Source organism: Fundulus heteroclitus, unplaced genomic scaffold (genome assembly GCF_011125445.2).
Source record: "Fundulus heteroclitus isolate FHET01 unplaced genomic scaffold, MU-UCD_Fhet_4.1 scaffold_53, whole genome shotgun sequence".
Taxonomy (NCBI): domain Eukaryota; kingdom Metazoa; phylum Chordata; class Actinopteri; order Cyprinodontiformes; family Fundulidae; genus Fundulus; species Fundulus heteroclitus.
In genome coordinates this window covers 2125279-2188064 of record NW_023396956.1, presented here as the reverse complement: position 1 = coordinate 2188064, position 62786 = coordinate 2125279, and the positions used below count along the sequence as shown (strand labels likewise).

The 62786-nt window shown below is 39.1% G+C and overlaps 3 protein-coding genes across 7 annotated transcripts; all 3 read left to right on the top strand.

Moving 5' to 3' along the window:
* Window positions 1-2680: 2680 nt before the first annotated feature.
* Window positions 2681-17586, top strand: LOC105922568 (interferon alpha/beta receptor 2). Its single transcript, XM_036132718.1, has 7 exons — window positions 2681-3132; window positions 4835-4958; window positions 7186-7361; window positions 8229-8377; window positions 12411-12567; window positions 14263-14378; window positions 16375-17586. The coding sequence occupies exons 1-7, from the start codon at window positions 3084-3086 to the stop codon at window positions 17065-17067; spliced, it is 1464 nt and encodes a 487-aa protein (XP_035988611.1). The 5' UTR covers window positions 2681-3083; the 3' UTR covers window positions 17068-17586.
* A 9033-nt stretch (window positions 17587-26619) lies between these two features.
* Window positions 26620-41258, top strand: LOC105916784 (interferon alpha/beta receptor 2). 5 transcript variants are annotated; one of them, XM_021309955.2, is made up of 7 exons: window positions 26620-26779; window positions 27035-27164; window positions 32149-32324; window positions 34014-34174; window positions 38587-38749; window positions 38864-38943; window positions 40421-41258. In XM_021309955.2, exons 1-7 carry the CDS (start codon window positions 26740-26742, stop codon window positions 40502-40504), a joined length of 834 nt encoding a protein of 277 aa, XP_021165630.2. In that variant the 5' UTR covers window positions 26620-26739; the 3' UTR covers window positions 40505-41258. The 5 variants fall into 5 exon arrangements, with proteins under 5 accessions (XP_021165630.2, XP_021165632.2, XP_021165631.2 ...); XM_021309957.2 differs by having other exon boundaries at window positions 26621-26779; window positions 27032-27164; window positions 38592-38749; XM_021309956.2 differs by having other exon boundaries at window positions 26621-26779; window positions 27032-27164; window positions 38592-38749; window positions 38864-38978.
* A 2490-nt stretch (window positions 41259-43748) lies between these two features.
* Window positions 43749-62369, top strand: LOC105916785 (interleukin-10 receptor subunit beta). Its single transcript, XM_012851406.3, has 7 exons — window positions 43749-43970; window positions 46221-46344; window positions 54482-54654; window positions 55701-55855; window positions 58317-58470; window positions 61439-61581; window positions 61662-62369. Exons 1-7 carry the CDS (start codon window positions 43919-43921, stop codon window positions 61770-61772), a joined length of 912 nt encoding a protein of 303 aa, XP_012706860.2. The 5' UTR covers window positions 43749-43918; the 3' UTR covers window positions 61773-62369.
* The last annotated feature ends 417 nt before the right edge of the window (window positions 62370-62786 follow it).

Below are 62786 nucleotides of genomic sequence, written 5' to 3'. Positions count from 1 at the left end.
TGGGCACCGTGTAAGCAGTGAAGTAAATCGTCTCCTCCTGATGGCGGTTGTATTGAAACAGTAACTTCCTTCTGGGATTATTAAAGTATTTCTGATTCTGATTCTGATTCTGATGCTGTTTGTACCTCCAAGTCAGGAAAATCAGCGGGAATCCAACAGCCACTCCTCACTATCAATATCAAACATGGAATATTAACCACAATGATGGCTGCAGAAATTAACTGCTTTGGCATTCAACCTCACATAACTTGTTTTCAGAAAGTAACTCTGTTGAGAAACAGGTTCATAATGTGCTAAAATAGTTTCTTGCATCAGGGAGAAATATTTAAGTTGTTTCATAAGCGTTCCTTTTGTCCAAGCTCACTTCAGTAAGAATGCTGTCTACGACAGGTAACACGCTGACTACTGATAGGTACTTAGAAGAACCCCAAAACAAACACACATTTACCATAAACACCACTAAAATTAAAATTACTTTAGGCGCATTGACTGTAGTGCACTGCAAAAAGAGAACTAAAAATAAGTACAATTTTATTGAAATTAATGTATTTATCCTTGATCTGAGCAGGTTAATAAGATTATCTGCCAATAGAATGAGTATTTTTTACCCCTATAATAAGATAATCAGATATACTGCACTTGAAAAAAGATGATGGAGATGAATTGTTCTGATTTTAAGCATAAAAATCTTATTCCATTGGCAAATAACCTTATTTACCTGCTCAAATCAAAGAAAAATACTTTAATTTCGAGAAATATTTTCTTATTTTTAGTTCTATTTTTGCAGTATGTCAGATTCTACGCTGATGATAACATGCAATCACTTACACAAAGCCGTAACGAATCCAGGGTGGATTTTCAAACTAAACGTTTGTGTTTCCTGTCCTCCTGCAGCAACATTTCCTGTTTTGGTAACCGTTCATATTTCAGTGATGTTTCAGGATCAACAAATAAACCAGCTCAGTGCATCAGAAGTCAGCATTTATCTGCCTCGCCTGCTGTATAGCTGAAAACCTGCTGAGGTGACGAAATAAAAAGCTGTTTCATTGCACCTCCAGCGTGATTTTTTTTTTTGTTTTATGAAGTTTCTTGATTTAAAAAATAAACAAGTGAACTATTGGTGGGGGCATAACATGTTATCATTAGTTTATCTACTAGAATCTGAATGTAGAGGACTCCTCCAAGTCCTCAGAAAAGTTATGAATATGACTTCAACTTGAGGGACTAATCCTCCTCCAGGTAAGAACATGTTTCTCAGAAAAAACTCCCTACTTTCTCTTTAGTGTATAATCGGTTAAGTTAAGGTCCACTACCTCAAAGATTCAGGGTTTAATTGATCTTTTTAATAGATTTATAGTAAAAAGTCAGCTCTCTTTCCAGTATTTTTGAAGTTTTCTAATGTTTCAGGTTATTCCTCAGATCTTAGAATGAGATAAACTTTCCCCTCCGATGACTAACGGCCCGTGACACATCAGCATGTGTTATCCATTCACCAGAAACTAAACCAAAAGGAAAAGCGTTTGGGATACGCTCCCTGCAGACAAAACCTGGAATAAGTTCAAGTTCTCACAAAGGCTTTGGGTTTCTCCCAAACACTCCTTGGCATTTTTCACGTGTTGTTGCCTCACAGCCAGGAATTAAATTGTTTACAGCAGAGTTTACAGCGTTTCATCCACAGAACAAGCCAACAGCTTTCAAGATGGATTGTATTTTGAGTTGTGAAGCAAATAAGACAAAAATAACTAAAAACTTCAGCGTGCATAACCAGATTTTCAGTTGAACTGAGGTCTGGACTTTGACTAGGCCATTCTGACAGATTGAAATATAAACAGTATGCTGCCCTTCGGGTCGTTGTTCTGCTGAAAGGTGAACCTGTCTCGGTCAGACTGACGCCGGTTCTATTCCAGAGTGTCCGTGTTTAGCATGCACCATCCATCTTTCCCCTTACTCATTCATTCACTTAGATTTTTATTTTATTTTTTACATTTCTAAACTTGTTTCCTTATTTGCTCTTGTTTCATTTTATGTATACATTTTTATTTAAAAAAAATTCTGTTTTCCTCTGTTCATTTTGATAGTTCTAATATGTTTATTTCCCTCTTATTTTACTTTTAATCCTAGTCTGTATTCTTTATATTTAAAACTTTCACTTCTGTTCTTGCAATATTTATTATTAAAAAAAGGAATTCCCTGTGGATGTGAATACTTTCATCCTGGTGAATGAATAAAAAGTCTGAAGTTCCCACATTTTCCCCATTGTTGTGTTCATTTTTTTTAATAAATAATGTTCTGTACCAAGAGTGGGAGTAATGCGGCTCAGTGTTTGATTAATTTTTATATTTTATTTTGATTTCCAGAAATTAAAGTTTTGTCAAATTCTAAAATTAAAGGATTTAATTGTGAAGCTGTTCAAGTAAAAGGTTGGGTAGGTCACATGACTTCCCATCAGCCGCGTTCATGAGATGCTGCATTCATGTGTAGTCGGACATTCAAGTATACATCCGCATGTGGTAAAATGAAGGCAATAAGAAAGAAACTAATTAACTAAATCTTTTAATTATATCAATTAATGTGTGCGTTTAAGGCCGCAGAGTCGTAAATATGCTGCTTACAGGGTCGCAATTCTGGCTAAGAAGGCGTTCGAACACATCCTGAAGGGGTTTTGAAAATAACCAGATGTCCATGAACGCATCGCCAGCAGGAGGACAGAAACGGTTCCCAGGATTGGTCTCCTCCTTTTCTCCCCTATGAGAGCATTTCCTGGACCTCCTGCACGGTGGACGCGGCTTTGATTCCTTCTGCCTTCACTTCCAAACAAACAGCCCCAATTTCTGGCTTAAATCCGCTCCAGGTTCCGTAGTTTCACTCGATACGGACGACGCTACTTTGAGCTTTTAAGCTAGCGACACGTTTCCGGGTAGCGGGCTTTTTTTTTTTTTTCTAAAGCGGATCCTCTAAATATTGTTGAGCTAACCGAAGCTGAAGGGGCGATCAGTGTTTATTGTTTAGCCCTATAAAGAGTATATTTACTGTTTTATTCTGAGTAATGCCGGTTAAAGAAGGAGGACTGAGATGTGGGCGTCATGTCTGAGCTGCTGTGGATTCTCACCTGGCTGCCCCTGGTTCTGACAGGTGAGTCCGCACACCTGGAGCCAGCAGGAGGGCTGGGATTCAGCTGATTTGACTTATTTTTAGTTTAAATAAAGCACATTTTGATGCAGAGCAGGTAAGTTAACCCATAATCTTGACTCTACATTCATTAACTACAGACAGGCCCGGTCATCACCTGGCAGGTGTTTCATAGAGGTCAGGTGGGGCCACTGAAACTAAAATAAATAATTTAAGGTTTTTATTGAACTGCTGTGGTAAACCTGCCCGTAGAAAACTATCATAAAGACTTAAGGAAACGCCTACTGATGACTTTTGGTTTATTCTGTTGTTTCTAATGTTACTAATGATCTAACCAATAACATTTTGAGTTGAACAATAATTGCTTTTTATTGCGTAATCATATTAGGAATAAGGTGCACATTTATTAATTTATTTAAAGCAAAACAAAAGTTACTGGGGAAAAGCAGATACTGGCATATTGGAATAAAAGCAAAAACAGAAACGATATATTTGCTTATGGAACAGGAATTTCCCAACAGGGAACAATATTCTGATTACAAGGCTATACTGTATGTGTGAGAAACATTTACTTAGTGTAAAACATTAATAATTCTGGTTACCAGGCTTCAGAACAGTTTTATTTGCCTGTTACTTTGCTTTTTTGGCAAACACATCCAGGTTTATGGCCCTAGGCCTTCTTTGTTCTACACAAACTGATTAAACGCTCATCATGGTGCTTCTCAAGGCCGTTTGGATTAACTTTAGCACAGAAAGTGCAATTTTGCACAGTTTAAGCATTTGGTGGCAGCCCTCCCTGTACGGCTGCAGAAAGACGATGAGCTCTGCTAATGTCTTTGGTGTTTTCATTACCACTACTTTGCTTCCTTTCAAGAATCTGCTTAAGCTGGATGATCTCATGCTGCAGATCCTCAGTTCTGCAGTCGCATTGTGAGGCAAAAGCCTCTATCCCTTTCATTATGACACTATATATATATATATATATATATATATATATATATATATATATATATATATATATATATATATATATATATATATATATATATGTATATATATGTATATGTATGAGAGAGAGAGAATTTTTGTTTAGGGCTGGAAGATCTAGAAAAGAAAAAAGCATATCGATAAAATAGAAATCATATCATATTGATTAATAATTATCGACAAATTTAAAACATATATTTTAAGCGTAGTCATTTTATGCTGTTACTTAGCAACCTATTTTTAGACACAGACACACAAACACTGAATTCAAACTCAACCCTTTATTCTACCAACTTTAAGGGGGGGGGAGCGGAGCTTCCTGGGTCTGCGTTGTGATTGGCTGGGAGGATGTAATGATGTAATATTAACCTGTATGATTGGCTGGAACGCAAAAGGAAGAAAAACTGTTATTCTATTGACCTTTTTCGTTTTCTATTGTCGATATACGTCTATGGATCGATAAATATTCTTATTGAATTATCGTCCAGCCCTACTGTGGATAAATATTTGCGATCTGGGCAAAGATCAGGGATGTATCGTCCCTCCAGAGAGGGTTTTAAGTCTCGTTGGGTTGTAGTCGTAGTCTGGTACCGGTTCTGTTAGATCTCCGTCTGTTAAACAAGAAATCCTGATCAGCTGAAGCTGCTCGTGGTGATGATTTGTCAACTGTTTGTATTTTCCCATGACAACATCTCCTTATTTCCTCTTGTGTTTCCAGCTGTGGCTGAACTCCCAGCGCCCTCCAATCTCACCGTGACCTTAGAGCCGTCGGGTTACTTCCTGACATGGCAACCCGGAGCAGGAACGCCCGCCGGGACGTTTTACCGAGTTAAAACCAAAACGTGAGTTTCACCTGCCGGTGTCTTTTTTTTTTTGTGTGTTTTTCTTACATCTAAAGCAGGAGTCTGAGTGGAATCTGCTGCAGGCTGTTGTGATTTCTGCTCCAACGAGAGAGACGACATGCAGACGAGTCACTGTTTGCATTGAGAGCCACACCCAGCGAGGCCGCTGGAGATGCCCGGGGCGGTTTGGGATCAGGAAACAAACCTGCTGCCGTCAGGAGAGCCCTTAGTTTGCTCTTTCTGCTGCACCTAAACTCTGTAAACACGTCTGAAAAGCAGCTGACATGGAGCCGAAGGGAAGAAGCGTGGATTAAATTAACGTCCGTCCATTCCTGCGGCCCTAAAGACCTTCGTTGGTGTTCTCAGAGGGACGCTGTCGCCTCGGCGTCCCGACTCCCTCTGACGATACAAGCCGGTGTAAAACAGCTGGAGAAGCGACCCCACGGCTCAGCAATGACAGCACTGCAAAAATAGAACTAAAAATGAGAAAATATTTCTTGAAATTACAGTATTTTTCTTTGATTTGAGCAGGTAAATAAGATTATTTGCCTATGGAATGAAGATTTTTGCACTTAAAATAAGAACAATTCATCTCCATCATCTCATTTCCAGGGCAGGATGTCTAATTATCTTATTGTAGGGGTAAAAATACTCACTCCATTGGCAAATAGTCTTATTTACCTGCTTAAATCAAGGAAAAATACATTAATTTCAAGAAAATGTTACTTACTTTTAGATCCCTTTTTGCAGTGCATCATCTTATCTGTATATCTAATTATCTTATTTTAGGGGTAAAGATACTCATTCCATTGGCAGATAATCTTATTTACCTGCTCAAATCAAGGAGAAATCCATTAATTTTAAGAAAATTTGACTTATTTTTAGTTCTCTTTTTGCAGTGCAATACCAGCTGTTGGTACAGTGAGACCAAAGCTTACTGGTCTCTCAGGAGTTGAAAGAAACAGACTCGCTGCCTTTATTCCAGAGAGGGAAACTGCAGATTCAGAAGTTTCAGAACCACCTTTGGGTCAGAACTGGCCCAGCAGAACAGAAGGGATCCTGCTCTGTGGTCCAGAATCAGACTAGGAACCGTCGTTCTGGCCGTTAAAAAGTCACACGGGAAGGCGCTGGCTTTGCCGCATGTTCCTCACTTTTCAGGACAAGGGAGGAAACGGAGGAAGAGAAATAAAACTTCACAGAAAAATAAAAAGAACGAGGCTGAAGCTTCTGGATAAGGAGCCGTCACGAGGGCCGGATCGGCCAATCAGAGGCAGACTCAGGGAAACGGGGCAGCCAATAAGAACACTAGATACCTTCTGACGCCTGAAGCTCATTTAGGAAAGGTCAAAGCTTCTAGAAACGCTCTTATTCAAACTGAGAGTTTAACGCCAACAGGTCATAAAAGCTTTTATAGTAAAATTACTATAATAATAATAATAATATTGTTTTCAGATGTTAAAGATCACAGATGGCATTGACTCAGGATCGTTGATTGTTGGGGCTAAATCCAAAAGTGTCGTCCCAAAACGCTGTTTTTGTGGCTAGAAGTTCTGGATAACCGTCCGTTTAAAATAAAAATGCTTAAAACATGTTATTATATATAAACAACACAAAAATATTTGCTGAAAAATAAGATGGACACCTCTCCAATGTGTGGTTGAGTCGTGAAGAAAGGTACCTGAGCTGCAGGTGACGCTTCAACAAAGTCTTCAGTTTCTGAATGGAAGAAAGTGGAAAAAACGTTGCAGAAAGGAATTTTTTTTACTAATGGAGACAAAAACAAAGCAGCAAAGCATCATTTCAGTTTGCAGTTTTCCACTAAAGCGGCGCCAAACTCCTCTGAACACACGAGAAACGTAAAAAACTCTAAATGCAAAAGGAACAGAAACATAAGAATTGATCCCAGGTTCAGCCTGTTACATCTGTCCTAATTCAGCAATCATCAAAGTCTGTTAATCTGACGTAATCTGCAGAAGTTCTGCAGACTTTGAGCATATTTTGGTTTTAACGAGCTCCTCCTGATGAATCTTTGTCATGAAAACAAAACTTGTCAGGATAACATTCTTCATTTATCACGTTTTTTAGCAGTTTTCCTCCAACAAAACGTACCAAAAATAAATCTCAGTGCTAGTTCTGTACACCTGACTGATCCGCCGTTGCATTTTATTCCTTCTACTTCATTCATTCCTCTTATTTTAACGCCACTGTTTGCTCTCCTGTCCGCCAGCTCGATGGACGCTCGGTGGTTCCCGGTAAAGGACTGCCAATGCGTCCAGGAGCCGCAGAGCTGCAACCTGACTGGTCCGTTTATTCATGCGATGGAGGAGTACAACGTCCAGGTAATGGCTCACCTGGGGAACCGGACGTCCCCGCCAGCCGAGCTGAAAAGATACGTTCCTATCGGTGAGTCGAGTCCTCAGAACCTTTAAATCATCTGATTATAGCAGGACTTAGCTGCTGCTGTTGCTGCTGCTGTTGTTGTTGTCCAGTCAGTTTTATGCAGCAGCTCCCTTATTAAGGCAAGGCAAATTTATTTCTATAGCACAATTCAGTACAAAGACAATGCAAAGTGCTTTACACACTGCAAAAACAGAACTAAAAATAAGTAAAAATTTTCTTTAAATGAGTGTATTTGTCCTTGATTTGAGCAGGTAAATAAGATGATTTGCCAATAGAATAAGAGTTTTCCACTTAAAATGGGAACAATTCAACTCCATTGTCTTATTTCAAGTGCAGGATGTCTAATTATCTTACTTTAGGGGCAAAGATACTCATTCCATTGGCAGATAATCTTATTTACCGGCTCAAATCAAGGACGAATAGACTAACTTTAAGAACATTTTACTTGTTTTTAGATCCGTTTTTGCAGTGCATGGTTAAAATATAGCAGAATAAAAGCAAGTAGGAATAAAATGTAGATGGAAAATAGAACATATACAAAAAAAAAAAAAAAAAAAAACTAGCGGTGTTTCAGTTAACTAGAACAGTTGAAGGCAATCCTAAACAAATGTGTTTTTAATCTTGATTTAAAAGAACTCAGGCTTTCCACCATGTTCCCCAGCAGAGCCTCTTCTGTTTTATTCCTATATGTTGTTATTTTTTATTCCCTCTAAATGCTGATCGGTCCTTTTTTATTTATTCTGGTGTTCTTGAGCTCGGATGTTGGCGTGTGGAGGCATGTGGAGCGGTTCTGGAAATGGAGCCGTTCCTTTTAGTGATTAATCCTCCGACGTGTTGGGGCTCATCGGATCTTCTGTTTCTCCTCTCCAGCCCACCTGCCGCCGCCCCTGATCAACGCCACGCAGTGCGGCTCCATCGTCTGCGTCAGCTTCCTGCCTCCGTCCCAGCACCACCTCTACATCTATAGTCTGCTGCATTACGAGCTTCGGATCAAAAGGAGCGGCGTCGAGGAACCCGAGGTACCGAACGGGGTTCTGGTGGGACGGCTTCATGCAACCAGGAGGTTTCAGACAGCTTTATTATTTAAATATCACGTTTATAAAAACCTCAGCGGACTGAAGCGCTTCACAGCAGTCACATCACAGGCAGATACAGGATAAAACGATAAATGAAATAAAGTTTGATTGAAAAAAAAAAAAGTAACGAATAAGAACCAAAACATGCTTAGTTTAATTTGAACTGGAATCAAGTAAGAGCTGAAGAGCGGCATCCCCACAGCTTAATGCTGCCACTACCGTGTCTGACTGTGACGATACCTGCAGGAAATGTCAGCGTTTAACAGCTCAGGGACTTTTTTCCATCAATGTTTTTATTATTTTCAACAATTATACATACCGTATATTAGGGCTGAACGATTTTGGAAAATAATCTAATTGCATTTTTTTTTCTTAAAATTGCGATTTAATAAGATTTTTTTTTTCCAGTTTAATTTATCATGTCTTTTTTAAACATATACAAACAACAAATCATTTTGTTTCCTCGCTGTGCAGATTAGTTGCTAAAAGACCCACAGCATCTAAACTCAGAGCAGAAATGATTGCGTTCTGCCTACGATATATTTCAATCAAAATTACAATTATGACTTTTCTCTGCATTAACCACAAGCAACAAAAATGGCGTCTAAATAAAGATGTTTGTAAACAAAGACTATTTAAAACAAGAACTTTTAATGTTTCTATAAATCAGAATATTATTCAAGAGAACAGCTTTTAATTTAATTGGACATCAATCCTTGTTGAACATAAAGTGCAACCAACAAACAAGTCTATGTATTAAACTGATTGACCTGTACTTAATGCTATGTATGATTATATAAACTCTAAAACAAGTAATAAAGTTAGATTATCTCACTGCTGCAACTGTCTTCCCTTCCATGTGGAGGCAAACCCACTTTAAACATTTTACCAACACCTAAAGGACGTGTCTAATTCCCTAATTGTTACATAGCCAAAAATTGCAGGAATTTCTTTTGAAACGAGTTGTTCTATAATTTGCTTTATTTCTCTCCAAAAAAATCCTAATTGCCCTGCATTCCCAGAAGCAATGAAACAGTGTACCCTTTTCGTCAGAGCATTTTGTGCATGTGTCTGGTATATCAAAATTATACCTGTTTAATTTAACTGGTGTAACATAAACTCGCATTAACCACTTATACTGTAGCAGCCTAAAGCGGGAATTCATTGTTTGTTTATGAGCCTTAGTGCAGACAGACAGCTCAGGGACTTTTTTAACATGCAATAACTAATGTACAATAACATGCAACTCATGTAAATTTAATCTCTGGACTATACATATAACTGTATAACTGTTACAATTACTGTAACAAGTGTTTTGCAGTAACTACGTGCAATAATGTGCTGTGTTTATTATTATTATTATTATTATTATTATTATTATTATTATTATTATTGTGTTATATTATTATGTTATAAAGGTCACTCATTCCTGCTGCTACCTGATCATAGCTTTATAAGTGTAACTATTAGAGTAACGACTGCAACCATGCACCATAGCTGCAACAATAACTGTAATAACTTATGTGCAATAAGCTATTTAAACAAGGTGCTATAATCCGTGCATTAAGCCTGTGCAATAATCCTGTATAAACTGTATAAACTGTGCAATAAGCCTGTGCAATAGTCCTGTATAAACTGTATAATAAGATATGTGCAATAACATATTTATACATAGGAGTGTACAGAATTGTATATTGTATATAGCTGTATAACTGTATCTAACTGATTCTACTTACCTACTTTGACACCTTCTTCTGACTTTTGACTATTTAGCCGATGGGACAAGTGAATTTCTCCACTGTGAGATCAATAAAGCTTATCTTATCTCTTTTTAAAGCAATTACAGGAATATAACCACAGGAATAGGTGCAGTAGAGTCCCATGACCTTCAAAGCCTCGCAGCTTTAAAAACCATAAACGGATCGTTTTACTTGTTGCTAAATGAATAAATCCACGTGTGTCTGATTGTTGCTAAAGCTTAAATCTGTCGCTGACGCACCACACCATCATCTTGGTGTTCACATTTTTATAGACGTGCTTCCTGGGAGCCTGTTGCTACAGGTTTCAGGTGAGAAGACGACGTCCCGTTCCAGAGAAACATCCAGAAGCAAAATCCACAAGTCAGACCTGTTTGTGGTTTTTATTATCTAAAACTCCTTTCGCAGCTGTTTGAGCATCACCAGACCCCAGAAGCAGCGGAAGTAGTAGATTAAACAACAAGTGAAACGACGACTTGTTGAGCAGGAAGTACGACATCTTGGTGTGGTTTCTACGCGCCGCTTCACCCCACGCCGGCAGCAGCAGCATGGGGGGAACCACGGGACCGACTATAAATGCACAGAATCCATTCAGCCAGACTAATGGAGCGATTGTTTGCAAGGTTCAGGGTTCAAATACAGGAAGTTTTCCACTTTTTGGAGAAGGAAAATAACACAAAAGGAGGCCGTCCTGCTGAGGAGGAGCAGAGACAGCTGCGCCTGACGTTATTAAATTAAATTAAACTGGCAGAATACAGAAACTAGCAGCTGTCTGCAAAAACTCATCTAAAAGAAGCTCAATCAGCTTGGACTCTGAATGTTTCTATAAAACAAACATTTTATCTGAGCCTTATTCCAATAATCCAGAACTACACTGCAAAAATGGATCTAAAAATAAGTAAAATGTTCTTAAAGTTAGTGTATTTGTCCTTGATTTGAGCAGGTAAAAAAGTTGATTTGCCAATGGAATGAGAATTTTGCCCTTAAAATAGGAACAATTCATCTCCATCATCTTATTTCAAGTGCAGGATGTCTAATTATCTTATTTTAGGGGTCAAAATACTCATTCCATTGGCAGATAATCTTATTTACCTGCTCAAATCGAGGACAAATACACTAACTTTAAGAACATTTTACTTATTTTTAGATCCATTTTTGCAGTGTGTGAATAAAACTGAAACGTGTTGATGTGAAAAAACTCATCTAAAAGGAGCTCAATTTTTTTTTTTTTTTTTATTAGTTTATTTGTCAGGGACAATGCAGCGCACATTATTACATTCATAATTGTAATAGGCAGAGCCATAACAAAATGTGTAGATGTGTTGCATGAAAGGTTTCTAGCCTATAGGCTAATTTGCAACTCCAGTCCACAGTCAGGCCTTTATAAAATCCATTTTCCTAAAACGTAGCTCACATTGCACAATCATATATAAAATACATTATAAAAGACAACCATTAACATTTTACACAATCCTAACAACATTACACAAAACAACACCTCACATCCAACATAATCATAATGACTCAATGTTCACATATTTGATTTTTTTCAGCCAATGTTTCACCTTTCTATTAAATGTTTTCAGGTCAGTTTCTATTTTTATTTCCGTTGGCAAATCATTCCAAAAACGGATTCCTATCCAATCAGCTTGGACTCTGAATGTTTCTATAAAACAAACATTTTATCTGAGCCTTACACTGCAAAAACAGATCTTAAAATAAGTAAAATGTTCTTAAAATATGTGTATTTGTCCTTGATTTGAGCAGGTAAATAAGATGATCTGCCAATGGAATGAGTATTTTGGCCCCTAATATAAGATAATTAGACATCCTGCACTTGAAATAAGACAATGGAGATGAGTTGTTCCTATTTTAAGGTAAAAAATCTTATTCCATTGGCAAACCATCTTATTTACCTGCTCAAATCAAGGACAAATACACATATTTTAAGAACATTTTACTTATTTTAAGTTCTGTTTTTGCAGTGTATTCCAATAATCCAGAACTATGAATAAAACTGAAGCGTGTTGATGTGATAAAAGTGTCTCCTGAGACATATGGACAGAAAATATTTACCTAAACTGACTCTGAACGTCACACAACACCTTTTTATTCTGAATATTTGGCTGGAATCAGTCAATTCTGCAACAGAAAGCTTCCCAGGTTCTGAATTATCCAACTTTAACGTGTAACCTGCTTCTCATCCATGTCGTCTGCAGGTCCTAACCCTCCAGTCCCTGACGGCCCACAATGAGACCAACGTGGCCCCGGGCCAGAAGTACTGCTTCTCCCTCCGGTTCTCAGACAGCCAGTTTAAAATGAAGTTTAACTTCAGCGAGCCTGTTTGCACCTCCATCCCAAGGAACACTTCTTCAGGTGGGAGCCGTCTCTCTGTTCTCCTAAACGCTTCAGCCGAGGTGCAGGTCTGTGGTTCCACCAGGTTACTGGATGAATTAGCCGTAAATCTGCTGTATTTATTCAGATCCCAGAGGAGCCAGCTACAATACTTCTTTTGTTTTTTCTTGTCAGTTTTACCAGATTTATTTTATAATTATCTCTGCCCAAAGGTCAGCTATCGTCTCTGATCTTTTTTTACCCAGTGTCCTGTCTAGCAATGTGGCAATAGGAATTGATGTCTCAATGCCAGATGGAGCTCGACAGATTTTGCTTTTACAAGTGGAGCAAACAGCTTTCGCCATAATGCTCCGCTTGATTTGTGCTTATAAATAGCTTTATTATGATTCCTGCAAGGAGAATTTCAAATTATATGGACATGACAATGGGAGAGTAAAGGAAGAACAAAAAGTGAAAGAAAAGAAAACAAAGAGTAGAGGTGAAAGAAAGAGGAGATAAAAGGAAGAGAATGATAAAATGTCCTCTGTCTGCTCCATCACCTGGAAAGAGACACAAAAAGAACAGCACAACCAACAGACATAAAGCAACAGATACACTCGAATAACACCTAGATGCCATTGCTAAATCATATATATTATTATGTAAGCTGACATGTGTAATGTGATATTTGAAAAAAGAAAGTGAAAAAACATAAATAAATAAATAAATAAATTATAAGATTCGTCTCTGATCTAAATAAGTTGGCTGTGTTGCTCTGTCCTTGCTTCCTTTAGATGCTGCGGCTGTAATTAGCACCAATCAGAGAGCCCGTTGGTTTCCTAACGAGGGGAGAGAATAGATGGAACAGAAAAAATTTAGGTTATCGTATTCTTTTTTTTTTTTTTTTTTTTTTTTTTTTGGGCTTTTTCGCGGCTCTAGTGGCTCGCTATTTTTATAAAAGTAGGCTGACAGGAAGGGGGGGTGGAAGAGGGGTAGAAGACATGCGGCAAAGGACCGCGGGGCGGATTCGAACCCGCGCTACCTGCTGCGCCACGAGCGCGCCCAGGTTACCGTATTTTTCTGACCATAAGGCGCATTAAATATCTCTCTGTTCGTCTCTGTGGGGAGGACAGAGTAGCTGGACTACACTGCCCTGTTTCTAACAAAATAAACTTTTATATTGAATTAACTTACTAGGTTTATTGTTGCTAGTGCGTACTCCAGGCTGCCTTACATGAATACACTTCTAATTTAGACATTACAGTCAGGCAGTCTGGTAGACAGCTCAGGGGTCCTATCAAGTAGTGAGACAGTGTACCGTAATGCTCCTGATATCCATTGTGGAGTGGCTCCGTTGCTAACTAAAGTCATGTTTACACATTTTAACAGATTTAGGAGCGCATTGTACCAAATTAAATCAGTCAGTAAGAACAACAGTGATCATAGATAAGGACTACCATCAATCTTTGAGAAGATTTAAGGATTTTAAGTGTGCCTTATAGTCCAAATAATACGTTAGTTAAACTGAAATAAAAATGGTTAGAATAATTAAACAGAATGGTGGGAAGAAGACTAAATATGATTAACTTTTTATTTTAGTTTTCATATTTTGCTCACTAATCATTGTAGGCCTGTGCTGTCATTCAGTTATTAAACTAAAATATTAAGTCGGTCGGTGTCTGCCACCATGAAGTTGTTTTCTCAGGATTAACCGGCTGAAACGTTTCCTCCGTGCAGACGCAGCCGTCGCCACAGTGATGTGTTTAATGGTGATGGCCGTCATCGCTGTCTTCGCTCTGCTGTACGGGACCGGCTTCCTCTGCCTGAAGCGCCACCTGATGCCATCGGTCCTGGTGAGTGAAGCGCCTGCAGACCTGAAGCTGGAACATAACTGGGTCTGCGTGTTAAACGGCACTAGGATTTAGAAATGTGGTGACGATGGAAGCAAGATTTATATGTGCATCGTTCATATTATAGCTTCGTCATACAGAGTGAAACAATGAAAGCCTTTTATTTCGTGTAGTTTTGGTGATTCTGTCTCACAGAGGAGAAAAACGCAGAGCTTAGTTTGGTGAAAAGTTATGGTGCATTGATGGAAAGTTAGGTGGAAGGAAAAAGTGTTTGTCCACCAGCAACAGGGACGGCTGCAGCCTCGACCGCCTTGATTTATGCTGGAGTCGCTTTACCTGGAGGCTAGCATAAAAAATGAGCATCCTATTCTGAGGCCTGAGGTTTCTGTGTCATTAATCTGTGTACGATGTTAATTTGATGAAAAATGTATTATAATGAGTGTTTATTTGTTAGGGATTAACGTGTCTGGTGAAAATGACGCCTCAGTTTGGATGAACAGTAACAAAACCGGCACATTAGAGGGTTTCTCAGAAAACCTGCCTCGCGATTCTGTGAAAAATAAAAAAAACAGAGCCGTGGTTTCTGACAGGAAGCTGAGTTCGAGGAAGAACACCGAAAGCAAACCTCTGACTTTGACCTCACAGGGAGGTTTAACAGAACAGGTTTCAGGTATGGCGGGCCTCCTATACGCCAATTACTTCTCCTACAACCCGTCCCAGACTGACCATCTAAAACGCCGCCCTGCTACTATAGAAATTAGGATTGTTTTGCTTTCTTTGTTAATGGATTTCGGATTGTGTGAAATACTGTTGATGTGCGAGAATAACAGGAAAGAACATGAGCGAGCATGTCAGCACTGTGATTGGAAACTTAAACTTGCATAGGTTGTGGTTTATCTGTGGTCTGCAACACTCATACATAAAAAAAAAAAAAAAAAACGCCCATCTGCGGAGGCCTTATAGCTTCCGGTGAATGATTTGTGGTACTTTGTGTTATTTTCCCCTTTGGAAAGATGCCTGCTGCTCACGTAACTCAGGTTCATGCAGGAGCTGGTATAAAATCCTCCCACTATGATGACCTTAAAAATAAAATTAAAAAAATTACACTATTATTGGACACAAAAGTCCAAATTAAATATAAAGTTGGTTGCATTTAAGGCAGGAAAGGCAACAACTATTCCTTCAGCTGCTAAATAATAAACCATCCCGACTGTTACATGTGTTATAATAGTTTCTGTTTGCTACAGTTAAGGAGAAATATAGAATAAATAAAGTAGTATTTTTCCAGTATAAAGGATAACAAGCAGATCTCTGTCTGCTCTAGTCTGAAATCTGCTGCTATAGACATGCAGCTCCTAGCTAGCTGGCTAACAATGCTAGCATTAGCCTATATGCTAATATGCCTTTCTGGCCATTTATATTATAACAATACTGATTATAACAATACTTAAATATAAAGCCCAAGTCTTTAAGGCTGAAAGGTCACGCTTTGCATCTCTAATGGCCAATAATGCAGATCTGGATTTTTATTTTGTGAAAATGTCACGGCTAACATGCATTTAGCTGCTCCTGATGTTTCCAGTTAGCTGTTGGTTTGGCTTAGATTTGAGCAGATTTCTTCCTAAAGCCCCGTATTTCAGCTTTCAGGTTTCAGCTGTTGTATTTATGTCAAGATGGGGGGGGGGGAAATAAAAAGATGGTTCCAATTTCTTTAGCATATTTTATTATGATTTCAGTGATTTTTCACCCTCAAGCTCTGGTTTTTACTGCTTGTATTCAGCGTCTCTGGTGTTCTGGACGGCAGAATAATTACTACATACAGCATATTATATACTCCCCCGTCATAAACCTAATTCCTCCACATTGAATCATCCTGAAACATTTAGATTTCTGTTCCTGATGCACTCGGTGAAATATCTGAAATGTGTCTGTAAATAGGGTTTTTACTCTCCGTTGGAGGGGGGGAAAAAAAACATCTCATCTTTGTTTCCTCCTCCAGATCTCCATCCATCACCGATCTGATGAAGACCGAATCATCTACAGCGCTTCTCTGCCCTCTCTGCTGAACGTCAGGCTGATAGCGCCCCCTGTCGGTGGGACCAGCTCCAGCCATTTGTTTTCAGACCAAACTGACGAGTGCGGTTCAGAGACCTCCTCTGGGGCGTGTTACACTCAGCGGCTGGGCAGCAACGTTCCCTCCTCCTCCTCCTCCTCATCTTCATCTCTGGCTTCCAAACCTGAACCTGCATCCACCTCCTGCTACAAGGAGACGGCAGAAAGCTCAGCGCTGCCGCCTGAAGACCTGACTGTTACACAAGCTCAGCCTGGAGCTGAGCAGAACCCTCTGAGAGCGGACAGTTTGGTAAGGGTGAGAACTGAGAGGAAAAAGGAGGAGGAGGAGGAGAAGAAAAAGGAGGAGGGGGCGGTGGGACAGGATGTGAACCTTTTCAGTTTAACCTTCGGCCAGCCGGAGCAGCACAATGAGGAGGAAGAAGAGGAGGAGGAGGTCCTTCCAGACGTTCCAGAGGAGCCCGCCTCTCCGGCACCTCCTCCGGTTCCGCCTGCAGCCGCAGCGTCATCCCAGACTGCTGCTGCTGCTGATGATGATGATGAAGAGCAGGAGGAGTGGGAATACATGTGCAGACTTCCTTCTCGGGTTTCTGAACACTTGCTGCGCTCCGATCAGGGCTGAAACCGGGCCGGAGCGGCGATGAAAAAGGGACCGAAGGCGTTCTGGAGACTCCGCGGCACAAGAACTCGTCTTTATTTCCTGGTTTCATTATTCTACAGTTTCATGCAGAGACTTCACTCTGGGTTCTGGATCTCCTCTGCCCATCTCAGCCCGAGGAGAACCAGAACCTCTGGAGACACTTTTAGATGACTTGACCTCCTGTTCGGTACCACATGTTCGTAAATCCAGTGACTTCCTGCATCCAGCCCTGTAAAATCTCTCTCCGAATGTTTCTGGGTGTCCTCAGGTCCGATCTAACAGGGGGTTCTGGTTTCCCCCCGTTTACTGGTTTGGCTTTCTGCTCTTCATGCAGTAACACATGCTTGGCTTAATTGGTCAGAGTGTCTGCTCGGGTCGGACCTGCCGTCCACAACACTGCAAAAAATGAACTAAAAGTAAGTAAAGTGTTTCTGAAATGAGTGTTTTTGTCCTTGATTTGATCATCTGCCGCTGGAATGAGTGTTTTTACCCCTAAAATAAGAGAATTAAATAAACTGCACCTGAAATAAGGCGATGGAGACGAGTTGTTCCTCTTTTAAGAGCAAAAATCTGATTCTGGTGCAAGATAATTTTTATTTACCTGCTAAAATCAAGGACAAATACATTGATTTTAAGAAGATTTTACTTCTAGATCTCTTTTCAAATCAAGGACAAATACAGTAATTTCAAGAAAAGTTTACTTATTTTTAGTTCTGTTTTTGCAGTGCAGTTCTGGTTCTGATTGAGAACGGCACTGCAAAAACAGAACTAAAAATAAGTAAACTTTTCTTGAAATTACTGTATTTGTCCTTGATTTGAGCAGGTAAATAAGATTATTTGCCAATGGAAGGAGTAATTTTACCCCTAGAATAAGATAATTAGATGTAATGCACCTGAAATAAGGCGATGGAGACGAGTTGTTCCTCTTTTAAGAGCAAAAATCTGATTCTGGTGCAAGATAATTTTTATTTACCTGCTAAAATCAAGGACAAATACATTGATTTTAAGAAGATTTTACTTCTAGATCTCTTTTCAAATCAAGGACAAATACAGTAATTTCAAGAAAAGTTTACTTATTTTTAGTTCTGTTTTTGCAGTGCAGTTCTGGTTCTGATTGAGAACGGCACTGCAAAAACAGAACTAAAAATAAGTAAACTTTTCTTGAAATTACTGTATTTGTCCTTGATTTGAGCAGGTAAATAAGATTATTTGCCAATGGAAGGAGTAATTTTACCCCTAGAATAAGATAATTAGATGTAATGCACCTGAAATAAGGCGATGGAGACGAGTTGTTCCTCTTTTTAAGAGCAAAAATCTGATTCTGGTGGCAGATATATTTTATTTACCTGCTAAAATCAAGGACAAATGCATTGATTTTAAGAAGATTTTACTTCTAGATCCCTTTTTGCAGTGCCGTTCTCAATCAGAACCAGAACTGCACTGCAAAAACAGAACTAAAAATAAGTAAACTTTTCTTGAAATTACTGTATTTGTCCTTGATTTGAGCAGGTAAATAAGATTATTTGCCAAAGGAAGGAGTAATTTTACCCCTAGAATAAGATAATTAGATATAATGTGCTTGAAATAAGTTGATGGAGATGAGCTCTTCCTATTTTAAGTGCAAAAATCTTATTCCATTGGCAGATTATCTTACTTACCCGCTCAAATAAAGTAAAAAATACACTCATCTCAAGAAAAGTTTAACTTATTTTAGTTCTGTTTTTGCAGTGTGGACCTTCATTGGTTTCCACCACATGGCTGTCCATGCTTTTTATTTTTGAGCGAGAGCGGAAATATTCCAAAAACAGCCAAGTTTATCCGTCTCGTAAGGCCGGCAGTGCAAAGCAACAGGTGGGGGAGGGGTGGCCATTCCATGCTCCTGTCACTACGGGACGTTTTCTGACAGTAAAGGGAAATATTTTAGGTTTTTATGTGTGGAAGCTTCCTGGCTGCAGGCGGCTGGAGGAGCTCAGCGTCCTTCAGCTCGCTGCCAGACGTGGATTTCTCTTCGTTCATTCCCTCCTCCTGGTTTCTGTCTCTTCACTCGGTCTCCTGGATGTTTTTCCTCTTTAGATTCAGCTGATGGGAACGACCGTCTTGCTCTATTACAGATTTCTGCCACGCAGGTATCGGTTTCACACTCCATTTACTTGATGCAAAAAGCCAATAATTCATTTTTATTCACACTCTGGATGCATTTTTTTGTTGTTTTGTGTCATTCAGTTGCTGCCTCACTGATTACAGTATTTTATCTGTTTACATTTTATGAAGAATTTCTTGTTTTTGCTGGTAAATGGGTGAATCACGAACAAACAGCCATAACCGCTTCGTTCATAACGACCAACAACCATCGGCTGCGTTGGATGAAGACGCATCGATCTTTGTCCTTTTCTGCTTCTCTCGTTTCTGAATGCATTAAATTAAACCGAGACGGTTTCCGTCCGTTAAGGTTTCCCAGACCAGCCAAGCAGCCATGAGGAGCCAAACCTACATTTTTCCATTTTTTTCTCTAAATAAACCTGCATGACTTAAGGTTCATAGATCATCGTTTAAGCAGTGATGTCCAGTTTTTGTGTCCTGATCGATCAAAATCGCCTCGTGTTTCAGTGAAATGGGACGGCTCCGTATGCGACGCCCTCCAAGGCAGCTTTTTGTATTTTTGTGATTTGTTCTGATCATGAGAAAATGAATTATGAAAATAAAGTTGTACAAAGTAAAAAGTTTGGTGTGTTTCTGAACTTTAAAGTTGGTTTGTTGGTTTAAACAGCCTCTCTTTATAATTTATTCTCCTGGAGTCGAGGGACTTGGTTTCCCTGCTGCTCCTTTGGACGGTTTTCAGTATTCAGCTCATTGTTTGATTTACTATAGTTTTATTATTTATTTATTTATTTATTTATTTATTTAATGGCATAATTATGCCAAAAAAAATTACAATATCTCCAAAGAATCAAATCATCCCTTACCATGACAGGACCTCTGCCGTGTTTTACGGCTGGATTTATACTTGTTTTCTGTAAATATTTTGAATTAATTTTGAACCAAACATTTAAAATTTGAGTTTTTATTGTTCAGGTTATTTTCTGGAGTAATGAGGCAAAGAGCCGTCTGTATTTTGCTCACAAAAAACATTTTTAATAACACACTGACTGCATCTCCTTCCTATCGGGGAGCGTAGCCAACAGCTTTCAGTTTTTCTTTCAGGACTAAGATTTATTTAGCATTAAGTCTAAAATAATTGTACATTTATTAATTAAAATTGGTGAATTCCTAAATTTACAAAACTAGATATGAGAAGAGAAACAGGGAAGATGGATTGAGCTAAAAAAAAACAACAGGAAAACCCATTAGAGCAGGGGTGTCAAACATACGGCCTGCCGAACAGTTTAGTCCGGCCCTGTGGCTAAATGCATTATCATTATTCAAAAAAAAAAAATAATTGTTTTTTTTTTCAGTGTCCTGTCTGGCAATGTGGCAATAAGAATTGTTGTCTAAATGCCAAAAAGAGCTCATCAGATTTGACTTTCACAAGTGGAGCAGTACTGCTTTGGCCATTTATGAATGTAAATAGATTTATCATGATTCATGTGGGGAATATCTCAAATGATATGGACACTACAATGGAAAAGTAGGAGAGGAAAGGAAGAACAAGAAGAAAAAAAGAAAAGGTGAAAGAAGGAGATAAAAGGAAGAGAATGATAAAACAATTATTGAAAAAATATGTACTTCGTTTAATAAAAAAATCTGCAGTTCCTATATTGTCCACGAGGGGCGCTGTGTTTAATCAGCAGATGGTAACACTGAGCTTCAGATGTGGATTTTAAATCGTTTCTTAATTTTTATCTGTTTTATGTATTTTGTCATGTAGGACAGTGTTTTTAAGTTCCAAAAAATGTGAGTAAATGTTTTTCAACATTGTATAATCACTGTGATCAGTTCTTATGCGTAATGCACAAGTAAATGTTTAACTGAGTAAAAGTATTGTTGAAATTGCACATACTTTTCTTAAAAACGCTGAAGTTATTCATAATATATTGTGTAAAAGTGAAATTCATTTAATACAAAAACCAACAACAAGTCCACTTTTATTAGTTCTATTTAATCTTGCAATGAGTTTACTCGTGTGGCCCTCTAGAGATCAGATTAAGCTGAATGCGGCCCCTAAACCAAAATGAGTTTGACACCCCTGCATTAGAGGCTGAAAAAGACTTGCGGCTGGGCAAAGGTTCCCCTCAAAGCATCGTCAAGTGTTAGGACAGCCTAGTCAAAGTCCTGATAAACTAAAATATCTGCGCTCACCTTCTAATCTGAGACAGAGGCAAAGGAAAAAATACTAATTTCAAGGAGATTTTTCTTCCTGTTAGTCTCTTTTTTGCAGTGTAGGCCTCTGCAGAGGACAGACCTGGATTTAAAATGTGCTGATTCAGCAGAATGCTCCGGGAAGGTGACCCTCCGACCCAGTCTCACATCACAGGCCAACTGACACTGGTTCTGACTGCAACCTGTTGCGGAGGGTGCAAGACTAATTTCAGAGCTTTTTAATCTGAAATTATTCATTAATTAATCGCATATTGTGCAACAGCGCAGCGCGACAGTGTAATTGTAGAGAGATTTTTCTTGGTGGCTGTTATAAACAGACAAACACATCATTTAACAGTGGCTTTTAAAGAGGAAAAAGTTACTTTTTAAAATACAGTATAATTAAATTCTAATAATTCTACCATTTTGTAGAATATTCTTGTATTTCACTTTTACTTGTCTCCATGTTCCAGCACTGTTGTATAGTAATGAAGTAAAAATACTTCACTACAGTACTTTGTATATAGTATATTTTGGAGTACTTTACACTTTTCTCGAGTACAAAATTTTTGATTACTTTTACTTCACTATATTTCTAAACTTAATTGCATACTTTTACTCCAATACAGTTTCAATGTTTGGTTTAGTTACTCGTTACAAAGAGAGAGAGAGAAACAAGTGTTTAGACTCCACCTACTGATTGACTGCGACCAAGTCGGGACTTTCCTGGGTTTGTTCATCACCACCAACAGGATAAGAAGCTGGTTCAGTGGTAAAGCAGGTTAAATTAACCTTGTGGTATAGGTAGAGCATCTAATAGCAGAGAGTCCTAATTTTCTCAACTAAATGATACCTGCAGGTGTATCTATTAACAGGTTTACCACTTCCTGTAGGTTAACTAATCCTGGTTTATCACTTCCTGCAGGTTAACTAATCCTGGTTTATCACTTCCTGCAGGTTAACTAAGCCTGGTTTATCACTTAACCGTGTTCTTAGTATACGCCCCCTTTACCTGCACTTGGTTGTGTGGTGGTTGCTTAGCACTGACCTTGCTTGAAGAAGGAAAACTGAAAGCTTACAAAAAGGTTGTATTTTCTGTCTAGACTTGGTCTAAATTTCTCCTGCACTTGGTTGTTTATATTATTTTAAGGGAATTTGACCTTCAAAGTTTACCAAAATCTAAAAAATTTCATTCAAATTGCATTTGCCTTGTTTTACTTTTTACTTTTTATTACATTACTTGAGTACATCTATTTTTACAGTAATTTTCATACTTAAGTACAAGACATTTCAGATAATTTAAGACTTTAACTCAAGTAATATTTCAGTCAGTGACTTGGACTTTTACCAAAGTCATATTTTGGAGAAGTATTTATACTTTTACTTGACTCCGATATTTCAGTACTTTATACAACACTGTGTTCTAGTGGGTCCCGTGGAGGCTCTGACATAAAAGAACAAAGTAAATATGAAATTATTAAAATGCAAAAATTCATACTGTAGAAAGTGATAGAAACATCTACCATGGACAATATTTACGCATTAATTTGTCTGCTGCTTTTTGCCAGCCCTCTCTCCTGGCTTTAACAGATTTTGAGGTGTTCCCTGTCGTTTTAATTAATGACTCAAATTAATCATAACCTTCCATTAAAAGCTTGTGTTCTGCTTGGGAGAAAAACTGTGTGCTGACGCATGAACACGCAGTTATCTCAGATAACTTAATCCAGCCATACTAATCATAAACCACAGGTGTGTTGGAAGAACCCAATTAGCCGGATCATGATTAGCCGGATGAAATCATCTTGGATGTGTCATTTGATCTCAGATGTTTTAAGCAACGTACGAAGAACGGACCCCTGGTCTGCCTCTCTGATTAACGCCCAGGCGGTGGGTTCTGGTGGGCGGCGCTCTGTGGTGGGAACAGATGAAATCTCGGGTGGTGAAGTCAGCACAGGGGATTCAGGGCTGGCGTCTACAAGCTCTAAACGCGGTTTATGGTTAGAAAAAGGGCCGGACGCATCGCCACAGAGCCCACCCACCAGACAATGCACCGTTTGACTCACTTCCATCAGGTTTATGATTCAGGAACATTAAAACAGAAACTAATAAACTTAAAAACAGCTTCTTTCCCAATGCTGTGAAGTCCATCGGCCTCATTTATAAAACATGGTATGGAACCTAGGGGTGGGCGATAAGGACTTTAAATTTTATCTCGATATATCGTGGTACTATTGTGATAACGATAAAACCAAAGATAAAAGAATATTTAGTTTTTTAGGTAACTTTGTGGCTGTGGCGTAATGTCAATTATAACCCCATAAATACAAATGCTGTCCTTCATAAACACACATTTCGAAATGTGCTTCATCACGACAAGATACTGAAAGAAATGTGATTTTTATCACTGAACAGCACACAGTAATGACATTTAATTATAAATTTGTATTCGTTGACATTTATTGATGCTCCAAAGAAACTGAAGCTGAATGTTTGCTTTGTTTTTTATGGTAAATTTGCAACCATTGAGGAAAAAAAAAAAAAGAAAATATGAGAAAAAAGTCTCGGGTAGGAGTTTTTTAAATCAGAGGTAAAAGCATAGATGTTGTTCACATTAAAATAACTTGTTAAAAAGTAAACCTGATGCAGCTTAAAACACCGGATGAGGCGTTGAAAGCTGATCAAATCGTCATTCTGTGGAAGAGGAATGAGACGTCACCACTCAAGATGAAGTGGAGCGCTGCACCTTTTGTCTGTTTATGATGAAGACATTCTATGATTAAAGTCTGATATGGAGCGAAGTTAAACCTTTGAGACCTTTGAAAAGGAATCATGATGCAGTTTGGCTGCAGTTCACCACTTCACCATCTGCGGCGCCAGTTTCCCCGTCTTCAAAACGAGCGCAAGCCTGACCCAGAGCTAGAGCTGCTAAGGGGACCACACTTTTAAATATGTATCTATATATATATATATATATATATATATATATATATATATATATATATATAGATAGATATATATATATATATATAGATCCCAAATTCTGCATGAAACGTGTCGTACGCAGGGTTCTGGCCCCGTTTTGTGCGTACTCAAACTTTAATGAGACACCAGTTCGTAGTCTTGTCCAAACTTGATCCGACTGAGACTTATTTACACTCCTCTCACACGCTAATGTGTTACACACTTATTAACTTCTGCAGGAATGTTGTCTGGTGCGTCCAGGCATCTGTGCTGTATTTTAAACCATTCTGACTGCTATGACTATTTTGACTTGAACATTTAAATCTTGTCACATGCTAAGGAAGCTAAAGATGCTAAGGAAGCTAAGGATGCTAAGGAAGCTAAAGATGCTAAGGATGCTAAGGATGCTAAGGAAGCTAAGGAAGCTAAAGATGCTAAGCTTCTCAGGAAGAGCCATCAGTGCGTTCCACCTGAACATTACGTCCAGTTTTGTGTCTGAGCCGGTGTCTCGTAAAGTTTTATTGTTACATAACCATCAGACTCTTCATTGTTGATGATGGATCTCATGGCGCTCCAGGGGAACATCAAAGACCTGGATATCTTTATAAACCCTCCCTGACTTGTTATCAACAACTCAGTCCCTGACTTGTCTGGAGCTTCATGGTGTGACGCCTCCTGCTTAGGGGTGCTGCACCTGTGGGGTCTTCCAGTAAAGGTGTGTCACACGTCAGGTCATGTGACACTGCACAGGTGACACAGGTGGACCTCATTTCACTAATTATGGGACTTTTTAGGGTGATTGGATGTAGCAGAACTATTTAGGCCAGGGCTCAGCAGCCTTTACAACCCGCCATAAAAGTTACACATCTCTTTGAAACAAGACTTTGTTTTTATAGTATACCACAGGAAATGTGTTTAATTTTTTTTTAAATCAAAGATCAACAGTTTTTATTATTTAACCATCAGTATTTTTTTATGTTGAGGTTTAATACAATTTCTTCAATTGGACATTTGATTTTAATAGCAAATGGGATCAAAATTATGAAAAATCATCCTATTGACAAAAATATGCTTCATTTAAATGTTTTGGTTCAAAATGAATTCAAAATATTTACAGAAAACAAGTCTAAATCCAGCAGTAAAACACGGCAGAGGTCCTGTCATGGTAAGGGATGGTTTGCTTCTTTGGAGATATTGTACACATTTTTGGCATAATTCCAAAAAAAGGTAAAAATAACAACAAAAAAAAACAACAAAGCAACTGGACTTGTTTTCCGTAGTTGAAGACGTTTCGCTTCCTCTCCAGGAAGTAATGTGGAGTACCAAGCTTTATACCATTGGCAATGGTATAAAGGCATTATTTTTGGCATAATAACCATTAAATAAATAATAAAACTATAGTAATTTATCTACACACCATTAGTTTCTTTCTTTCTGGAAATGTTCTGCATATATTGCAGAACTAAATGCATCCTAAAGCTAACAATTTTAAATTACATTTAGAAACACCTTCAGCCAAAGCTGAAAAAGCCACAGGTTGCAGACCCTTGAAGGCACATACTTATTTTCAGGGTTTTTAATATATTTTTGATATATTAATTTAATATATCAATTTGTTTTCACTTTACCAACTTTTTGTGCAGATCCATCACATAAAGTAGGATTATAAAACATTAAAATTTCAGTTTGAAATTTAACAAAATAGGTGAAAAGCCAATGGGGGTAAAGTACTTTTGCACGCGTCTGTGGTATAATAGGCTTATTCATGTAAACCCTGTCATTTTTTTTTTTATGTGTATTTCTTTGGACATGCCTGGACTTGGATGTCGGTGTCGACGCCACACAGTTTCATCTGTGCGCTTCAGGATCCTTTTCATGGGCAGTGATTCATATGTCAGAGTTAAATGGTTTAAATTTAACAACACTGATCACAGAGGTCAGAAAACCGGGTCAGAATAGACAAAAGTTTAAACAAACACCCTGACATTCTGCCAGATTACCTGGATCAGGAACATCTGAGCAGATTACCTGGATCAGGAACGTCTGAGCAGACTACAGGAACATCTGGAGCAGAGGAGTTTAAACAGAGATAAACAGGGTGGTGACCAGGACTGACCCTGCGGGGTTAAATCCTCCGCCTCTGCCGTAGAAAGTGTCGGAGCTCTGAGCAGAGGCAGTGCTCACTTTCACCGGCGTCCGTTCAGGCTGCAGACACACAGGGAGGGACTTCTCAGGAAACTGAAACTTTGTGTGACAGCAGTCATTTCCCAACCCCCGCACCTTCACCGCCCCCCCATCACCTCCTCTCTATATGCTCTGCGCTCTGACACAAAAACAAAGCGTCTGTGGCTGCTGCGAGGTCTAACCCTGAGCCGGCAGACCGTCTATGGAGGGACGATGGGGCTGTGGACGCTGCTTCTCCTGCATTTCCACCTGGGTAATGTCACCTGCCTTCACAATCACAAGGCGTCTGCGGATACTCAGACGTTAAATTAGGTTAAATTAGCTCAGATGTGTTCATATTTATCTGTTTTATTGGCACTTATTTGTGTGTTTCCTCTGTTTTTCCACCTGTATGGCGTGCCGCAGGGCCTCCCGCTGCAGGAAGTCTCACCAGAAATTGACTCTGTAGTCTTGCAGGTTTTTTTTTTTTAAAGACTCGTCTCCTGTTGTCTCCGTCCCTCTGCAGCAGTTTGCGTTTGCCTCCCGGCGCCGTCCAACGTTTCCATCTCCTCCTACAACATGGAGCACATCCTCAGGTTCTCGCCGGGCCCTGGGACGCCGCCGGACGCCCTCTTCACGGTTCAGATCTCCAACTCCAGGTACCACAGCGGCAGCTTTTCCATTTACCTCTAAACTGCTCCTCATCTTTGTCACATGTTGCACCTTTTGTTCTCGTTAGAGAATCAGAGGAGCCAATGGGATCCAATCTCACAGGAACTGCTTAACAATGCAAAAACAATTTGTGATTTACTTTCTTTACGCATGTCAGCTCCTCCTGATTTTAAAAACAGGTTAAAAAATGTATTAAAAACCCCTAATTTGTAGATACTTGGAGTTTGCAGACTCCCAGTCCGGCTCAGTTTTGCTGTTTAAACCTCCTGTGTTGCTGTTGCACCGTCAGTTGCCAGGTAAGATAGGCGGGGAAGGTTCTTACCTGAGCCAAACGCTGGACGCTTCTCTTCTGCTTCTTCTGTTTCCCATCCGTCCCTCGTTTGGTTCTGGTACGCCAGAAAGCGCTTCTGTCACGTACATCGTACCATAAACGACACCAGGAAGTCCACATGTCTCCATAATTCAGCTTTTATTCTCACAGTGTTTAAAGTTCTGCTTCAGTAAAAGCTGTTTTTCCTACGGACGGTGCCATGTTTTTTATTTTAAAACATTTATGCTACAGGAGAAAGCAGTGGGAAAAACTGCTATAATATAATTTACAGCAGAAACACAGTTAAATGCTCAAACAACTCCCTACATAACCTCACTAAATTTAATTGATACCTTTTATCGTCTTCTGTAGCTTATACCAGTACCGACTTTAATGATTTTGTTTGTGTTTAACACAGAATCTTGTGCTTAGAGGGTATATTTTAAACCCGTATGAAAATAACACACATTAGATAATTTGAACAACCTCCATGCAAACCGTCTCATCTCTTCGTCCCCAGTTATTATCCAGGAGTATACCAGCTCCCAGTTATTGGAGGGACTCGTCATGATAACCATTTATTCTGGGGTTTATTCAGTGTCTGGTTCTTTTATTGACCGGCAGCTTCTTCTGTCCAATATTAATCCACCATCGGTGAATATTTGGGCTTAAAGCTGCTCGGGGTGCGTTCCAACTCTAGAGGAATCTCACTTCTCTGCCTCCCTGGGAAAGCTTCCTCTGGGCTGTTGGAGAAAAGACTCCGACTGATCGTTGAACCTCAGATTTGAGCCGTGCACCGAGGGGATGGAGGAGCACGCTTCTCTACTGCTTCGTGCATCTGGAGACGGTTTACAAACTTGTTTCCAGGGTTTTAATAGCGGGTATGGGGGGCTTTTTAGTGCAATTCTTGCATTGCTGCTTCCGCATGCTTGGCCATAAAATCCACACTGTGAAAAGGGAACTAAAAGTAGGTAAAATCTTTTTAAGATTTGGATATTTTTTATTGATTTGAGCAAGTAAATCAGACTATTTGCCAATGGAATAAGAATTTCTACCCCTTAAAATAAGATAATTAGACATCCTGCACTTGAAATAAGATGATGGAGATGAATTGTTGTTATTTTAAGTGCAGAAATCTGATTCCATTGATTTACCAGCTCAAATCAATGAAAAATACACTAATTCCAATGGGAATGTCTCGTCCCTCAGCGATGTGGGGATGGAACGACAGACTCAATTTACCGGTCCGTCTACGTTCCAACCCTCGCTCTGTTATCTGAGAGGGGGGGGGGGGGGGGGCGTGAGGCATGTCCCACTGGGAGGAGACCCAGAACTGGCTGGAGGGACTTTACATCCTGTGTAGATGACCCCATCTCAGATAAGGGAAGACGATGGCCGGATGGATTTTATACATATATTCACCTCAGAGTTTGTTGGTATATTTATCAGGAATCCATTTGGGGCGTTTCTTGCATGCACAGCACATCTCTGATGATATAATTCAGGTATTCTGTTGATGATCTCCATCGAGTCTGTTTCCCTCAAACCAATCATCGAGGATCAACCCAGAATAATGAATCTGCCTTCGCTCGATCTTTAACTCTTCAGTCAAATCCAACACCAGTCTGTGTAACCGGGTGAAAATGCATGATGCCTAAAATTGGTTAACCTGACTCTCACCAGATGTATGTCGCTCCGCCTAGCTCCACTTACATCCATCTGGGACATCTCCATAGGAATTGTCTTTATTGAAGGCTGGGCCTTATCAAAAATCCTTGCATATGATTGGATAAGCCACTTGTCTGTCATCTTTATCAACGTGCTATTTCAACCACTCACACCGCAGCTAACCCGTGGGGGGAAGAGAGGCGGCAAAGCGCCGCAGGTCGGAGTCGATCCTGGGCCGACCGCGTTAAGGACTAAAGGCCTCCTAATATGGTTCGTGCTAACCGCTAACAGCTAACCGCTCAGGGGCGCGTCTGCAGTAGCCTCGTGAGACCATCCTGATCTTGCGAGCTTTCAAGGTTTCACTCGCAGATCAGTCTGGCTACTTTCCGTTAAAGAAAATTTGGAGCCGTTCACCAAACGAACGTCCAATCAGCGTTGGCTTTGAGGCGGGTTGAGGTGTGACGCAACGAGAAGCGCGACAGTTCAGTCTAAAGAACATGGCGGCTTCAGCCGATGAAACTAGCGTTAGCGTGGCTATCGAGCAAGTTTTATCAGAATTACAGAGTATTTCTCTGCTGAGCTAACGAGCCTTTACCTGCAGCAGCAAGAGTAGCTTGGCTTGTGGTTGTGTTTTCGTCGTTGCTCATAACAGAGCGACGACGAATCTGATTGGTTCATTTGGCCCGTCTATCACCAACATAGGCCAATCAGCTAACCAGTATTTTCGCCCCTTCCCAAAATTACTTCAACGGAAGGTTTCCAGATGGATATGCGAAGCAAATCTATCTGGCGGAGTCAGGTAACGTCTGCAGCGGACCCGCCCTGGAAAACAAAACTTGCCAAATCCGGTCTGGAGAAGGGTGAAAACATGGTTTCCACCACCAAAAGCCTTCAGAGGCGTTCTCTGATGTTCTTTTAATGAAACAATATTAGGTAGATTGGACAACACGGAAGAAATAGCAGCATCAATGTTAACGCTTGCTTCCTCGATGCGAGCCGCCATTGCTATCAAAACAGTCTCACGTCATGGTCGCGTCTCCACTACGTCACATCTATGAAACTCCAGCCCTGCGTCCTGATTGGCCAGACCATAAAATTGGTTGGAGAAATCACGGTTCCTGCACAGAAAAATGAGCTGAAATGTCTGGTTTTGTTTTTTAGGTCAGAAATCAGGAAGTTGAAGACAGGAGCTAAACTTTTTAGGTTTTTAAAAACGCGCTACATCTCATTTAGACTTGAAAAAGATTATTGGCATCATTTAAAAAAAACATGACAATTTTATATTGTTGACTTCAAGTCACTTTCCAGCAAAAGAAAGATGTTTTTCTCCACGTTTTGCCTTTATTTCTGTTGACCCAGGTGCATTAGCAGGAATTGGTGATAGGATTTCTTGTTTTTCCTTTTTCTAAACCTTAAATGGCTGGATTGCTGCACATAAACAGTGAAAAATTAAACATTACAAAGTGGGAACAGCTCACCTCAGCTGTCTTTAGAGAGAGAAACGCTGAAACCGCTGAGTACTTTTAAATTAAATATTCTGCTACGGCAGGAAAAAAAAGTGTATAATAGGTGTTTCTCATTCAGTTATTGCTTTGAAATGATAAAAAAATAACAGGATGAGTCAAATCTTGATTGAGTTTTTTTTAAGCTGACACTTGATGCATGTATCACCAGGTGTTACAACTGAGGTTTGTGAGCTTTTTTCTACTCGGTTTTGGTTTCAGCCAATCAGCGATCAGCAACATCACAGGTGGTTTCCGTCACCTTGGGCAATCCGGTTTATTTAGACGGCACAGTTTCAAGAAAACAAACCATTTCAAGGCCATCTAGACTGTTACCAGAAAACTTTGGTCCATTTTATACAATTATAATCCAGAAAATTTACATTCAAGTATTTAAGATCTATTTCAAATCCAGTTAAGTCCAACTATATTCATTTAATCTCAACATCAATGTGTGGTAATTCCCGCAATTCCACATTTAAGGGAAGATTTAAGATCAAGAGTCAAACTGACTGAACTGATTCTTTAGAGCCAGAGACTTTTTTTTATTTACTGCAACTTTTGAATAAAGATCCAAAAGTTCAAAATAAGAACCAGGTTGATGATTTAGATTCACAGAAGTTGGGTTTTTTTGTGTCAATTTGAAAATCAACACAATCAATGTGTCTATAAATAAAGAAATTTGGTGATCGGAGTCTTTAATTGTTAAATAGCCTTATTTAAATTATTGGGCGATGTCATCGTGTTGTTTTAGTTCGTTAGGACAGCCAGCGCTGATCTTTAAATTCAGCTCAGGTTTTACCTCCAAACATTCACCAGTTATTTTTTTTCAGCACATTTTAACCCTCAGTCACCAGATGGAGGACGAGATTCAGCCAAACATGTGACCGAGGGTCAGATTAGGAAGTGGTTCGGAGAAAAACAACACCGCTTTTTCCAGAATTAAGAAAGTTCCTTAATGTTTGGGTTTTGTTTTTATAAATACTTCTAAAATGTGTAATAATCTGCAGCAATAAGCAGGTAAAACACATTTTCTTTTGTGAATGTGGGATAATCTGTGCCGCGCTGCAGCTAATGAAACATTATTAAACCTGGTGGAAAGCCCAAGATGGATTTTTGTGGAAGTAAATGCAAACAAATATGTGAACGGCTACATTTTCACAGAGCTGAATAAATGTATAAACCCCTAATTAGACTGGGATGGGTCTGAATTAGTTATTTGTACATTAATCATCTCTGTTAAACATCCTTTTGTGTAAATTAGGCATAAAGTCAATAACTCAATTAAATATGGCATTATTTCTCCACAGAGCAGTTCATAAGTTTCATTTTTGTTTCTGGAAGTTTCTTTTGACTAAGCGCTTTTCTCTCTGAGCGATAGTGAAAGTCTCATAGAGAGTTTCCTGCGTCTGCCTTCATGACACACGAATACCTGCAGGGGCGACAGGCTGCTCCCTCCTGCCGTCTCACTGCCTTTCTGTCGCCCTGTAGGAGGCAGCGGTGGAAAACCGTGGCCGGCTGCCAGGAGCTGACGGCCGGACAGACGTGCAATCTAACCGAGAAGCTAAAAGACGTGTGGGACCTGTACACGGCCCAGGTCCGAGCCTCCAGAACCAACCAGACCTCCCAGTGGACCAGAACCAGGGAGTTCCAGCCTCTGACAGACAGTGAGGGTCCAGCAACACTGACAGAACCTCATGATGAGACCTTAAACGTTATAAAGCAGGAAACATCAGACAGCCCGCTGTGGCGCTCATTTTTACGCCATTAGATCCGTTTATACGTTTATAGGATAAGATTATTACTTATAACGTTATTTTACAGACTGGCATAAATTACTGCCTATTTAATAAAAACAAATCAACAACAAAAAAAACATCAATAACTGCGTCATAATGTTGAAAATATACATTATGTTTAATAAAAAAAATAAAAACCACTACATTTTAAGGCATATACTTTAGTTAACATAATAACTGTTGGACCACAGTAATCTGGATAATTTTAAATGTTTACAGCATATATACAGGTTAGTATGAACTTTACATGTTTTTCCTAATACTTCTGCATCATTAATCATAAATGGGACAGCTAGGGAGCTATATACATCTATCTATCTATCTATCTATCTATCTATCTATCTATCTATCTATCTATATATATATATATATATATATATATATATATATATATATGTGTGTGTATGTATGTATGTATATGTGTGTGTATATATTATATTATATATACATCTACATGTGTATATAATATAATATATATGTATATATATAATCTAATAATATATATATGTAATATAATATATTCTAATACATACATATGGTGAATGTAATATGTGCTATATATATTTATATATATATATATATATAAAATATATATATATATATATATATATATATAACAAAAAAACACATCAATAACTGTGTCATAATGTTGAAAATATACATTATGTTTATTAAAAAAATAAAATAAAACATCACTACATTTTAAGGCATATACTTTAGTTGACATAATAACTGCAGGACCACAGTAATCTGAATCGTTTTAAATTTTTACAGCATATATACAGGTTAGTATGAACTTTACATGTTTTTCCTAATACTTCTGCATCATTAATCATAAATGGGACAGCTAGGGAGCTATATATATATATATATATATATATATATATATATATATATATATATATATATATATATATATATATATATATATATAGATATATAGATGTGTGTGTATATATATATAGATGTATATATATACATCTATATATATATATATATATATATATATATATATATATATATATATATATATAAAATCTAATAATATATATATGTAATATAATATATTCTAATACATACATATGGTGAATATAATATGTGCTATATATATATATATATATATATATATATATATATATATATATATATATATATATATATATAGTGTATGTCAGATTATTATGTGTAGATCTATTGTGTCAAACCATTTCTGCATAATTTCCTTGTTTATAAACAAGGTTTGAATATAATTAGACCAGAATTTGAGTCCGATTTTCTTCCAATCACTCGTTTAATGAGTAAATTCAACTTAAATGCTGACATTTTAAATGCAATTTGAAGATAAAAAGTTAATTTTCACATATGATCTTTATCTTTTTAGCTTCAGTGTTTTGTACATTACCAGCAATATTTTTCATCCATTCAGTCAAATTAAACTTCGTTAAACATTGATTTCATGTTTACAGCTGACTAAAAAAAACAAAGTTAGGATTTAAGTTTTTGACCATTTTTGACCCGGCGGATCAAACTGAGAGTTTTCTGTCGTTCTTCCCACAGCCGTGCTGGGACCTCCTGACTTTTCTGTCTCTGGATGCGGGAACTGTTTGATCCTGCAGATCCGAGATTCCTCGTGGAGCCGCTTTGATCACAACGTGCAGCTGAAGAATCTCTACTGGGAAGTCGAGTTCAATGTGAAGAGAACGAGAGACGGTGCCGAGGTGAGAGTTGCTGACGACAGTCATCTCCACAGGCTCCCTCCTGTTTTCCTGGATGTGAAAATGCTGCAGGGGTCCCTCAGGTGCATCGATGCTCTGTGAGGAGCAAATAAAAGCCCAGCTGCTGTTTGTAATTGTTCTGAGTCTTTTTAAACGATGCAGAGCAGTTTTTGGCCCAAACAGGAGCTGAATGAAAGCAGAACGAGTGAAATCCTATGATTACAGAAAATAACATGCGATAAATTAAATATGTTAGACGTTTGAGCTTTTTCCATATATTTTTGGAAAATATTGAGCTGCATAGAAACATAAACTTATGCACCAAATTTAACCTGATTATTCCAGAAACTGGTCATTTAGACCCTTCACCACTTATTATTTTACATATTTCAGTGTTTCATACCCATCATTACCACACAAGTCATTCTGCACCATCAATTATTTCATTAATTTGTACTTGGTGTGATAGCCGATGATTTAAAGTAATTCTCTATAATTTATCCGTGGTCTGCTGCCGTAAAATGTGGTTACAGCTGAAAATGTTTCACACTATATGAAGTTAGTTGGATTTGGATTAATGAAGTTAATGGATTTCCTTGGGATTTTATTTTAGAAGTAGTTACGTTATTTATAGTTTTAAATGTTTTTTAAATTGAGTTTCTTGGTTAAATCTTATGTTATGATTTCTATGCATTTTGTTTTTGACTCTTTTATTTTGGTGGGGTTCTTTTTCCTCCTTGGTTTGTTGTTGCTTCTGAGTTGTGGTCAAGCTTTCTCTGTGTTTATCAGCCCTCTTAGGCAGATATCTGGGAAAACAAAAAAACATTTTTATGCTTTCTGGCCTTTCTTCCACAAAACAATTTCATTTTACGTCACTTAAAACAGTTATTTATGAAAACTTTGGCCAAAGGAGAGAATTTGATAAGAAAAAACCCACATTGTGTTTGTGCGTGTACATGGAAAACAGGTTTAGGCAAATAATGCAGCGCTGACATCACAGGTGAGACCATTGTTACTGACTTGGTTATGCAGTGGAGAATTAGCAATTAACCAATCAGAACATATTTTTGATTTTAAAACCATGTTTTTTCTCATTATTTATCAGAAAAGATTTGGAGCGCCCAGACATACCTACATAAAAACAGAATTATTTAATTTTTTTTATTATATTACATTTAAATTTTAACCTGTCACACAAAATTTCTCTATTGGCTCCTTTATATTCCAGCTACAATCTCCTTGCATCAACCTGCAGCTGCGTGTTGAATAAAGAAACATGAAATAAAGAGCAAAAAAATTTATTTGTGTGTGTTCCAACTTCAATAACTAAAAACTGGTCACCATAACACCACACTGGACTTCTTAGTTTAAAAATTTAAAGTGCATCTAATTTAATTTGAGTATATTTTTTAGGTGTTCTTTTAATTTTGGGGTTAATAGAAGTTTAGCCTTCAGTGTTTGACTTCTCCATATTTGTTTTGTCAATGTTTGTATTTTCAATGTTTGACTTTTCAGTGTCTAATTTTTCAAAGCCAAATCTCTTTTCCGATGTCATTGCAAGTGATTTTTTTCAACGTTTTTATTTGTTAAATCTTTGATTTTACAATGCCAAATCTCTTTTTAATATCGCTGCAAGCGGTAACTGGTTTAGCTCCATACTCCAATACGTTGAGATGCAAAGGAGAAGGAGCATCCGGAGGTCAGCAGTTTTACACCATTTACCTCCAAATACAATTCAATTTCAATTAAATTTTATTTATATAGCGCCAATTCATGAAACATGTCATCTCGAGGTACTTTACAAAGTCAAAATCAATCATATTATACAGATTGGTCAATACGGAGTCTGATTGGCTGATGTAGCTTTTAGCTTTGCGGTACGCGGTCCCCCCGTGTGTTTGGCATGTTTAAAACAACGGTCAGTGGTGTATTTGTGCGGGTTCATGTGAACAAAAACTTTTCTGAAAACGTTCCCGTGTATTATTTTAAAAACAATGTGGTTTGTTTTATAGAGATCAGGCTACGTGGGAACAAGGTATCAGTCTTCTTACTCAGCTGCTCAGCTCTCCTCTGTTTAAACTCGTTTCAATTAATGATTTTTCTGTGCGCATTTTGAAGTATCGCATTATCTATGATGAAAAACAGCAAAATTCTAAATTCTTTATGGTGGTTCCGAAAAAGTGATGCCACTTGCCGAATAACTTCCTATGTAGCGCACCTCCACCTCACATGACCGATCAGCTGTTTTCGCTGTCGCCGTCTTTCCTGATGTTTCCTTACTGGGCCTAAAAACAAAAACAAGGCTGGAAGCAACATCAGTGATTTTCCTGTCTCTGGACGGCATGTAGTTCGAAATAATGGAACAATTACAACTTGGACATCTCTTCATTTTTCTCACATGTGTGCTCCATGCTAGTTCATAAGTACTTCCTGTTTATTGCAGCCATGCGTAACATCGGCTTCTGACAAAATTACGCTTTGAGTAGCCTAATTTTCTTTTTGCTTTTCATTTCTGCAACATTTTAAAAGTTTGCTCAAAATTGACACAACACTCAGCAAAAATCTCCTCCTCAGTGTTTAAGCTGCCTGGTTTTCTTTGTTCCTCGCTGGATTCTTCTGTTGCGCTCAGTCAAGTTTCACTTCCTGTTCTTTTTTATGCCACTTTACCTTTTTTCAGGTTAATCACTAAATCCTCTTCTCCATTATGTACCTGCCACTGAGTTATCTGAATTTGTGTCTATAACAACCACCATTTATAATAGTAAGACTTTTGGAGTATGTTGGCTCATCTATAGACAGATGATTTTGCTCTTTATTAAATGACTCAAGCAGTCAGATTAGGCGGGGAGCATCTGTAAGGGTTAATTTTAAGGTTTTGCCGTAGATTTACAATTTAATTTAGGTCTGTACTTTGACTGGGCCATTAACGGTTGACATTTCTAGGGAATGAGGCATGCACGCCTTAAAGATGCTTCTCCAACACACCTGAAACTCGTTAGCAGGCCTATTTATTGCTGATCTGTAATGCCAACAGATATACTTACAATTTTCTGGATAATTTAAAACAGATCAAACAGACAACTTGTTGTTTTATCGTTTTTAGGCGATCGGATGTGGAAAATGTGCTCACAGAAATGGCCGAGCAGATAGAAAAAAAAAAAACAGCAAATCAGTTTGGTTCAGTATATGCTGACATGATACGGAATAATGAAGCCGTCTAAACTGTGACCGCAGGTTCTATCTTTACTGCAGAGGTTTGAAACCTATAACCCGTGCGCTTGGATGAAACCGCAGTTTCTTTGCTAGATAAACTGAAACTGAACTTCCAGTTTCTCTCTTCGGCTCCCTGAAGTGCGCAGATGAGCCGTTGTGCAGCAGGAAGTGATGCACAGCAGCATTTCCCTGTAATTTAAAACGTTTCACGGGAAACACAAGAAACTCATCGTAAAAGACAGACTTTTTATTTTTTTATTAACAAACTATAACTGTGTTTTGTTTAATGCACTCTTTAAGGAATAATTTTCTGCTTATATTCCAAGGACTTTGAGGATAACTGCATATTCTGGAAATTTGACTTAAATCTGTTCATTATCGATTATTGTTCAGTGAAATTACCCAAAACTACAAAAATGTCCCCCGTAGACAATAATATGAAGGAAGAGCGAAGCGAGCCCAGTTTGAAGCTCCATGTCTCAGACACACTTTACAGCTAAAACAGCGAAAGTTGGACTTCAATTAAACAGAATTGGCATTTTGATACTTTCTTATAGTTTTTTACATAATCACGATTTATGTTTTATGGTGATTTTGAGATTTTACCAGCAACGTCACACATTTTACATTCTGACTCTAAAATATTTGAATCCTTTTTTTAATTATTATTATTATTATTATAATTCTTTGAATCTTTATTTCCAATCTAGGGTTTGTGATCAATGATCTGGAATATTTCCGGCATTAAACACCATAAAAACATAAAAGTTTGCGTGCGTGACCACCTGATTGTCCGGCCACTCTCGGTTAAAGAATTACCTTAATGCACCTAAAAGTTTTCACACGGTGACCTTCTGTTGAGGCTTAAGTTCGTGTCTGACGTCCAGCCGGCTTCCCAGAAACGGAGGAAATCGGCATCACAATCATGAGCTCCGTATTTTCTCCATCTGGGGTTTTTAGATTACTCATCTTCTTCTTCTGTTTTACAGTAATTAAGTCATCTAGCGTCTTTTTGCAGTTTCTTCTTCTCTATTTTGCTTATCTCCTCCTCCACAGTCCTTTTTCTGATATCTTATTTACCGGAGTTTAATGGTCGAAGGGATCTGGATCTGTTTTGGTCCATTTTCCTGTTTTGGGTTTTGGTTGCGTTGGTTTCCTGTTCTGGAAAATGACCTCTGACCTCTCTGACGTCTGTGTTTCAGTTCAGACTGAAGCTGCCCTACGAGCAGAAGAGCGTGATCTCCCACCTGCAGCCCGGCGTCGAGTACTGCGTCTCCGCCTCCTTCACGTCCATCCTCAACCACAACGCCGTCTCCAGCGAACGCCGCTGCGCCTTCACCAGTCCTCCTCCGCCCCGACACACCTGTAAATATTTACCTGTTAGCGTCAGGAACGCGGCTGCATGCTGGATTTATGCTTGTTTATGCAATGTTTATGAAATGCTTTGGGAATCTGACTTGTCTCCTGCTTGGCTCTCAGTGTTGCTGGTCCTCGGCCTCGTCGGGGGGTTCTCTCTTGTGCTGGTCCTGGTCGTGTGTCGGGTCATCTTCAGAAATAAGGTGAGCTTGGAATTACTGAGACGACGCCTGAGCAGGTCAGTTCACACTGAGAACGCCTTGTTGGCAATGAATATGTTGGTCTTTTTTTTATTTAAAGAGCGAGCAGAGGTGGCCGGTCTCTGGTCCGCTGACAGGAGAGACCGGATCCCTTTGCTTTTGCTCCGGCTCGTTGCTTTCAAGGCCAGAAATACGAACCGCTACAAGCTAAATTACTCTGCATGGATCCAGTATATTGTCTTCTGGAGCTAGACGTAGATTTTAAAGGTTAAAGGAACTCAGAACTCTGCGGGGGGACTATTTGTCCCGCCTGGGGACAGCTTGGGGTCCCCCAGAATGAGCTGCAGGATGCCAGGGGTTCATGGCTTGTGAGCCGATCTCAGATTAGATCAGGGGTGTCAAACTCATTTTGGTTGAGGGGCCGCATACAGATTAATCTTATCTCTAAAAGGGCCACACGAGTAAACTCATTGCAAGATTAAATAGAACTAATAAATGTGGACTTGTTGTTGATTTTTATATTAAGTTAATTTCACTTTTACACAATATATTATGAATAACCTCAGCGTTTTTAAGAAAAGTATGTGCAATTTCAACAATACTTTTACTCAGTTAAACATTTACTTGTGCATTATGCATAAGAACTGATCACAGTGATTACAATGTTGAAAAACATTTATTCACATTTTTTGGAACTTAAAAACACTGTCCTGCATGACAAAATACATCAAAAAGATAAAAATTAAGAAATGATTTGAATTTTTCCACACCTGAAGCTTAATCTGCTAATTAAAACACAGCGCCCCTCGTGGACAATATAGGAACTACATATTTTCAATTAAACAAAGTACATGTTTTTTTCAATAATTGTTTTATCATTCTCTTCCTTTTATCTTGTCCACTTGTGAAAGTCAAATCTGATGAGCTCTTTGTGGCATCTTATTGCCACATTGCCAGACAGGACACTGGGGAAAAAAAAATTTAATTAATTAATTTATTTATTTTTATATATAATGATAATGCATTTAGCCACAGGGCCGGACTAAATTGTTCGGCGGGCCAGATCCGGCCCGCGGGCCGTATGTTTGACACCTCTGGATTAGAGGAAGACTATGGATGGGTGGAAGAACAGGCTGGACTGCACCAGAACTTGGTTAATCTCAGGTCCAATAAAGTCTGTGTAACTGGACTAGGTTGGAGTTAATTCATTCTCAGCTTGGTTTAACGGGTTTGGATTTGCCTTAATTGCGTAATTTATTCAGAATAAATTGGACATCGTTATACTTTGATCACAACGGGCTTGACTCGGGTTCTACCAGACTGCATTTAATCAGATGTTTAGTCGAATTCACTTTTTTTTGCACATAATGGAAACGGAACAGAATAGTAAATCATTTTATTGTAGAATGAAGTAAAATTCTGCATTATCTACAATGCAGGATTATGTTATGATCTTTATTAAATTAATGTTCTTCTGCAGGTTCAAAAGCACCAAATTCCCTGCATGAAGTTCACGTCGCAGCCCTACAGCTGCCTGATGACGTCTCTAAACGAGGAGGACTGACTTCTGAGCTTTAGGAGCCGGCAGAACCAGAACCAGAACCTGGGCTCCTTTTCTGTCGTCTTCTGGACGGACTCATTTTAATTAAATGTATGCTTTAATATTTGAGTTGAACTCAGGATCTATAACCTCCTCACCCGCCTCAGGGGATCTTAAACAGTCAGTGTAAAATAATGATTTATTTTGGTTCTTTGTGAAAATGTGTTGTTGTTGTTTTTTTCCACTTATTGAAGTTATTCGCTATCATTGTGATTTTTAAACAACGAATAACATAATTAGCTCTTCTCTGTGATGTGACATCTTGGTTTGGTTGGTTTGAATGTGTGCAGCATCTGGAATCAAAATGTTTTTTTGTTTGCAACAGACATCTGAATTTAATTTATTGTTTTTAAGTCAGACAGCCTCTGTTTGAGCGTTCTGAGACTTTCTGCAGGGATCAGCATCTGTAAATGAATCGTTTTTGCAGCCGACTAACAGGAAGCTGCTGCAGAGGGAAGAAATAACTAAACTGGATGAATAATCCGACTATATTTCCACTCAGGTACACAGTCTGAGCAGATTCTGATGAAACTGAGATCTGACCAGATAGAAACGGGTCTTTAAAACTGAGAAAATGTGTTTTATTTGCTCTCAGCAGCGACTCCTCAGGCCGGTCTGTCCGGGAATGAATTTCTGAGCCTTTTCTTTGTCTATAAATATAAGAATGTGCAACATAAATTGTCTATTTTTCTATTCAGCATTAAATATATGTATTGTACTTTTTTCTCATAATTTACTGGCATTAATAGGGGCTTCTTTGAAATCTTATAGAAAAGCCAAATTATATTAGTGATAAGAATATAATTATCTAGGTAATTACGGACGGTATTGGACATTTTATAGATCTATATTTAAAGAAAAGGACCAGATGGGTTTAATGTTTTTGTTTAATACCGCTTAACTAATTTACTGCTGATGTGAAGTCAAATAGGACAACCAACCTTCCTTGTGTAGAATATTTTTATTTTTAATATAAATGATACTTTATAATCAGTGTTGACATTATAAGATGACTTAGAGCAATCAAAACTCAATATTCAGCTTCTCAGGACATGTGAATTTTAAATAAGATTAAAAAAAGGGTTTTAAATTTTCAAATGATATTACGTAATCTACATAATTATAGGCGAACAGTCATTTAAATCCTTCACGAGGATAATAAGCCCATAGGGTCACTGCTACAGAATCTGGCTGTTCACAGATGGCTGTATCTGGTCATATTAGCAGAAAGTTGAGTGGAAGGAAAAAGTGTGGTTGGAAGATAACTGCTGCCTTGACAGCGTTGTGATGTTTTTAGGGGAATTTCAAAAGACGTAGACCGCAGGTGGAGTCAGAACGTCCACACACAGACAAATATCCAGAACAGGAGCTTCAGCGGTTCTGGAGCAACCTGGACCTCCTGTACGTCTGAAGAAAGCCTCCACGCCGCTTTGCTCTGATGAAGTCAGTCATGTAGAGGGAACCCTGACCAGATACAGAACACAGACTCGTTTTTCACTGAGCCCACGTCCCATTTTAAACTGAATTTTGTTAATTTTTCATAAACCGTCAACAAAGATCCATCGTCGTCTTCTCCCCGGCCGTCATTCAGTCTGTCCAGCGTTCGTCCATAAAAACAGGAACGATGAAAACCTGCCAGTCTGGATAGTCAGTATCTCTGCTGTGGAACTGAGAACGCGTAACGGCACCGTGGCAACCAAAAAAGATGAAAAAACATAAATACTCATTGTTTTTTTGTCTTATTTTTATTGCTGTAGCCCTTTTATTTTTCTCTATCATAGAAAGTACAACTGGATCACTGCCAGAGGTGGGTGGTAACTAGTTACATTTACTCAGTTACATTTATTTGAGTAACTTTTGAACAAAATTTACTTTTAGGAGTTAGTTTTACTGCACTGGACTTTTTACTTTTACTTAAGTAAATATTATTACTCAAGTATCGCTTCTCTTACTTGAGTAAAACTTCTGGCTACTGTACCTGCTGTGAGTAACTTAATGAATAAAGAACCAAAAATGCACCAGAGACAAAAACCTGAAGTTAATGTTAAAGTGAGACAAGCTTTATTATTTTAATGTTATTTTTTACCTGCTGACCTCATTGAGCCATTTGGAGGTCAGATGAACGTTCAGTAAACAACGGATATTGTTATTAGAAGTACTTTATAAACATACAGTTTATACATTAACTGCTGTATTACTTTCAAGTTTAATGTTGAAGCAACGATTTAGAAAATATTTGCATTTTTGTGTTTAAAATACCAAAATTTGCACATAACCTTATATTTTTGTCTGTACGATTACATAATATTTAATTATTAAATCATCAGCTGTAATGATTAGATACTAAGTACTTGAGTATCCTTCTTACTGAATACTTTTTTACTCTTGAGTAATATCTTGGCTGACTACTTTTTACTTTTATTTGAGTAGAAATATGTTTTATACTTGAGTACAACTTTTTGGCTACTCTACCCGCCTCTGATCACTGCTTATGTGTACCGTTCACACTGAGCCTGGTTCTGGTTCTGCTGGAGTTTTCCTCTCCACTGTTGTCACGTGCATGCTTGGTATGAGGGATTGCTGCAAAGTCAACGGCACGATGCCAAGCGACTTTCCTCAGTGGCTCCACGCTGATCCAGGAGGAGTGAACGCTGCAAGTCGACGACTCGATCCAACCTGCTGGATCCAACAATAAACCGGACTTGGCTGCATTTTTTTAATAACCAGGATCAACTGGACTGGAAATTCTTTATTGGATCTGTCTGAATGATTCAATTTAATTTATTTATTTTTGTAAAGTGCCTGCAGACGACATGTTTTGTGATCTATAAATAAACTGAAAAGGAAATAATTTAATTTATCTAAAGTTTATTTTTCTTCTAAAGTTTTTATGTTTGTGAATAAAGTGTTTTCGGTGTGTATAAAAGCTCATTACAAATTAATAAAAATAAAGTCTTAAAATTCATGAGTTTAAGGTTTTAATTAAATAAACGTTCTGGTTCATTCAGGTGAACTAAAGTCCCTTAAATGATCATTTAAGGGACTTTAAGGTGAACTTTAGCTCGGGTCTTTTATTTTGAAAGCCAGAGGCTCTTATTCTGAAACTCTACCGTAATGCTCCGTGTGAACGCGCGGCAGAAGGAGCCCGGCGCCGGGAGCTGCCGTGACGTCACGTTTTCTGTAAATCGAAAAGAAAAGTGAGCGCGCGCGTCGTGACGAGAAGCGTGACGTGTCTGCGCAGAAGTGACACTTTGTTTCCGCGTAGTTCCCCGTCCATTGTTAATGAATGCCACACACAAAAAAAACAAAGAAACTGCCGAGTTTTAAACTTTAAGCTGTGGACCGAACCGGACCGGACCGAACCGTCTCCGGGTCAACATGTCAGCGGCGGTCTGGGTCTCCATGCTGACGTTCTCAGCCCTGAGCGCAGGTAAAGTTCTGAAGTTTCACTGGAACTCCACATGGAACCGTTTGGGTCTCCTGGCGAAGGAGAACCTGCTGCGGTTCCGACTGACCCGCTGCTGTCAGTTCCGGGTTTTATCGGGTTGGTTCTGGGGTTCTGCGGTGGGATCTGCTGCTTTAATCAGGTATCAGTGGCAGGATGGATCCATTCGGTCCAGAACAGCAGAACCAGGGTTCTAAACGCGACTTTTACGCAAGTCCAGATGCTGCAACGTCATCAGGCTCGTTTATAAGATTTTATTTATTGTTATGTTAATACTACAATCTCTATTAATACTATAATGTATATTAATACTATAATGTAACATCGAGTTAGTGGACCGTCTGGTACCGCTGGTCTGTTTGTGTTCTAAGTTTTTTTTTAGAGATTTATTTATTAGAAAGAGGCCAGAATAAACTTTCAATTAATATTTAATAGTTACTTGTACAGTGTGTGTCCATGAGTGTTTTGAAAGGCGCTTGAAATAAAATATATTATTATTATTATTATTATTATTATTATTATTATTATTATTATTATTATTAATTGATGTATCGAGATTTAAAAAATGTAGAATGTTCTAAAAGCCTATTTTAAATTCTCGGAGTGTTTTGACCAATCACATTAGCTGGTATTCTTGGTGCCTGTTTTGTTTATTCGGCATCAGTGTCACACTTAAACTTTATTATTATTATTATTATTATTATTATTATTATTATTATTATTATTAGACAAACATGATGTCAATAAAATCAAAATGCTGTTTTCTAATTATGATTTTATTTATTAAAGGGACAAAAGGCGCTCCAGACCAGCCCGGCTGCTGTGTCTGACAGATTTATTATTCTTTTTTTTGGCATTCCTGGATTTAGGTCCAGACTTTCTGGGCTTCTTTGCTCCACTTTTATGTTTTGGTCCTTCTGAGCCATTCAGAGGCGGACATGCTGTGGGTCTTAGTCCTGCTGTGTAGCCCAGGTGCATTTGGAGATGCCACAAGCTGCTTAGTTTGCTTATTACTTGGGCTGGTTCATGCTCCACATTTCTGCAGCTCACTGAAGTCCGGTAACCTTTAGAAATGGTTTAGTTACACTCCCAGACTGGTAAAAATTAACGTCTGTGAATTTCTGTTGATGTGTTGAACCCAACATATGGTTAATCGGGATTTAACTACAGGGATCAATTAGATTTTTTACACAGAACCAGGTTGGTTTGGATGTTTATTTCCCCCTTATGAAATAAATTCCTGACACTAAAACTTATTTTTTAAATTCACTCAGCTTGCCTGGTTGGTGGTCTGAAGGAACCCAGTTATTCCAGTTATTCCTACGTCTGCAGAAATAATGATAATTTACACAGGTTTAAATTAACATTGGCTAAACATGTAATAGATTTAGTGCACCAGGTTAACAGTGATTGGACGAGAGGCGTCCTGGACAGGTCGGCGGTTTCAGGACGATTTTATGCTCTAAATGTTTTGGTCCTCAAAAAAACAAACAAATAAAGATCAGTGAAAAATAGTAATCAGCAGACAATACAACTTTATTTATAACGCATTTAAAAACGACAGCGTTGACCAACGCGCTGTACACTGATTAAAATAAAAAATACATCTATGACCAACTAATGAAACAAATTAAAAAAGTTAAAAACCAACAAAGGTCTAACTGAGTTAAAAGCCAAGGAGAAAAAATGTGTTTTAGTAGAATTAGAAACAGAAAGTTAGCGTGATTTATGGCGGCTTGGGCCACAGTTAGTGTGAAAACTTCCTCTTTGGCTTCAGGACAACCAGCAGCGGCGCGTTCAGCTGCATCAGAGACTGTGGGCCAAATATTTAAAAACAAATAAAAGAACTTTAAAAAATCGATACGGAAATGAGTGGGAGGCCAAAACGGGAGGGAACTGTTCTGGTTTCTTTGTGTCAGTTAAAGGCTTTTTAAAGCAGCTTTAATTAAAAGGTTCTGCTCAACCTGAAGATCGTTACAGGGATCTAAACGGGTCGCAATATTAACGAGTTAATATTTGCTCAGTTTTCTGATGTGTTTAGGCGCAGCTCTGCTTTAAGAGACTTTTAAGGTTGAATGATTCACAGGTCAGAGTTAAACGTCTTCACACATAGAAAAATAAATCTTCAGAGACAAATACGTGTAGAACGTCTGGAGAACCATTGGTCCAGAACACTCTAAAAGGCTCCAGGGACGTCCTGCTGCCGTTCCTAACCTTGTTCTCTGGTCTGCTCAGTGGCATCAGGAGTCCTCAGCGGTCCCACCGAGGTCCGGCTGAGTTCCAGGAACCTGAACCTGATGTTGACCTGGGAACCGGCCGCAGCAGCGCCCAGCGGGCTGATCTACAGCACCGAGTTCACGTGAGTCCAGCGGCCGTCTTCCACAGAGAACAAAGCAGATGTAGGAGAACTTACTGCTGCTCACGGTTCACGGGTGTTTCACAGACAACGAGGTCTCCAAAAGTACCCGGGTGTTCTGGCTAGGGCTGCACAATTAATCGCATTTGCAATATAATCGCAATTTAAAAAAAAAATAAAGTTTCAAATCGCAGAGGTCTGCAATTTTTGGCTATGTAACAATTAGTGAATCAGACTTAGAGAGAGACTAAGGCTACGTTCACACTGCAGGTCTTGATGCTTGTTGGAGCCTATTAAGGATTAGATTAATAATTTAGCAAGAACTAAATTAATGTTACAGATCTAAGGTTGTGTGAATGATAGAGTTATTGTTTATTTGTTTATTTATTGGTTTAGCTTAGACCCTCCTCCTTGTCAGTCCGCTTCCTGCTAAGATTAACAAGTAGAAGCAGCTGCTGAGGTGGATCTGATTGTTTTGGTGAAGGAGTGAGGAGTGAAACAGTTTTTCTACACACATACAGACCAGTTAACGTTTATATTAGAATTTTTTGTAAGTCAACTCGGAGAATATTTTTGTTATTTTTGTAAGTAAAGAAAACACACCTTTTGAAACTGGGAAATTCTCCACGAGTGCTTTTTGTTTTGAGTGAGTCGAAAAACCTCCTCCTAAGAACTACTCTGGCAATTTTTAATTTTTGGAAACTGTTTTGATGCAAGAGTAGCCGTAACAAGTAGAAAAACTTCACTGATGACTTGAAGAAGAGTGCAAAATTGGGAGCCACCAGCTGATCACTCACCGACGAGCAAAGAAAGCAGCCAGCGGACCGTGAGTAAAATCAGCTGATTGAGTTTATGAATGAAAGCGCCGCTGCGCTACAAAGAAAGATCGATCACTACAGAAAGCAAAGCTGTTGATTTTGGAAAGGAAAGGAAAGGATTGTGGCAAAGAAGGATGCATTTTGATTAACTTATTTGAAAGTAAAGGGATCTGTGTGATCATTAACAATGTTGGACCCTAAAGCCACGCCTGCGTCTGAGGGCATGTTAAAAGAGCGCGTCCTTTCGCGCAGAGGCAGATTGGGAGCCTGCACTAGAAAGATTAATGAAATAAAGGCTTTGATGACGGATGCAGAAAATGTTGATGCAGTCAATGATTCAGTACAAGCATTTAAGGAAGCCGTGGATGAGTTTAAACATGCTCATAAGTTGGTTCAAGAGCTCTTGTCAGAGGACGAAAAGGAAAATGATTACAATGACTGGTTTGAGCCTCGAATAACTAACTTAAACTATTTTTTGAAAGATGTTGAAACATGGAAAAAGGACATTGTACAATCAACAATCAAATCATCTGACAGCATATCTAATGTATCACAGAAATCAAAGTCATATTCTTCCACATCCAGATCTTCCTCAGTCTCTTCAGAGTTAAAAAAGGCAAAAGCAGAACAGGCTGCTGCACTGGCACGAGTTGCTGCCTTGAAAGAAAAACATGCTTTACAAATGGAGGAAGCAAAATTGAAGTTAAAGATGGAGCAAATTGAGCTAGAAGCTGATCTTGCCGCATCAAATGCTAAAATAAAGACCTTGCAAAGTGATGAGATGGACCAAAAACCGTCTTTAGGTGATGGCATGAATGAATATTATAGCTCTCATCAAGAACCACATTCGATAGAGGGCAATGTGGAATTTATGCACCTAGGTGCTATACCAAAAACTCCACTTCAACGGACCATTTTGGAGAGATGTAACTCTTCTCCCAGGAGTTTAAGCTCAGCTGAGAATAAACCTCGAAATAAGAAACCCACTGAAAGTGAAACTGAAGCTGCAACATATGATCATAATGCACCTGAAACTGCACAAGCCAACCCAGTGGTGGCCGTTACTGCTGATAATGAAAATTTGAATGTTGTTATTCAAAGACAAAATGACATAGCAGAACTTATTGTCAGCCAGCAAAATCTGTCTTTGTTACCTCCGAGAAATATTTCTGTGTTTGATGGTAACCCATTAGAATACCAGTCTTTTGTTCATGCATTTGAACAATTAATTGAAGATAAGACTAAAAATGATAAAGACAGACTGTATTATCTAGAACAATTTACATCTGGTTTGCCAAGAGATTTGGTTCGCAGTTGTTTACATATGGAAGGAAGTAAAGGCTACAGAGAAGCTAAACAACTATTAAAGGAGCACTTTGGAAATGAAATGAAAGTTTCTGGAGCTTATTTGGATAAAGCCTTGAACTGGCCAGCGATTAAGGCTGAAGATGGAAAGATGCTGTATGCATATGCAATGTATTTGAGAGGATGTTGTAATGCAATGCAAGATTTACAGTACTTAGAGGAACTTGAAATACCGTCAAACTTAAGGCTGCTAGCATCCAAGCTACCTTACAAACTGCGAGAAAAATGGCGAACCACAGCTTATGAAATAAGCTAGACATACTAGGCTCCTGTGTATATTATTTTTGTAATTGTTATTTTGCTAAGGCTAACAATTAGGGGCCGGGATGTTGGAGCCTATTAAGGATTAGATTAATAATTTAGCAAGAACTAAATTAATGTTACAGATCTAAGGTTGTGTGAATGATAGAGTTATTGTTTATTTGTTTATTTATTGGTTTAGCTTAGACCCTCCTCCTTGTCAGTCCGCCTCCTGCTAAGATTAACAAGTAGAAGCAGCTGCTGAGGTAGATCTGATTGTTTGGTGAAGGAGCGAGGAGTGAAACAGTTTTTCTACACACATACAGACCAGTTAACGTTTATATTAGAATTTTTTGTAAGTCAACTCGGAGAATATTTTTGTTATTTTTGTAAGTAAAGAAAACACACCTTTTGAAACTGGGAAATTCTCCACGAGTGCTTTTTGTTTTGAGTGAGTCGAAAAACCTCCTCCTAAGAACTACTCTGGCAATTTTTAATTTTTGGAAACTGTTTTGATGCAAGAGTAGCCGTAACAAGTAGAAAAACTTCACTGATGACTTGAAGAAGAGTGCAAAATTGGGAGCCACCAGCTGATCACTCACCGACGAGCAAAGAAAGCAGCCAGCGGACCGTGAGTAAAATCAGCTGATTGAGTTTATGAATGAAAGCGCCGCTGCGCTACAAAGAAAGATCGATCACTACAGAAAGCAAAGCTGTTGATTTTGGAAAGGAAAGGAAAGGATTGTGGCAAAGAAGGATGCATTTTGATTAACTTATTTGAAAGTAAAGGGATCTGTGTGATCATTAACAATGTTGGACCCTAAAGCCACGCCTGCGTCTGAGGGCATGTTAAAAGAGCGCGTCCTTTCGCGCAGAGGCAGATTGGGAGCCTGCACTAGAAAGATTAATGAAATAAAGGCTTTGATGACGGATGCAGAAAATGTTGATGCAGTCAATGATTCAGTACAAGCATTTAAGGAAGCCGTGGATGAGTTTAAACATGCTCATAAGTTGGTTCAAGAGCTCTTGTCAGAGGACGAAAAGGAAAATGATTACAATGACTGGTTTGAGCCTCGAATAACTAACTTAAACTATTTTTTGAAAGATGTTGAAACATGGAAAAAGGACATTGTACAATCAACAATCAAATCATCTGACAGCATATCTAATGTATCACAGAAATCAAAGTCATATTCTTCCACATCCAGATCTTCCTCAGTCTCTTCAGAGTTAAAAAAGGCAAAAGCAGAACAGGCTGCTGCACTGGCACGAGTTGCTGCCTTGAAAGAAAAACATGCTTTACAAATGGAGGAAGCAAAATTGAAGTTAAAGATGGAGCAAATTGAGCTAGAAGCTGATCTTGCCGCATCAAATGCTAAAATAAAGACCTTGCAAAGTGATGAGATGGACCAAAAACCGTCTTTAGGTGATGGCATGAATGAATATTATAGCTCTCATCAAGAACCACATTCGATAGAGGGCAATGTGGAATTTATGCACCTAGGTGCTATACCAAAAACTCCACTTCAACGGACCATTTTGGAGAGATGTAACTCTTCTCCCAGGAGTTTAAGCTCAGCTGAGAATAAACCTCGAAATAAGAAACCCACTGAAAGTGAAACTGAAGCTGCAACATATGATCATAATGCACCTGAAACTGCACAAGCCAACCCAGTGGTGGCCGTTACTGCTGATAATGAAAATTTGAATGTTGTTATTCAAAGACAAAATGACATAGCAGAACTTATTGTCAGCCAGCAAAATCTGTCTTTGTTACCTCCGAGAAATATTTCTGTGTTTGATGGTAACCCATTAGAATACCAGTCTTTTGTTCATGCATTTGAACAATTAATTGAAGATAAGACTAAAAATGATAAAGACAGACTGTATTATCTAGAACAATTTACATCTGGTTTGCCAAGAGATTTGGTTCGCAGTTGTTTACATATGGAAGGAAGTAAAGGCTACAGAGAAGCTAAACAACTATTAAAGGAGCACTTTGGAAATGAAATGAAAGTTTCTGGAGCTTATTTGGATAAAGCCTTGAACTGGCCAGCGATTAAGGCTGAAGATGGAAAGATGCTGTATGCATATGCAATGTATTTGAGAGGATGTTGTAATGCAATGCAAGATTTACAGTACTTAGAGGAACTTGAAATACCGTCAAACTTAAGGCTGCTAGCATCCAAGCTACCTTACAAACTGCGAGAAAAATGGCGAACCACAGCTTATGAAATAAGCTAGACATACTAGGCTCCTGTGTATATTATTTTTGTAATTGTTATTTTGCTAAGGCTAACAATTAGGGGCCGGGATGTTGGAGCCTGTTAAGGATTAGATTAATAATTTAGCAAGAACTAAATTAATGTTACAGATCTAAGGTTGTGTGAATGATAGAGTTATTGTTTATTTGTTTATTTATTGGTTTAGCTTAGACCCTCCTCCTTGTCAGTCCGCCTCCTGCTAAGATTAACAAGTAGAAGCAGCTGCTGAGGTAGATCTGATTGTTTGGTGAAGGAGCGAGGAGTGAAACAGTTTTTCTACACACATACAGACCAGTTAACGTTTAAATTAGAATTTTTTGTAAGTCAACTCGGAGAATATTTTTGTTATTTTTGTAAGTAAAGAAAACACACCTTTTGAAACTGGGAAATTCTCCACGAGTGCTTTTTGTTTTGAGTGAGTCGAAAAACCTCCTCCTAAGAACTACTCTGGCAATTTTTAATTTTTGGAAACTGTTTTGATGCAAGAGTAGCCGTAACAATGCTTAATTCCGATTTTTTTTTGTGAAATCTGAATTTTTTGCGTGTCCGTTCACATTTCCAAATATATGCGACTTATATGTGATCTCCTGTGTGAACTGAATGCGTTCATCTTAAGTGTCCCGCATGCGCACTCGAGGACGCGATGACGTCACACGTAGCAAAGCGTCCTCAGTGTTTGCAGAAGTAAACATGGATTATAATGCTGGCGCGCATTTTGCGGTCATTAATTTATTTTCTAACCGGAGCTTTCTCTCCATTGACTGCTCTTCTCATTGCAGTCCGCTATGGGTGTCGTCTTTCTTTCCGCTTCTGCATAGCAGGACGCAGAATAGTGACGTTTGTCGAGTATCAATGACGTGTAGGTCGGATTAAATGTGACCCGGCCGTATAGACACAGGTCGCATTTGAAAAGATCAGATACGTATCGGATTCAGGACCACATATCCAAGTGGCCTGGGTCACATTTGAAAAAATCCGATCTGTGTCGTTCAGACTGTCATAAAAAAATCAGATCCAGGTCGCATATGGGCAAAAAAATCGGAATTGGGTCACTTCAGGCTGCAGTGTGAACGTAGCCTTAGAGAAGCAGAAGCAGAATCAGACGCATGCTTCAGTGTCACTAATGTGTTTAAAGTGGGTTTGCCTCCACATGCAAGGGAGAGCTGCAGCAGTGAGATAATCTAATTTTGTTACTTGTCTTAGAGTTTATATAATCAAACTGTTTTATCAGAAACTTTCAGGAATCTCACCACAGCATTAAGTTCGGATCAATCAGTTTAATACATAGACTGGTTTGTTTGGTTGCACTTTATGTTCAACAATTAAACTAAATTAAAAGCTGTTCTATTGAATAATATTCTGATTAATAAAAACATTAATTAAATAGTCCTTGTTTACAAACATCTTTATCTAGAGGCCATTTTTGATGCTTGTGGTTAATGCAGAAAAAAACAAACCAAAATTTGGTTAAAATATATCGGAGGCAGAACGCGATCATTTCTGCTGCGAGTTGAGACGCAGCGGCTCTTTTAGCGCCTGATCTGCACAGCGATGAAACAGACTGATTTGTTGTTTGTATATGTTTTAAAAAGACAGTTAAAAATAATCACATTAAATTGCAATATTAAGATATAAAACCGCAATTAGATTATTTTCCAAAATTGTTCACCCCTAGTTCTGACCTTCGCAGCTGATGTGAGATTAGTCTCTGGAGCGGTGATGGACCTCATCCACCCGTCCATCGCTGTCCTAATACCTCCCAGCCACTAAGAGGCGCTCTGAATAAGAGATAATCGGCATTATTCGTGCAGCAGACAGGAGCTTCCCCTGCAGGGGCGGAGAGGAGACCCCAGAATATTTATAACATCTGATCCGGGAACCTTTTCGGTTCCTGGAAGAGGAGGCGGAGACGGAGAGACTCCTCCATCTTGGAACGGTGGAAACAAACAGCGTCGCTGCTGTGAAGAATCAAAAGTTTTTATTCTGAAATAAAAACCAGGGGCTGCTTCTCCGCCTCTCCGTCTGGTCCGTCACCCACCGTTCTCACCTGAGACACATCAGCTGTACACCTGAGAAGTAGAATAGTGGCTGAAATTTAAACGAGAAGTACGTTTACAGTCAGTCTAACTAAAGGGGAAGACACCAGAGCCAGCCTGAGCATTCAGATCCCAGCAGCTTCTGCTTCTCTGCGGTTCTGCGTCCTCTGCCCTGATTTGCTGATGTCAGCATTTAGATAACATGCCAACAGTGAGGTTTCTGGACGTCTCTCTGCGGGATCCTCAAACAGAAGACTGTGAAACGAAAGTTGGGCTCACCCAGACGGTTAAGAATCAGGATTTTGTTCACATGATCTCCAGACACGGCTGCTGAATGCGCTGATGGATCAGCGATACGATACAGGAGGAATAAAAGCAAATGTCAGCCGTCCGATGTATCGTTGACCTCTAGATAAACCCTAACCCTAGTTTGTTTTTGCTCTGTTAAGGTGAGACTTTCTGCTACAGCTCTCCACTGGTTTAAATCCCACTTAGAGGATTTTTAGTGTCAGCAGGTAACTTTACATCAGAGACGACAAAAATCACATGTGGGGTTCCCCAAGGTTCCATCCTGGGTTCCTCCTGTTCTAGATCTACATGCTCCTCTAGCTGAGATCATAAACATCATCAGCTACCATCACTATGCAGACGACACACAGCTCTACATCACCATGTCACCAGGTGACTATGAACCAGTTCAGCCTCTGAGTAAATAGAAGAAATCAATGCAGGAGGAGACAAAATGTTCTTTAACTGAATAAAAACTAAACTGAAGGAATAATTTCTGGACCAATAGAGGAGAGATCCAGAGTTAGCTCACAGCTTCAGCTGCTTCAGCTAGGAACCACTGATCAGGCCTGAAACCTGGGAGTAGTGATGGACTCACACCTGAACCTCCATCTGAAGACAAAGTGGACCTTCTAGAACCTGGAGAACATTTCCAGGATTAAAGCACTGATGTCTCAGCAGGATCTGGAGAAACTGATCCATGTTTATCTTTAGTAGAACTGAGCACTTCAACGGTGTTTTCACAGGTCTGCCTAAAAGAGACAACAATTTTTGCGCAAACCGACTGCCGGGGGGGTAGTCGGTTTAGTATATGCACGCGCGAAAGCAGCAACAAAGAAACGCGTGTTAACGTCAAATAAACATGCAAGCATATCGAGTTTGTTTGTGGGGTTTTTTTGGTGCTTTTTTTTTTTTTTTTTTTTTTTTTTTTTGGAATGTTGGCGAGGCGGCCGTCTCGCCAAGACAACGCTGCGGGAAACCCTGTTTCTAAATGTCCAACCAATAAATCCATTTTAATAACGATAATGTTTTTTAGAAACTTTCTCCTTCCAAAAAAAAAAAAGGAGTTGAAATCCTCAAAAAATCTCCCCGTATCGTCATCAAGGCGTGTTTTTGTCTTTGGCCTCAGGAGTATGGTTGCACCCTTCAGAGAAGGCTGCGTGAACATCAGCGCCCTCCAGTGCGACCTCATCCCCTTCAACATCAGCCCATACGGGCGCTACAGAGGCAGAGTCCGGGCGGTGCTGGGCGCAGAGGCCTCCGCCTGGGTGGAGAGCAACAACATCACTCTGGACAAAGACAGTGAGTCTGCTTTTAACGCACACGCTGCAAAAACATATCTAAAAATAAGTTAAATGTTCTTAAAATTTCTGTATTTGTCCTAGATTTGAGCAGGTAAATAATATTATCTTTTAGATTAGATTAGATTAGATTCAACTTTATTGTCATTACACAGGTACAAGGCAACGAAATGCAGTTTAGGTCTAACCAGAAGTGCAATAGCAGCAGTGCAGGATAAATAATTGTTCCATAAGTACAGGACATGGGTTATTACTGAATAAATATAGAGATGGATACTATTATAAACAGAATTTTACTGATAGATTTGTCCCATGAGTATAATATATAGATAACTAGTATTGTGAACTAAATTTACAGCTGGATATGTACCGAATATAATATATAGGTGGATATTACTATGAATCGAGTTTTACAGATATGTACAATAGCATAATATACAGATCATTGTTATAACAGTTTACATGTACTATGAATATATGTACAGATGGCTATTTCTATAGGCAGAATTGTGAGCATACAGGTAGCTATTACTATAAAATGAATAAATAAAGTTTGGAGAGAAGCTATTTAAATTAAAGTGCAGTGGAAGGTAATTGCATATTACAGTTAAAGAACGGTATTGCAAATGTGTATGTAAACAATTGGTACTGTGAAAAACAGTCAGCAGTGTAAATCAATATTCAGTCACAGTAGTGCAAGATGCATGTGAACAGTTGTTACTATAGTAACTGTCAAAACAGTCTGCCAATGGATTGAGTGTTTTGACCCCTAAAATAAGTTAATTAGACATCCTGCACTTGAAATAAGATGATGGAGATGAATTGTTCCTATTTTAAGTGCAAAAATCTTATTCCATTGGCAAATCATCTTATTTACCTGCTCAAATAAAGGACAAATGCACTAATTTTAAGAAAATATTTCTTATTTTTGGTTCCGTTTTTGCAGTGTAGACCCTGAAAGTCTCTCAGCGTCGGTTTTAGTCCTGAGAACGTAGAGAACATGGACTTAGCGTTCAGTCTGGGAATGCCTGTTTTCTCTCTCTGCAGCCCTGATTGGTCCTCCCAGCGTGGCGCTCCTCTCCCTCGGCCCGACTCTGGAGGTCAGCATTAAGGACCCGGTGTTCCAGATTTCCCCGCTGAGGAACGTTTACAGCAACGCCGCCTACAACATCACCTACTGGAAGAAAGGCGAGAAGCACCAGGTAGGATGCAGCCGGACTCATCGTCCAGGCACAACGTGAACGCTGCTCAGGTTTTATCAGATAAAAGTTCCTTTATTGTCCCGCAGTGGGGAAATACGGGCAATCACACAATTATTAGCAATTTAAAATAAGAACAAACTAGTTTAATACAGAATTAACTCATGGAAACACTAAGAGTACAAGATTAAAAAAGTAAATGCCAGGGTAAATAAATATTGCACAGTAGAAAAATGAAGAATTTAAGCAAATTGCTCCTCTGCACATTCGCTCATAGCAGGTCAGAAAAATGTGGCTACCGATCAAACCCCGCCGTCGCTTGTGTGGAGTGCAGGAAGCAGACGTGAACGTAAGGCTCACAGGCGTTGGGTTTAAGGGTTTAAGGCTTAATAAATGTGTCAGAGAAGAGTCGATCCAGATGGAGGTAAACGGTGGACTAAAATTTTACGTTTTCTGCTCATAAAACCGAGGAGGCTGTCAGAGGAAGAGAATAGAGACAGAATATAGAATTAGCTCGACAGAAGTTGTATTTTGCTCACTGTCACTTTATAAATAAATCAAATAACGTCCAGGAATAAGAGAGTAAAGTTGATAAGTGTAGTAGATGAACGGTCCGTATCTAAATCAGCGGCACCATACGCCATCATATCACTTCACGCATGTTAATGTGGCTAAAACACTTTGTTCTGAAAATTTGGGTTTTACCAAATCAGCGCTTTAAGCCCTGAACTGAGACGATGTCCCTGCAGGAGACAGACGGTGTCCTGAAGACAATCATGGTTCACTTTGTTGCTTCCAGCGGTCTTTAAATGTTCTTTTATAGCCAAAAAAAAAAGGATTTACCCATAATGCACCGCGCGGCCCGAGATCTGCAACAGCCTTATTACTTTCCACATATTTGAAATTAATCTTTATTGAAGCAACAGAAAGAGCTGAGTCAGGGAGGACATATTTAAGGATCTGACTATTTAACCTGTAGTTGGTTCAGCTTCATTGTCTTAACTCAGAGTCTGGCAGCAAGAACTTTAGATTTTGTTAGCAGGCTATATAGTTTACAGCAGCGGCCCTCAAGCAAGGGTCCCCGGACCCCGAGGGGGTCCGTGAACCACGGGTTGGGGGTCTACTTCATCAACAAAGGTAGAAACCAAATCAGCCAAAATTAGGACGTAGGGCAACAGCTACATCAAGATTAAGGATCTAATCTCCACCAAATCTCTAATATTATCAATCAATCAATCAATCAATCTTTATTGTCAACTTCAATTTGCATTGTAATCGAAATTTTAGTTCCAGTAAAACCGTACATCACATACATAGACAAACATTTTGGGGGCCGCTGCTATTTCGGTGCAGCTGTTAGGCGCATCCCTCCAAACTGCCCTTCAATCTGTGGAAGGATCGATTTTCACAATGGGGGAGAAGAGGAAAGAAAAAAAGACAGATGTAACCTATCCTCTCACGGTACAGTGTGAGATATCCGACAAAAAAAAACCTCATTGCACGACAAGCACAGATATAAACGAGACACATATAAGCAGAGGATGACATTGGAGATTAGTTGTGTGTCAGTTCATGAGATAAATGAGCATCAGTAGTGTGTCGTTGTGGAGTTTTGTGTGTCCGTGAACGCCGTCCGGCAGGCAAGTGTCCTTGATACGTTGGAAAGTCTTTATCACTTCCCAGCCCAGCGTGACGCATCCACGGATGTTTGCAGGGGAGGAGGGAGCAGTGGGGGGCAGGGGGGTAGTTCTGTCCCATTTCACCATAACATCCAAGGGGAGAATTTAGATAGTGGGAAAGTCTGATTAAAATACACATTTTGTTATGCGAACAAGCTGAACCAACTTTTCCTTCGGCTTAAAAGTCTTTTCATCACTGGCTCCAGGATCCAATATTCCAAATGAATTGGGCTATTAGGTGCATTTATGTATATTTTTTTAAACACACATAAATCCTAATGTATTTAACAGCACAAAAGGCTGTTTGAGAAAATACTATCAGCATTACCAAAACTAAAGGGGTCCTTGGACAAATAGTACCAGCGTCCTTGGGCTGGAAAAGTTTAGGAACCCTTGGCTGAAGAAGTAAAGCCGTGTAGAAATGGTCCTCTGCTGCCCCCTGCAGGACTGTTACAGTAACAGCAATGGATGGAGTCAGAAAATTAGATTTACTGATTAATGGACTTCATCCGTCCTTCCAGGCAGGAATGGATGATAACCTTCATCCCACTCCTTGGACTCCTCTTTATTTCCTTACAGGAAATTAAGTTGTTTTCTTCTTGTTTTTTTTTAGCTGGCCAGCAATGCTTAATTAATCAGGACCTTTTGACATTTGCGGCTCTCTGAGATGAAACGAAAGGTTTCAGCCCGATTTCACGGATCTGAACCGGATCCGTTCCACCAGACAGCGACCTGATGGGGTTCTGCCTCGCACTGACCGCCTCTCCGTCTCTCTCTCTCTGCAGGCGAAAAACAAGGACAACATCCAGCAGGACCGAGTGGTGCTTGAAGAGCTGGAACCCCTGAGCGAGTACTGCGTACAGGTCCACATCAACACAATGACAAATAAGAACCCCGGCGAGCCCAGCAGCCCCATCTGCGAGAAGACCGGCAAACACGGTACACTCGTTGTTTCTGACAGTAGTCCAGCTCATCCCCAGTGCCTTAATTTAAAAAAACGGGACATTTCCAGACCCAGACCCCACTACAACCTGAGCTACAGACGGGAATTATTCTACCTTGGCGGACATTTCTTCTCATCTTTTCTGATGTTGAAAAAGGGTTTAGACTTCTCGCTGTTACCTGCTAGTTAAACCGGTGAAGCCGCCATGGAAGTGGGACCCAAACGGCAGTCAGAACATCTGTGGAAGCTTCTTCTTGGTTTTTTATTTAGCAGCCAGCAGTGTAACCAAACAGAACCACCAACAACCAACACTCTTCTTCTTCTTCTTCTTTCTTTTGATTGGTGGATTGCAAACAACTTACAGGTGCATATCCCCACCTACTGTACAAGAGTGTGTAGCTTTAAAGTTCCACCTACTATATTCTGTCTTTTAATTTTGTGTAATGTAAAAATAAAAACAATGCTTTATTAATGACCCTAATTTCCTCCCTATATCCATCTGTCTGTCCCTAATATTCCTTTAATGCTCCATTCTCTACCTTTTTCCCAAATTACTTCCCTCATCCTCTCTCTTTCACTTGCATATTTATAGCAATTCATCAAAACATGATCCACATTTTCTTTTTCTCCACATCCGTCCCATAAATTATTATTTCTCTTCCCTGGTATAAACAAAAACTCATTCAAGCATTTATGACCGATTCTTAGTCTAGTGAAAATTATCTCTTCCCTTCTGCTTCTTTCTCCATAATTTGTAAGTATTACAGATTTTTTAACTCTATATAATCTTCTTCCTTTCTCATCTTCATCCCATATTTTTTGCCATCTTTCTGTTTCTTTCTTTTTAATTACTGATAACACCCGACAACTAATGACAAACAGCTTAAATACAAATGAACCTAAATTGGTGAAAAAATATTGTTAGGGTTATCCAATAAAAATGGATACAACACTATTTATACACTATATATATATATATATATATATATATATATATATATATATATATATATATATATATATATATATATATATATATATATCTATATATATTAATATATATATATATGTATATGTATATGTATATGTATATATGTATATGTATGTATATGTATATGTATATCTATGTCTATCTATATCTATATCTATGTCTCTGTCTCTCTCTCTGTCTCTCTCTCTGTCTCTGTCTGTCTGTGTCTCTCTGTGGTCTGTCTGTGTCTATCTCTCTATCTCTCTCTGCTCTCTCTCTCTCTCTCTCTCTCTCTCTCTCTGTCTCTCTCTCTCTCTCTCTCTCTCTCTCTCTCTCTGTCTCTCTCTCTCTCTCTCTCTCTCTCTCTCTCTCTCTCTCTCTCTCTCTCTCTCTCTCTCTCTCTCTCTCTCTCTCTATCTATGTGTGTGTCTCTCTCTCTGTGTGTATATCTCTCTCTCTCTCTCTATTCTATATCTCTCTATCTATCTGTGTGTCTCTATATATATAGCCTGTGTTACCACTCTGCAGCTTTAGTGTGTCCAGTTTTGCAACATGGTGCAGCCTTAGTTTATAGAAGGCAGATACAAGTAGTGAAATCAGCCAGAATACATTTCCATGCAGCACAAGACTGAGGCATCTTCTCTGATTCACGTTCACAATAGCAGAACTCAACTTTTTTCTGCCACATACAATATGGCGGTGACGTTGACGTGCGAACCTGCGCCCTATTACGCGTCTACGTATATATGTCTATGGTCCCTCCACTGCAGGTGATGAAGCCCAGAAAACACAAACTCCAACCAAACAAAAGGAAAAAACTATTTATGTGTTAACTGTTTTCTATGAATGCATTTTTAAAACTTGACATGTAACATTGGCTCATTGTTACACTGACAAAGTCAGTGTAACATGAAAACATGTTAGCTTAAAATCTTCTTAAGATTTTTCTTTATACGCGACCTTCTAAACAACAAACTAACAATAGTTTCATCAAAACTCACAAAAAAAAACTCACAAAAAAAAAAAACTCACCTTCCTTCCTTTACAAAAGGCCTGGTGAAGGAGGAAGTGACGTCACCGGTTATACCCGCAAAAATAAAACTGAGCTTTCTCAAAATCATTACACAGATTATTTTTCTTTAAAATCATAACTCCAACATAAAACTGAAAGACAATAAATAATTAAAAATAAAAAATGAAGCATTTTTGGTGGAATTACATTTTTTTTTCTTCCACGCCTGTATAATCTGATGGAATCTGACTTTGGAAAGAGCCTTGAGATGACATGTATCAGGAACAGTGGCGCCTCCAGAAATGTTTCATAGGGGTGGCCAGATGGAGCCACTTAAACTTTTGGGAGAGCACTGAAACTAAAACCCGCAATTTCAGGATTCTATTCCACTGTTGTAGTAAACCTGCCTGTAGAAAACTATCAGAAATACTTCAGTAAACGCCTATGACATCTTTTGGTTTATTGTTTGATTTTTAATGTTACTAATGATCTAATGTGCATAGACCAATGACAGTACAGTTAACATTTTGAGTTGAACGAAATAAATTTTTATTGTGTAATTATATTAGAAACAAGGTGTGCATTTATTAATTTATTGAAAAACCAAACAATTCCTAGAGTAGAGTAGATATTGGCAGGTACATATAAAAGCATGATAGAAACTCAGGAAGAGCGACTGCCTTGCCGGCTGTGCATGATGGGAAGAAATGCTAAACTGATGCTACAAATTACACTGGCCAGTGGGGGGGGGGGGGGGGGGGGGGGGGACATGGCACTGGGGGGCCATGGCCACCCCTGGCCACCCCCTGGTGGCGCCACTGATCAGGAATTGAAATTCAATGTTATAAGTTCACTTTACTGGGTTATCTTTGATGAATGGCAAAAATTAAAAACAGGAGAACATAAATCGCCATGGGGCAGATATGTCTTTTACAGCATTTAAGAAGGAAAACTCTGACTCAGTCTGCGGTCTTGGTTGCAGATGAGCTTCCGTGGGTGGCAGCAGTGATCGTGGTCGTCATCGTGGCGGCGGCCGTGGCTCTGACGGTGCTGGTCGTCCTGAAGTGGAAAAACATCTCCCAGGTGTTCTGGCCAAAGGTGTCCCTGCCAAAGCTCTTTGGAGAGGTCTGTATGTTCCCAGGGATGTTTACGCGACCATAAGACCCATTTATTCAGAACCGTCACGCTTCTTTCTGCCTCCTCAGTCTCTGAAGGAGACGCCCGAGACCTCCGTCTGTTTGGCCCTGCAGCCCACTGAGGAGGTCGACCCGGTGAGCGTTGTCACGCCAGAGGAAGACGCCGCAGCAATCAGATGAGTGGCTGCGTGGAGGAGAGGAGGCCCACCAGAGAGACTGAAAGGAGAGAATCCACGGACGAGGAGGACTGCGTCCTGCACAGACGACCACAAAGACACGCCCAGATGAAGGATTTCCATTTAATCAGCAGCTCCTCAACCCTGAGAAGTGATGAAAGGCAATCCTCATCCTGACTGTGTGAAAACAGCTTATGGTGGCATAAAATGTCACGTGGGGTACGATCCGGCGTGTTTTTATCGACACCAGCGTGATCCAGTGTGTATTTATTAACATGGAAAACTGAAGAAGTTACGACATTCAAACTGAAGAATCCATATTTAATTTTTTGCACTTTCTCCAGTCAAGAAATATTTAAAAATCAAAGCTACTGCCGAAACATCTGTTCACTATTTTGTTGATTCCTTTGTGTGAGTAAAGTTGACTGTACTTTCATTTTGTCTGATAAAATATGGAGTCGTCAGAAATCTAAAGATGTTCAAACACACGTTTTTTTGAATAAATCTGTAATTTGTTTTCTAGAGCTTCTGATGAAACTGGATCTCACAGCATGTTTCAGACTTTGTGTTGAAATAATAAAGATCCAGTCGTTGATTTAGAGTTAGAGTTAACAGCACCCTGTCAGAGCCAAGCTCCATCAGCACTGGGGTTCCTCAGGGTCGTGTTTCCGGTCCTTTTTATTATTTAAATCACTGCATCACCAGCTGCCCTGGAAATTATGTTTTTAGATTCTCTGACAATCCCGCTGTTCTCGGCTCATCATATTTTAACGAGGTACAGTCCCTTTGTCCAATGGTGCGATGACCAGCACCTCGTTATCAATGCCAGGAAAACAGAACAAATTACCTTTGACCTGCAGTCTCTAGGCGACAATCGGCCGCTTTTTATTCATGACCAAGAAGCAACTCAGGTCTGTTCTTAGATAACTGGTTAAAGTGGGAAATTCATGTGAATTTATTATGTTCCCTTCTACAGCAGAGACTGATTCTTACATAGACTCAGAGTCTTTGGAGTCAA

Excerpts from the sequence above, each read along its gene's own strand:
- LOC105916784 (XM_012851404.3), top strand. The coding sequence starts at position 26,740 with ATGGGGCTGTGGACGCTGCTTCTCCTGCATTTCCACCTGG. Across the intron at positions 27,165-32,148 it reads GTTCAGATCTCCAACTCCAG|GAGGCAGCGGTGGAAAACCG; the intron begins GTACCACAGCGG and ends GTCGCCCTGTAG. Across the intron at positions 32,325-34,013 it reads GTTCCAGCCTCTGACAGACA|CCGTGCTGGGACCTCCTGAC; the intron begins GTGAGGGTCCAG and ends TTCTTCCCACAG.
- LOC105922568 (XM_036132718.1), top strand. The coding sequence starts at position 3,084 with ATGTCTGAGCTGCTGTGGATTCTCACCTGGCTGCCCCTGGTTCTGACA. Across the intron at positions 8,378-12,410 it reads GCGGCGTCGAGGAACCCGAG|GTCCTAACCCTCCAGTCCCT; the intron begins GTACCGAACGGG and ends TGTCGTCTGCAG. Across the intron at positions 14,379-16,374 it reads ACCTGATGCCATCGGTCCTG|ATCTCCATCCATCACCGATC; the intron begins GTGAGTGAAGCG and ends TTCCTCCTCCAG.
- LOC105916785 (XM_012851406.3), top strand. The coding sequence starts at position 43,919 with ATGTCAGCGGCGGTCTGGGTCTCCATGCTGACGTTCTCAGCCCTGAGC. Across the intron at positions 54,655-55,700 it reads CATCACTCTGGACAAAGACA|CCCTGATTGGTCCTCCCAGC; the intron begins GTGAGTCTGCTT and ends CTCTCTCTGCAG. Across the intron at positions 58,471-61,438 it reads CGAGAAGACCGGCAAACACG|ATGAGCTTCCGTGGGTGGCA; the intron begins GTACACTCGTTG and ends TCTTGGTTGCAG.